This window comes from Engystomops pustulosus, chromosome 2 (assembly GCF_040894005.1).
Source record: "Engystomops pustulosus chromosome 2, aEngPut4.maternal, whole genome shotgun sequence".
Taxonomy (NCBI): domain Eukaryota; kingdom Metazoa; phylum Chordata; class Amphibia; order Anura; family Leptodactylidae; genus Engystomops; species Engystomops pustulosus.
Window position 1 is genome coordinate 65,593,693 of NC_092412.1, and position 53,984 is coordinate 65,647,676.

Genomic DNA, 53,984 nt, shown 5'->3' on the forward strand with positions numbered 1-53,984 from the left:
GACAAAGCGCTACGTGTGGCGCCAGCCTTAATGGTAAATTTGTCTTAAAGGGGTTTTCTCACAATCATAAGTTAGGATAGGGCCTAACTGGCCCTAGTGATGAGACCCCCATAGATCATGAAAACGAGGGGTCTGATAGGGTCCCACATACCTCTGTTGGACCCCTCGTAGCTTCATCAGACTAATGGAGCAGACGGCCGTGCGTGACTGTTCTGCACCGATCTTTATATATTTTACTGAAAATGAACTAAAATTACATGTAGTATAAATAGCTGTACATACACTATATATGGGGAACTACCGGTATATATTAGCTATATATTATATTGGGGGGGGCGGTATATATAAAAATTTTGGGGCGCTGTCATTTAAAATTCGGGTAGCAATAAGGCCCAGCCGTGAAGTTATAATGATTGCAGTGTGACGTTGCAGTTGTGCAGAGAGGATGTTGATTTTAAGAGCACCACATAAGTCACTCCACAGATATACTAAGGTCCCTTTCACACTGGCGCTTTCCACGTGCGAGTTTTGCTGGTGCTTTTTTGATGTTCCAAACTTGCATTGCACTCCATTGTTTTCATTGGGCTTGTTCTTAGTGGCATATTTTTTCGTTTGCATTTTTTAAAGACCCATTCTAGATGCATCAAAAAATATGGGTATATGGTTGTTGGGTGATGTGAAAAACGCAGGAAATCTGTCCCTGAAATATGTCCTGCACACAGGCATCTTTTGGGTGCCACCTTAGATAAATCCGTTGCGCCTTTTTGAAATAGTGCTAACTTTTTTGCACAAAGTACTGCGTAAAGAAGCCAACATACATGTAATGTGTGACCAGGGCCGGTTCTAGACAAAGTGGGGCCCTGGGCAAAACTAAAAGTGGGGCCCCAAAATAAAACTATTTTATGACCAGTCACAGTCAGTAAGACCCCAGTATGGTAAAACAAACTGTAATTTTGGAGAATTTTATAGGAGATAGATGATAAGGAGATTGATGGGCAGCATGGTGGCTCAGTGGTTAGCACTACAGCCTTGCAGCGCTGGTCAACATCTGCAAAGAGTTTTTATGTTCTCTATGTGTCTGCGTGGGTTTCCTCCGGGTCCTCCGGTTTCCTCCTACACTCCAAAAAATTACTGGTAGGTTGATTAGACTGTGAGGCCCATTGGGGAGAGGGACCGATATTTTCTGAAAGCAGACACTTGCCCCATTTTCAAAATTGCATTTGATTCGAACTGAAACATTTTACAAAAAAATACTTAAAATTTGACTTTGATGGCAACAAATGTGCTCCAAACAGAAAATATTTACCTTCACATCTCCTACATGTAATAGATGGACATGTGTAGAGTTCACAAATGTCCCACATTGATCTGTTCACATAAATAAATCCACATAATATCACTAAAAGTGTAATAACTAGATATCTTTTTTCAGCTAGAAATTTTTACAGTCACAACCTGCAAAATATATCAATAAAACAGAATAAAAAGTAAAGGCGTCATAAAACCTACAGAATTTTGAAAGCAGACAACCAGGCCATGCATTTGGCAGTTAACATTCAAAATTTCCTCTAAAAGATGTACAAATCCAGATACTTATATAAAGAAAATATACTTTCCTAAAACAGTAAGTTGTGAGGAGATCATACATACCCCACATGTGGATAGTCACCAAAATATGCAGCAATGGGAACTGCAGAAAATTCACACAGATGTATCATTGTATGTTCCTTACACAATGGTCACCCAAATAAATAACTATATATCAATAAACCTCTCTAATGAGATAATAAAAGTCACTTTTAGATGTGCGCCATTGTATTAGCTGCACAATAACAGAACCCTCCTCGCTTCATAAGAATGAGAGTGAGAATGTCATAACATAGGTGTAAATAATGGAGGATGATGGGAAATAAAAACTTTATTCCAGAACATGTGTGTGGTTTTGGTGTTACATATAACTTTATGGACATGTTCTGGGTAGCGGTGTTAATATATAATAGCGACATCAGGCGAAGAGGATCGAATGTGCATCGTATCAGTCAATTTTCCCAACAAAAAAAACTATCACAAAGTAAAAGGGAATAAGAGAGAAAGTGTGTTCTTAGATAGTTCTGCATAGAGAAGGGTTAAAAACATAAACATTAGTTGATATTATTCCTTCTCAAAATGTAGTAACATATAAAGTGAATATTTCCATTATCTGTGAGGTGCAGCAGCTCCTGTGTGCAGCAAATCCTCCCTGTAGACCGATGGCTAAGAATCTGGAGAGGGGGACACTTCAGAGGGCTGTATCTATGGCTCTGTGACACATAGAACCTCACTTCTTTTTTCTTATGGAAGAAGAGAGTCTCCTGAATCTAAATTTGTGTTACTAAGTTTTAGGAAAATGGAGATAATAACTGTTAAACTGCCGTCGGGAGTGATTTTTATATATAAAAATGGCACCTGATATTCTCACTTTAAACCTGAATATCTCTGGATCAATAGCACCTAGAAACAAAATTCAAGATTCATTTGAAAGAAGAGATTCTCCCCTTTCAAGGATTTATGTCTCATATCATGAATCCCACAGTGAGCCAGACCCATAAAAGCGCCGGTGTAGATTTATGGCGTAATACCGAATGTGAGCAGTAGATGGCGCCAGTAGGTAACGCTAGAACACCCCTCGCCGTGGCTGAGCGGCTGCTGCTGGCGGGGCGTGGTCAGGCCGCGGCCGGTGACGTAGATACAACTAGAAATCGCTTCCCCGGCAGAGACCGCATTCACATTCCGGAAGAGGGACGAGCAGACAACATGGTGAGGAAGGGCTGCGGCCCGGCACCTGCGTCCTGAAGTATCGCCGCTGCCCCTCCTGTAGCGGGCTCCCGGGAGTGGTGATTGCGGGGGTCTCGGTCGGGCAGTGCGGGGACTCCCCTCTGGTCTGGGCACAGTCTAGATATGACGTAACCCCGGCCTTGCTGCACAGATTGTGGGTGTCTGTAGTGATGATCTAATCGTCTCTCTTGTCTTGTATTCCAGAGTGACTTCTCCGAAGAACAGGTCGCCGGTAAGTGAACGATCTAGTCGGTTGTGGTGACATTGCTCCCAGTGACGGCTCTATAGGGATCATTGCTGCTATGTCTTCCCTCCTTCTTCCAGTCCTCCTCCATTTCCAGCACTTGCCTGCTCTTCTCATTGCTGTCTGTGTCTCTCCTTTCTTCTGGTGACCAGATTGATAGGTGGTAAGTGACCGGTGTGTTGTGAAGGACTACTACCCCAGCCATCCTTACTTACCCCCATGTATACTAATATCTAGTAGTCTTGTGTGTCCAGGCTGTGGAGTCACTGATCTGTTAGAGGGGCTCGGGTGGTCTCACACGTTAGAGAGTGGCAGGACTGGACACCTATTTCATATGTAGCAAGTGGGGTAACTTGAAGCTGATGGGCCCTAGGAGAAAGTCTCTGTCAGGACCCCGACTATAATGTAGGGTTTATAGTACTAGTTTTTTCATATGGGAAAGTAACACCCTATCCTTTTGGGCCCAGTTGCGACCGCAGCCTCTACAACCCCTCAAGTTACTCCCCTGTATGTAGGGGTCTTCCTACAAGCATAGATTTCCTATTGGGGGTATAAGGATTGTCATTTGTCTCATTTCCTTGTCCTTAGGAAGGGTAGGTGCCACCAAAGAGGTTCTGCAGTGGATTTTACCTCTTTCAGGGGAAATGCATCCCTTGGCTGAGACCTCTATATAAAGTGTGTGATCAGGTTTAATGATCTTGTGTTGTTTTCTTGCCCTGTGTTGATATCTTTGTTCTTTACTGGTAAATTTGGTTGTGAAATGCTGTCATCCTAATATATCTGTACATAGACACATCTACAGCAAGTCATGGCTGCCTATATTCTTTATATAGCGGTTCTTCTGCCCCACCAATCCCCCAGTACACACACAGGCTGACAGTATTATTCTCTGCCAGACAAAGTTTTTGGTCTGCAGTTCTGCTCTATTTGATATATATATATATATCAAATATATATTTCTGGTTATTCTTTACCATAATATGTATTTGCAGTCACACTGCCCAAAACCGCAGTGGTTGTTCTCCACTGATCCCTATGATAACTACACTAACCCTATGGGAGTAGTATGAAAGTGATTGTGCACCAGTCTTTCTCCCCAGAGAATTCTGTTAATTTTACATTATTGTAGTTAATGTTGACATTTTCACAAAGTTTTAAAAGGTTTTCCAGGACTAAAAAGAAGTTTTGTTCTCTTATAAACCAGAAACAGCACCACCCTTGCCTATAGGCTGTGACTGGTATTGCTGTTCAGCATTAGTCCCTTATATGACAGTGAGCTACAATACCAGGTACAACCTGTGCACACTGGGGGCGCTGTTTCTGGGTGATCTGCTTTTTAACCCTAGATTGCTCCTGCGTTAGACCTCATGATTGTTTTCCTGCTATTTTCTCTCAGTTGCATGCAGTTTGCAGTGTATGTTATGTGATGTTATTAGGTTGTGTGTATAGCGCGCGGCAGGCATGGGACACTTTACATACCAGTGTATGAGCCCCATGACTGCAGACACATCTGCTTGTATCACTTCGTACTAGCAATGTTATTTCTCTGCTACTTGTGTGTTGTCTGATAAACTCGCTGAAGGCTGCATGTACATTGCAGTATAAGCTTCCAGTATTGGCGAGTATACAGCATATACTGTCTGATGTCATGGCTGTTGGGTGCCAGCCTTATAAGGTGTTGGCTGCCAGCGTCTGCTCGGAGGATGTTGTGTTTTGCTTGTAGTTCTCTGCCTTGTAGCCGCTCCCTCCTCCCTTCCTCTTCATAAAGATGGCCGCCTGGCTGCTTTGTGGATGCCTTATATGGTAACAAAGCCTCATTCTGAGCAGCCGGGGGAGGAGGAGGAGTGGACGATGGGAGTCTGATCTCTGTGCATTCTTGTATGCTGTGCCCCAGGCGTCTCCAAGATATTAGGAAATCAGGGCGAGGGACGGTGGAGGACACATTCAGGGTTCATGTAGCATAGGACAGGGGCACAGATGGAAGTAGCGACTGGCAATTCATTATTTTGGGAGGTGTGTGGGATGGATTGGGCTTCACTCCTAGGAATGCAGGCGGAGGGGTGGATTCAGGGAGTGCCACCGGAAGGAAGTGGCGGACTGTCTGATAACTTGTCTGCCCGCAGGAGCTGAGTGACAGAGAATAGCAAACATTACAGGATATCCCTGTTAGCCATTATTAAACATTACAGCTTCCTATGATATGTATGAAAGCTAGAGGAGGGCCCTGTGGGGTATTGGCTTTGGGGATACAGCGGTGGAGCGATTCTTTGTATGCTTGTACGGAAAATCCAAGAATGCTGAACATATACTCTCCATGGAGAAGGGGGAACATTGTGCCACATATATTTTTCCCTTGGTTCCTGATGCTAGTTTATTGTGGGGTTTTCTCTTCTGATACTACAGCTTTATTTCTGCACTTGATGTTCAGCAGGTCAGACTTAACAACTGTGTATAGCTGGGTGTACATCTGTATACCTGTGGATATATACATTGGCCAGGGCAGGTCTGATCTCTGGTTTTCCGGGTTTGGGAAAAATATGCAAATATGTTTTCCTGGGGGGGGGGGGAGATATGAAAACAATGCCTCATTTTGCTACCTTGAAAAAGGCATTGTTTTCCTTTTCCCACCCTGGAAAACATATTTGCATATTTCCCAGAATACCAGTCTGCACATGCTTATAAGGCGGCCTCTCCATAATAGAACTCTTCCTTCTGTTTCCTGTTTGGGCTCAGTTAGGAGGCCCCATTCATGTAATATAATCATTTGACCCAAAATTAAGAAGGTCAATGACTTTAGTAGTCCCCAAGTATAATCCATCATAAACCAGTTCATGCTTTTCTTCAAAATGTACAAACCCAGTTCTTGGTGTCACTAGATTAGGATAGCAATGAGCAATGTCCCCTGAGGTGGCGTTGTGGCTATAATATTAAAAAGGGTAATATTTTTTTTATAAGAATCCTTATCTGTAGTACAATAACTGCTCTGTATCTGGAAGCATTTGATGAATATTTGTTTATAATGGCTTATTGTATCTGCTCTTTACACCAGATTACAGAGAGGCTTTTGCCCTCTTTGATCGCACTGGAGATGGAAAGATCCTGTACAACCAGTGTGGAGATGTCATGCGCGCTCTTGGACAGAACCCTACAAACGCTGAGGTTCTCAAAGTCTTGGGAAACCCCAAGTCTGACGGTGAGTAATTTCCATCTAAAGGCTCCCATACACTTGGCGACCTCTCCTGACATTCCTGATCAGTGTATATGAAGTGAATGACTACTGGGCACCACTGGCAGGGGATTATCTCCTGTGATCTTCATCTTTCCCAATATCTGGAAGGGAGTTAGAAGATTTTCTACACATAAGATTGGCGGCAGTAGATGTTTGTAATGTAACTTGGTAACTGGTACAGCTATTTCACTCTGCTCTTACAGGCGATAAGTGTATGATGTTTCTCTACCTAATGTATCAGTTTGCATGGATTGGCATATCTCCCATGGGTCTTAAACTCTTTTCTCCATAGTTTTCCATTTCCCTATGAAGTAATCAGTTTCTTTGATCTTTCAGAGCTGAACAGCAAGACACTTGGCTTTGATCAGTTCCTACCTATGATGCAAACTATTGCCAAGAACAAGGACCAGGGGACATCAGAAGACTTTGTTGAGGGTCTGAGAGTATTCGATAAGGAAGGCAATGGCACCGTGATGGGGTCAGAGATCCGTCATGTTCTTGTCACACTAGGTAACTAGAAGTGAGACCTTGTAGTCCTGATTCCTCTAAACTTTGGGTATAATCTTTATGGTTATCTATATGGGTTCTGCTGATTCTTCTGCTTCCCATGTAGATGAAGGGAGTGTAGATCTGTTTTATCTGTGTCCTGACTGTTGGTTATAGCAAAGCTCCAGCAACTTCCAAGGCTGTAGAAAAATGCATCATGTAAAGGTGTTTCCATACGACCTATTAATTGCGCAAACTGTCTGTTTTCTACACTTTTTTTTAGGAGAAAAGATGACTGAAGAAGAGGTGGAAATGCTACTGAATGGCCAAGAAGATGGCAATGGATGCATTAATTATGAGGGTGAGCGCATTCTTCATCTTGGTTAATAACGTAATTCAGTCGTTTAGAACTGACAAGTAAATTTGTTCTGGTAGCACATGAGTCCTAAACATGGCTAACGGCCGGATGAACACTTACAAGAATATTTTGCACAATTAATATTCTTGTGATGCCATTTTATGGATTCAGGCTTATATTTAATTGGTTAGTTCATAGATTTATGGCTCTTCTCCTGACATCATCACGTGGACCTCACACTTCGATGACACGGGTCACACTAAACTTTACCTGCTTTGACATTTAGTAACTTACTGAAGTTAGAAAGCTGTCCACTGGTAAATGTGGGTCTGCTTACAATGTATGGGGTTATTTGGTGTGTATCTGATGAATCTTCCTTCCCACAGACTTTGTCAGGCACATCATGATGTGTTGACCTCACCGCCCTGGTACGCTGGTTCCATCATCTGGTTCAGTTTGTGATATCTTTTGACTCTTATTCCCCTTCTCTAAGCCTCTTGAATTTCCTGGATGTCTTGGCATGTCTCTGCATGCTCTCTGCTGTGCCAGAGCTGCATCTTACTAGTTAGCAACTATAGAGAAATTAACTTGTTAAAGCGACATCTTAATCTACTCTGCCAAAGAAGCCTCCCTTTGCAGAAAGCTGCTTCTGCTGCGATGAATGAGTGTGGTGCGATGTGTGTAGTTATCGGGTGCGAGCAGTAGATGGAAAGCCGCCGCAACTGGACAGTTTGCTCTACAAACGGATGTGATTTTAGTATCTGCCTCAAATAATACTCTTTGCTTTTCAACAAATTATGTATAAGATTAATGGCGAGAGTGAATATAGAGCTAGGAATAGATTGTATGCTCCCTCTCTTCCTGAATAGTCGCATTCTCTACTGAATTCAGCCTTGCTGGCAAGATGGACAGAAGATGTATTATATAGTAAGTGAGGGGGAGCATGGAACAAGAATCTACCGAGGGAACAACTGCATTATAGAAATTATACATTTTCTAGCAGTGTTACAGTGTACACACACTGCCCTATGGATTCATCCAAGGTTTGTTTAAAAATGGGGATAACTTTATGTACTTGTTTTCATAGTGATCCTTCTGCTCACTTAACATGTGAATAAAAAGACTATGGATGTGTCACGTGAGAGGATAATCTTGTTTCAAGATTTTTTTTTTTTTTTTTTTTTTTGCTCCTTTTATTCATAAAAGTAAAAGGAAGTTGGAAAAACTAACTCTCAGCCCCTGTGTACCAAAAAGGCTGATTGTTCCCCATCTATGTGATGGGATGTCATATGTAAGGCAGCAGTATGGGATTAGATTTGTGTGTGAATTTTTTTTTTCCCCCTCTCCTGCAGTTCTGGAACTTCTTGCTTCATTCCTGAAGGCAATCTTCTGATTGCTTCATACTTTTCTGTAGATAATAGATGAACCTTTTTGCTTGTGCCATTCAACATCTGCTTAGTTTGCAGTAGATTTACATGCGTTAATGAGTAGTACGGCTTAATAGATTGTTGATCTGGGAGAGGGGCTCCTATGGTTCTTCTGATGGGTGACACATTCCACTATTCCATAGAAGTCGTCTTCAATATATATTTTACTAGGACTTTGCTAATTAATCTGTGAATTATGAGAAGTTATAGTTGCAGTGTAGACCAAGGGACCTGTCTTTCCACTTTAGTTCCATAGTGTCTACCCATAATTATTGACCGCTCAGCCATTGTTCGTTTTTTTTTTTTGTTCGTTTTTTTTAAATAATGAACTTCCCAGTATTTATCTATATCCACGGTATTTGGCTCCCAAGGTAATTAGGATGTATGTTACAAGAGTAAATAGAATACATTTCACATTGATTCAAGTTGTGTGTCTCTGTAGCCCCATCTGCCAATATAGGAGCTCTTCCTCCGACTCCCAGCCCCCCCCCCCCCCTTTATGGGACTGTGTGCTCGCTCGCTGGTTTACAGGCCTCATAGAGCTCATGCTTTATCCTATATGAACCAACTCTTTGAAGCAATTTCTGCCCAAGCTTGGACAATACAAGACTTCAAAAGTTGTTCATATGTCCAATGCTAAGCAGCTGGGTACACAGCCCACGTGCAGATCCTAGGCTTGATAATAATTCCCATATTTGTTTCTTTTGCAGAACTTGTCCGGATGGTTCTGAACGGCTGAATCTTCTTAACTGTATCTACTACACAGACCAGAGGGGCAGCTTCATGTATTAATGTTTATATCTGTTCTATTTTACTTGGAGGGACAGTTAGGCTACATAATAAAGGGTCCTTAAAGCTTTCCCCTTTTATATATCCTGCTCGTCCATCTCTCTGAAGAAGCTGATGCCCATAGTACAAGGTTTGATGTCGCCCCTCCAGTGAATGACGGCAAAAAGAATCTGGAGTCTCTGTATCGCCACTCAAATAGTAAATTATTCTATCTTCCCACCCGCCAAATAAAGAGAACTTCATGGTTTTTTTTCTGTGTTTTTCAAAAACCCTCCTTATGAATTTTCTTTGTACTAACTGGTATAGCCATGGAAATCATTGACAGGAACAATAAGCGGTTACAACTGCATTGTATATGATGAGGTCTGCTCAAAATAAATGCTCTCTATACAAAATAATGTGTTTGAATCATAAGTGCTATTCTCCGGCCTGTGTATCCGGTACATGCAGTGCACCTCGGAGCCGGATGTCTTCAGGCCTTCCTTGTTCTAAGCATACATGACAGCTACTTGTCCCAGCTCTTCCATAAAAGTTCATGCTTGGAGAACTGGCATATTGTCAGTAAAATAATATTCTGTGGCCAAAGGGTTCTGTTCACGATTTCTTTCGACCAGTGTTCTAGAATAACCATTCATTTGGGCTATTGCCATCCTTTGAAGAGGACCCTTGAATTCTGTTCCAACCATAACATTGGTGCATTTTCATACTGGTCATTAGATATCTGTTGACCTTACACCTTCATGAATAGATTGAGAAATAGAAAAGGTAATTTATCACCAAGTTGTCTGGTTTTCTCTACTTTTTGAGACCTTTTGAATATGGGTCTGCTAGAAAAGTAAAATTCTTCTTGGTCCAAATAACCATTCACGTAATCAAAATGATATATCGTTACTACAAATACGGTTATAAAACTATCAGATGGCGCACACAACGTTGATTGTATGGTTCCATATATGAAAGCCGTATGAGGTTTCACACATATGATTTATATTGGTATTTAATGGAGAATGAGGCAACATACCGTAAGCGCTGTACAGACCTACACAGAAATCTAGTATAACATTACAGGAACCTTTAATGTGGGAAGGACAAACTACAGATATAAACTCCACTAATGCACAGACATCTAATGCAGGCAGTCCTGGGTTTACATACAAAGTCTATTACCCATATTGTAAGCCGGTACACAAAGTTTATAACTGTCATGGTTTTTTTTTGTTTGTTTTTTGTCCCAGTGACAATTGGCTATAAAAAAAAAAATTTTGTGCTGTCATGGGAACAAGTATTATCAATAAAGCTTTATCACAGACACATTGCAGCCTGGGACTAAAGTAATGCATCCAGAGGGAGGATGTAAGTGAGTTGTCCTTAAGTTGGGCATCGTTATAGGGATATTGGGAGAACGTCGTCTGAAAAAAAAAAAATACAGCATCTCTGGCCATAGTCTACTCAACATCAGACATTCCCTAAAGACATAAAGCCAGGTGGCCATTGAATTACCACATATCCAGTAGGTAAGGAGTAATGTGAGCATAACAACGGGAAGTCAAGCTCAATTCACACCTACATCACAAGGTGAATAGAAAGGCAGCTGGCTGCTGTGCTACGCATTAGAAAGGGGGGGAACAGAACGATATAACTATGTATGTGTGTATATATATATATATATATATATATATATATATATATATATATACACACACACACACACACAGAGATAATGAGGTCCATAAACCATGGTATACTTATGAATCACATAGGCAGATGGTGTGCAGATTACACAGGCAACTGTACTGCAAGTCTGTACCAGCCTTCGCACATATGGAAAGTTCCCATTCCTGTTTTCTTTAATTAGGAAATTATTATAAATGAAGCATTCGTGTAGATGGCATTTTGCTTCCATTTTCCTTGTCTAATGGTTGCACGCCTACTAATGCTTATACCTGTAGTGGTGGTGTTAATTTTTTTTAAATTGTTTTTTTTAATTTTTTTTTTTACAAGAAATAACAACTGGATGGCTATCAGTAACAGTGTTACGTAAAGGGGTGTTCCGGGTTTGAAAAACATAGCTGCTTCTCCAACTTTTATCTGTAAAAACGAATGGAGATGACAATACAAAGTAAAGTAACTCTGTACAGGCCAGGCAGAGGGTCGGGGTTATCAAATTATTATTATATATTTCTGTTAATAATCCAGGTAATACAATTATGTGTGAGCCTGTTAGGGTCACAGGGAAAATGTGCCATGTCATGGCCTGATTCTAAACAGATGAGCTCCGGGATGCTGGAGCCTTATGTCCCTGCCCTCATTCCTACAGGCTATTAATGTAAAGGCAATCATCTATTTTGGAAAATGCCTCTTTATACCTGAACGTGGATTTCTGTGCATATACAAGTCATTTATATAAGACTGCACTGTAAGTAAAGTTACTTTATAGTTACTACACGAGGAAAACATCTGCCTCCTTCCTCCATCTGGTAAGAGCAGATCTCCGAGATAAACACAAGGCTGAAGACATTCCTCTCCTGCTTCTACAGACTCCTAATATGGTCAAACAGGGATCAGGATCCTCCCGTGTCCTCAACACTGACATCCCCTGTGTTATACAGATTCCCACCACTCTGCTACAATCCCTCTAGCTATATACTATATTTAGCCATCATACATACATTTTGGGCAATGACTGGCGTCCTCGTGGATTGATTTTTTTATATGCACATTTTTACCTTATTTTCATAGTTTATACAGTTGAAAAAAAAGACACTTGTTCATCAAGTTCAACCAATTTTATGTGAGTAGAACCAAGAATTAAAATTTTATATTTGTTGAAACCATCTACGCTATTTCTGTAGATATCTTTTCTATATAACAAGCTGAGCTATGGAGGATATTTGAGGAGAAAAACAACAGCAGCGGTTTCATGTCTGAATGGTGTCTTATTCCCAATTAAATCTTAAGTCAGAATATTTTCACCAGCTAAAAGAAGTTTCATATGTAGGTATATTGGAATAGAAGGAAAATCGAAGAATTAATTGTGAGCTCCGGTCAGATAGAATTTTCTTTTGATCATACATAACAGTAGCGGCTATAATGGAGACACTACTGGCCTCATACACAGAGGAAAAGCATATACAGCATACAGATGATACTTACTTGTAAAGAGTGGTTGGGCCATTGTACAAGCTCAATACCTGCTACGTCACCCCTTTCTCATCGCAGATTGTAAGCTCTTGTGTACCTTCACTCTTTTTGTTTCATATAACCACATGATCTTTAAAGCGCTCCTGACTATTTCTCTATTCATTTCCTTTAGATGGTTGTCCATTAAAGGGGTTTTCCCATCAACTAAAGTTATGCCCTATCCACAGGATAGGGCCTAACTTGCTGATCAGTCGGAGTCTATCCCGTGGGTAGGGCCTAACTATAGTTCGTGGGAAAACCCCTTTAAAGGACACATACCACCAGGATGAAGGATTATATGCAAATGAGCCTGAGGGGCTCCATATGTGTTAATGGAGCCTGAAGCCCCCTCTGGCTCATTTGCATACAGTCCTGGTGGTAGATGTCCTTTAAGTATTGAAAGAATTGGAATACAATCATTGATAAAATCCTGATCATGATAGTTTGTGTGTCCGTTGTAGAATAGATCAGCAATTATTAATTCCACGGTGCTCAATAATCCATAAACTGCTCACATACATTACATTAAGACAAGTACAAAAGCAGCTAGTGAGAGCTGAAACAAGGGGAAAGAGGAGTGATCATATGTTGGGACTATTTGTGCAGCAACAATAAAAACAATACTAATATCGGTTCATATCAAGATTTCATCTCCATTTTGGAAACTCTAAGATACAGATGTAATTAGATTTTTAATCAAATTATGATGTAACTGCCTGTACCTCTAATTCTGTAGATCTCCTGATAAAATTATTTTCTTTAAAACGGCACAAAAAGTAAGTGACACTACCATTTAGCACTATTACTCTACTCATGTCAAGCAAAATATGACTCTACTCTGCTCATTTTCAAATGACTTTAAAGGATTTTGTTATAGGGTAAAAGGGGAGATTTTACATAAAAGAGGGAATACTAGAACATACATTTTACACTCTACCTGAGGGGGCTGATAGTTTAATAGGGTAAAATATGGTGACAGGTTCCCTTTAAGTTTTGACAAAACAAGGCTTTTGATTGCACCACTTACAGATCTTTTATATAAAAGGTTGGTTTCATTTTGGACATTATTCAAGCAAGCACTTGCCTTCTACGGAGCATGGCCCTCACACTTGGACAATAGGAAAATAGAAATTGCTCCTATCCTGACAATGTACAAAACATTCCTAATCCATGTAATGAATTTCTTCCCGATGCCGAAATCCCCCACTACTGGTTTTGTGACCGTAGCCTTCTAACAACTACCATTGTCAGCCTTCAATACAGAATTCCTTCTGTCATGTGATCATTAATAATTCTCTACACAAATGCAAACCACAGAGAAACAAAGAGAAACACTGCATTGTGTAGTGTCCAATGTCAGTGTTGTGGTGCACACCTCACAACTAAACAATACCGGGCGTGCTCCACCCCAGTAATACATGACATCTTTTTGGGTGAGGCATCACATCTTATTTGATTAGGGGAAAGCAGGAAGCCCAGAACTTATACAAGTACATGATACATATACAATATATAATGCACTAAAGATACATTTACAGTGTATATATATATATATATATATATATATATATATATATATATATATATATATATATATATATATATATAACAACTATAATGCAATGCACCTATTTAGCAGCTCTAAAAGCCAGTTGCAAATGATCACACATTAAGGAGATCTATGCTCAGGTAATAGTCTTGTGCTCAAGGCTTTGTTCATGTGTGTTCATATTTAGTAGTAGAATCAAAGGGTTAAATAGAGGAGTTGGTATTACATATAAAGCCAGGAGGGGGGACCTTTCCTCTCAGCAGGGTCCCTCCATGTTGGAAGGAGGGAGGATGTTTCCATGAACACTTTAAATGGCCTGAGGCAGAGACAAATGCAGAGGCCTCCTTTTATGGGCTGGATAATGGGAAACAGTCCGGGATAAGCATAAATGTACAACGTGGACATAGACATCATGTGTATCCTATTCAGTCATTGTAGCAGTGGCTATGCTTTTAAGTTTATAGAGCATGCAGCCATTACATAGCATATGATATACCACCAAGGACATCGATAGACATTTACATTATGGTTGCGCCGCTGGATTATGCATCTCACTTTAGTCTTTTCTCAAGAAGACAAGAATTTTCACACTGATTTTTATAAATTTTAAGATTTTAATGCCCCATGGCTGGGGAACTGATGCAGACACAGGATAATGTACAGGTAACATGAACAGACATAGGGGTGGGGGTCAGAACCAGGTGGTTATCAGAGCTCAAAGGAGGTCGATAAAGTACTCACCCTAAAAACGAGGAGACCTTTCAATGTGCCAGCATGTCCCCCAACGCCTTCTCCTCTTCTCCAGTAAAAAACAAGAACCACCCTCCAGTCAATAAAGTGCACTCTGAACCTCTGACCTCCCAAAAATATTTAAAATACAATGATTCAAAATAAAAAAAAAGCTTATATAGTTAAAAGCTAAAATATTTTACTAATAGGTCAAATAGTGCACTATAGAGCGAGACAGACTCCCTGTTGCCATCCTTCCACAGGGATATAAAATTGCTCACCCTCTTCTTCCACCGACACAAACGGGCCCTCGTCTCCTGAAGAACATCCCCCTTTGTAAAATCTCCCCGTTTTGTACAAAGGCTACAGGGATATAGCATTCAACAAGAAATGACCTTAACCCCAGTGCAAGAAATATCACATGGGTTATCAATGCTGGGGATGAGTGACTTCCTCTCCATCAGTTACAGAAACAAAGAGGCGACAAGAAGCTCTGCCTCCTCTGGAATAACAAGCTTCCGACATTATTGACCTGGAGGAGTTCTGATCCGAGGAGTACTGGTCATCCATTACACCAAAACAGTGATGGAGATCATCCCCATTACAGCAACCACTTACAGTTTTAGAAAAATCCAGAAAAAAACAAAGATCTCCTTCATTGTCTGTAGATAGATGGGGCATGGCGCCCTATAAAGTGTGGTTCTATCAGACATTGAAATGATAGAAAGGATCCGCCTCTTCCCGGTGACTCTGGTAGCTGTGAATTGAGATCTTCGTCAGCTCTCAGCCAGTCCAGAGTTCATCCTGTTACCCCCACAAATTATTGCAGATACTCACATTCTCCGCTACTTCCGGATCCGCTGTGGCTTCACTCCACATTTATGTCCCGCTCAGAAGACGTTGCTGTCCAGGTATAAGCTGCAGCAGGCTTTGTGGTCCAGCTCAGTCATCACATGACATGAATCATGGACATAACACAAAGGGGGCATCACGTCCCAGGAGAGCTCAATGTCTGGTCTGAGCCTTGGGGGGAACATAGTGGCAGAAAAAAATACAAATTTCACAAGCTTCTTCCACTTTACCCTCTTGTCCATTTCCTCTCAATAATAGAACTGTCCCAATATTACTGCTGGGCAGGAGCAACTGTGTTTCCCAAGGGTTCTGGAGGCAGGGATGTCGAAGGTTCTGGAAGGAAAAAAAAGGAGTTCAGAATATAAAGACTGGAGAGAAAATTTTATACTAGATGCAAAAAGGACATTATAACCACTGCTGCATCTTTCCTTCCTTATTAGTCTATATTAAATGAAACCTAGCATGAGGAATCTACCATCAGAAGTAGATACCTCCTGCCTGCCTCTGTCCTAATCTGTAATTTAATAATCCTGGAACCTTATATGTTAAAAATTTTATTTTAGTAACATGTAAATTAACAGCAGAGGCTACTGGGGTGTGGAGTAACCTTAGCTCCCAGTGCCCGGCCAGACTAGTACACGCCCCAATAGCCTTTGCAGTTAATTTACATATTACTAAAATAAAGTCTTAACATGATAGGTTCCAGGATTATAAAATTACAGATTAGGGCAGAGGCAGGGAGGAGGCATCCGCCATCACATCTACTTCTGATAGTAGATTCCTCATGCTAGGTTTCCTTTAACTATGTATATTATGAGACTGTGTGAGCCCTGGACATCCAGCTCTGCCTTTCCATCTCTGTATGCCAAAAACTCTGTATCCCCTAATATGGCTGGTGGTCACAGTGCTGGTCATCTGCTGTACAACTGGCATCATGAAGGCCACAACAGAATTACATAGCGCATGCATGTACACAGAGACCCGGAGGACTGATGGAGAGTCAGAACTGGATCCCCAGGAGTATAATGTAATAAGTTATTTCACTTAATGAAATGAGTAAATCTATGAGTAATATCTATTAGTGCAGAAAGGATCTGTGGTTATAGAATAGCAGCTACAGAGATGAGAAGGAATGACATGTCCACAGCGCCCCCGAGTGTAAGTATGAGAAAGAACATGCATTTATGTGAGTCATGCGGCAACGTGAACGTTGGTGCAGATACATAAAAAGTCTAAATTACAAAAATGTGTTGCCCTTAGATTGTTTTTTATGATCTAGATGTAAGGATAAGAGAACTAGGATGATACTGTGATAAGTAGTCAATGATGTTTCTACGGTATACCAAACGTGTTCCAAAGTGTGATACTCTGCTCCACAAGGAAGCCTTAGGGTCTAGGTGTGTGGTGGTTTTTTTGACATGTGCCGTACCCATACACCCAGACCTAGTCCCACCATCACAACAGCAATTCCTCACGGCAGTGCCCTCTTTCAGCAGGATATAGCTCCCTGAAACACTGCAGAAATAGCTTTTGTCCAAGCATTCAAGGTGTTGCCAAATCTCAAAAATGAGATGAACTGAAAAAACATATGGAGACTCCCTGGTCTGTAAAACTTAGAGGAAGTCCTATTCCTGCCAGTGTTTTCGGCTTGGGCGGTCATTGGGGTGTGAGCAGACATCTCACACCGATGACCACAATTAGTCCATGGACGCTAGATTTGTGGCCTGTGTAGGTTCATAGTAATGATTGCACAGTGTTTGAACCTGTCCTGGTACAAGGCAAAGACGACTCCTAATAAATAATGTTCCCATCTATGTAAGAGCTCATTCAATCTACCATACGGTCAGTCTGTGAATCCTAAGTCATGCGTGGCCAGATTTTACAGACCACAGCAATATATGATGCACAGATTCCCTTCCTGCCCACTTATCAGCAATCGGACCTCAACACTATGGTCATTATGTGAAATCAGGCCCCACATGGTCCAGGATTCACAGACTCAAGCCTGGTCGTCTGTTTTTACCAGACTTCACTCCATTTTACACTGCAAAAAAAAAATTCCCTGTCCTTAAAGCAATTGTCCATGAATGACTACCATCATTCTGCTCACCTGGCACATGACTGGAAGTGATGGCAGAACCTCCCTGCATTGCGGCTACGATGGCAGGGCTATTAAATGCAGCTGAACCCAGGGAGGACGGCAAGTTAGGAGGGGCAGGAGACATGGTTATGGCAGGGTTATATGTAGGTGGAGGTGGCACTCCAACATGGCATGCTGTTGGAGGGAAGGAGCCATGCATGGAATGGTGAACCGAGTAAGGATTAGTTGAAGGGTTGTGATGAAAAGAGTCTACCAAGTCACTACCCATATTAAATGGAGTAGGCAGAGGCATGCTGGGGTGCTGATTACCGGGCACCGGTGGCTGGGAAGGAACTGGTACTGCTGTTGGGATCATTGGGGTAGGTGTTTGTTGACCTGTAAATGCGGCAGAACCTGTATAAAAAGAATTCAGATAAATCATCATTTATCAATGCTCAAATATTTAAAAGAAAAAAAACATTTAACAAACTGGAAATTGATACAGGACTGACTGATGGATTCAGATCGAGGCAATAAGAGCTGTTTCTGCAGTGTGGCAGATAGGCTACAAACACAGCGGTGTTTCTTGTGGCTCCAACCAGTGTAAAAACGCAGATCAGCATTAATGACTAATCCTGAATAGTAGTTTAGAGCTGATCTAATTTCCAATAATGCTACTTGATTAAATGGTCGGGATGAAAATAGGAAAAGCACACATTAAAAACAAAAACAAGTAAAAAAAGACGATATAAATCGGGTCACTCACTGTGTGCTGGACTGGGTTGTGTCGCTCCTTGCGGTTGACTATTCACTGGTGGCGGCAATGAAGATGCATTTGGCGGGACAATCACCTCTGTAGCGCTTGCTGAATTTCCAGGTCCAGGTGTGACCGGCGCTTGTGGCACTGGGATGGAGTGAGCAGTGGGTGGTACCGGTTGCCCACCAGGTGGAGCCTGGTGTTGCTGCTGGTGTTGGTTCTGGATCTGCTGGAAATGTTGCTGGCGAGCTCTCAGCTCTGCATATTTCAACTGCTCCATATGAAACGATTGTCTGTCTGCTAGAAGCTGCTGTCGCTGATATTCCAGCTAAGAAATAATAAGGAGCATTAATATATAAACATACACTGTATTTCCCATATTTCAGGTTACAGATACTTGGACCAAGGGTCACAACCAGATTACTGAAGAACATTGGTAAACACCAAGTTTTTAACCAAATTATCAACTGAGACAATGAGCGACACTGTGACAATCTAGGATTTCTTATATGCACAGTAAGACAAGATGCACATCTGTATTGAAGGCTGGTAGGAGTCTTCCATGTATGCCGCCATGAAATATTTTATAAAATGATCTATTTAGGACTATATTGCAGGAGTTGGCTATTTTTAGTGGTCAAAACGAAGGAAGTCGCCCCCTTTCTTTTGATTATTTAATTAAATGGTGTAAAGGGTTAAGGCCAAGATGAGAGGGACCTTCAATGTAAAGTATTGCTGCAAGATGTCATTTATAAAATCCGCCACTTTGTCCTCAGGCGAGTAAAATAAAATAAGAAAGATTGAGCCATTTAAACGTACAGCTTCTCTCTCTCTGTCCATGATGGTTTCCAGCTCCTCAAAGTGCCTCAGTTTAATTTCCAGCTTCTTCATCTGGGTTTCCACTAGCAAAGCCACCAGGGACTTGATCTTGCGCTCCTCCACTGCTGCCAGGTGCTAATAAAAGAAAATTCATTACTGTGATGAGAAGGCAATGCGATACTTCTCATATCATGTAACAGCTCAATGATAAAACACAACGTCTATCTGAGCTTCTCAAACCTTCAGTATCTTGCCAAATGCAAGGGCAGATGGCCTCCTCACCTTAGCTTTCACAGCAGCAGCAGCTAAGGCAGCAGCGGCCGCAGTGGACAAGTTGCCTTCTCCAATGTCTCTTTCTACCTTATTCTTTACTTCGGTCTCTTCCTTATCTGTCTCTTCTGATGCTTCCTTGCTGTCAGAAACTTTCTCTCCATCTGCTGAAATAGAAGCAAAGTCATTATCATAGCAGATAAAACGTGTTACTATACACCTCTGACCATTGCTCACACTGTCACTATCATTTGGATTGATTTAGTAATTTTGGTAAAATGCTCTCCCTATAAAGACTGGAAAGAAAAAACTCATAAAGCACCATAGTATTCCGTATCAAGGTCGGGAAAGCATAAAAGGTTAAAGGCCAAAAATTAAATAGTCTAATCCAAGGGAATCTGTATTGTAGATATTTGTAGGATATAAACAGACACAATAAAACATAAACAGACACAATTGATGTAATCAAGAAGAAACCAACAAATTAAGTCCAATCGGGCTAGGTCCCATCCACAATATACCAGGTATATCAGGCTCAAAATACAGTGATATAACTCTTATATGAATTCTAACATTGTGGGGAAGCGTGGGCGAAACGCGTGGTCAACAACAATATTATGGGTAACAAACTTGTCGATTGATTTGATCCACAGGTTCATACATATAAGAGTTATATCACTGTATTTTGAGCCATGGTATATTGTGGATGGGAGCTAGCCTATTTGGACTTAATTTGTTGGTTTCTTCTTGATTACATCAATTGTGTCTGTTTATGATTTTTAATATATGAAATAAAGTTTGTTGTATATTACACTATTATTTTATTTAAAAAATATGTAACTCCTCCTTTTTGGTAGTAAAAACCAATAGAACTAAACGGACTCCATTGCATTATAATGAGGTTTATCTGGTCCGAATAAACAGCAAAAAATAAATAAATTTCAAAATTTTGCCAAAATCCCTGCAGATTCTAGACTTGTCTAGTGGCCAGTTTTAGTCTGTGACTGACAGCTAACTCTGCATGCCACCATTCAAGGTCGTCATACATTTAGTGACTCAACCAACTAAACTATGACAAAGAGAAAGAGTAGAATATAAAGAATTAAAAAAAGAATATGCCAGTGATACGGAATCTATTAAAAAAAAACTACATATCAATCTTCTCAGCTATTGCTCTATAACATGCTGTTCCCATTATAAGAGGTACTGGACCAGGATTCCTTACTTATGTTACAGCCTGAGGTAAAATGGATCTAGAATCATTTAGTTTAAGATGATAAATGCCTGGTCCTTAAAATGATGACAGATTACAAAGTGCACTACACTAAACCGTGATGAAGATGCATTAAACAAATAAAATTGCATTTGTTTTTTTTTTTTAATTACATGCTGGAGATACCGACCCATATCAACATCACTCTTTTCAGAGTCCTTGTCTGTGTCCACATCTTTGTTCTTGTCTTCTTCTTTCTTAGTAGCATCAGTGACATGTTCCTTTGTGTCATCTTCAGAGACTGGCTCACTGGGAGAATCCTGGAATTAATTAGGAATGGGGGTTACATTATGCTCAATTTTATGCAGTTCAATATATTTATGGAAGTAAAGTCTTCATGGAAGTAAACACTTTGGAGCGTTATAAAAATGAGTATTATTTATACGGACTAATGTAGAATTTTACCTTTGGCTCTTTTTTCTCTTCTGCAGGCTGTGGTTCAGGAGGGGGTTCTTCTGTACTGGTCTCCTCTGCTGGAAATAAAAGAATACTGGTTTAATCGTGTGTATCAGTCAATGCACTGCAGACATAAGTTGTCATCATGCAGTAACAATGAGAATGGACAGTTTCTAGAAGACTTGTTGTTGTACTGCCAGGTGTATTCATAGGGTTTCACACTGATGTAAGAATGAAGCTTGATACTAATTCTTGGGCTTTAGCTTTTTTTTCCACACAAAACTGTGCACAACTAGCTGCAAACAACCATGGTCCATTGTCTGTGGTAAACGTATAATTCATGTGTCGGGTCTACGGACACACTGAAAAGGGCTGCCCCACTTATAAGGGGCCATGTGAAATACTGTATATACTCGAGTATAAGCCGAGACTCCTAATTTTACCACCAAAAACTGGGAAAAACTATTGACTCGAGCCGTGGGTGGGAAATGCATTGGTCACAGCCCCCCCCACCAGTATATAGCCAACCATCCCCCTATAGTATACAGCCAGCCCAGCCTGCCCCCAGTGGTATACAGCACTGCCCCCAGTGGTATACAGCCTGCCTCCAGTGGTATACAGCCTGCCCCCAGTGGTATACAGCCTGCCCCCAGTGGTATACAGCCTGCCCCCAGTGGTATACAGCCTGCCCCCAGTGGTATACAGCCTGCCCCCAGTGGTATACAGCCTGCCCCCAGCATTAAAAAAAAATAAACTTATATACTCACCCTCCGGTGGCCCCGATGTGCAGCGCTGCTCCCCGATGTCCGCGCCGCTTGTCTTCAGGCTTCCGCGCCCGTCTTCTTTCTTCTGCTGGGCGCCGCCAGGGCCGGCGCTATGGGTAGGCAAAGGTGGCAATTGCCCAGGGCCCCTTGAAAGGGGAGAATCTCTTCTTTCAAATGAATCTTGAATTTTGTTTCTAGGTGCTATGGATCCAGAGATATTCAGGTTTAAAGTGAGAATATCAGGTGTCATTTTTATATATAAAAATCACTCCCGACGGCAGTTTAACAGTTATTATCTCCATTTTCCTAAAACTTAGTAACACAAATTTAGATTCAGGAGACTCTCTTCTTCCATAAGAAAAAAGAAGTGAGGTTCTATGTGTCACAGAGCCAGAGGTACAGCCCTCTGAAGTGTAGCCCCCTCCAGATTCTTAGCCATCAGGCTGCAGGGAGCATTTGGTGGACACAGGAGCTGCTGCACCTCACAGATAATGGAAATATTCACTTTATATGTTACTACATTTTGAGAAGGAATAATATCAACTAATGTTTATGTTTTTAACCCTTCTCCATCCAGAACTATCTGAGAACACACTTTCTCTCTTATTCCCTTTTACTTTGTGATAGTTTTTTTTGTTGGGAAAATTGACTGATACGATGCACATTCGATCCTCTTCGCCTGATGTCGCTACTATATATTAACACCGCTACCCAGAACATGTCCATAAAGTTATATGTAACACCAAAACCACACACATGTTCTGGAATAAAGTTTTTATTTCTCACCATCCTCCATTACTTACACCCATGTTATGACGTTCTCACTCTCATTCTTATGAAGCGCGGAGGGTTCTGTTATTGTGCGGCTAATACAATGGCGCAAATCTAAACGTGACTTTATTATCTCATTAGCTTGGTTTATTGATATATAGTTATTTATTTGGGTGACCATTGTGTAAGGAACATACAATGATACATCTGTGTGAATTTTCTGCAGTTCCCTTTGCTGCATATTTTGGTGAATACTGTATATTGGTGTGGGGTATGTATGATCTCCTCACAACTTACTGGTTTAGGAAAGTAGATTTTCTTTATAAGTATCTGGATTTGTACATCTTTTAGAGGAAATTTTGAATGTTAACTGCCAAATGCATCGCCTGATTGTCTGCTTTCAAAATTCTGTAGGTTTTATGGCGCCTTTACTTTTTATTCTGTTTTATTGATATATTTTGCAGGTTGTGACTGTAAAAATTTCTAGCTGAAAAAAGATATCTAGTTATTACACTTTTAGTGATATTATGTGGATTTATTTATGTGAACAGATCAATGTGGGACATTTGTGAACTCTACACATGTCCATCTATTACATGTAGGAGATGTGAAGGTAAATATTTTCTGTTTGGAGCACATTTGTTGCCATCAAAGTCAAATTTTAAGTATTTTTTTGTAAAATATTTCAGTTCGAATCAAATGCAATTTTGAAAATGGGGCAAGTGTCTGCTTTCAGAAAATATCGGTCCCTCTCCCCAATGGGCCTCACAGTCTAATCAACCTACCAGTAATTTTTTGGAGTGTAGGAGGAAACCGGAGGACCCGGAGGAAACCCACGCAGACACATAGAGAACATAAAAACTCTTTGCAGATGTTGACCAGCGCTGCAAGGCTGTAGTGCTAACCACTGAGCCACCATGCTGCCCATCAATCTCCTTATCATCTATCTCCTATAAAATTCTCCAAAATTACAGTTTGTTTTACCATACTGGGGTCTTACTGACTGTGACTGGTCATAAAATAGTTTTATTTTGGGGCCCCACTTTTAGTTTTGCCCAGGGCCCCACTTTGTCTAGAACCGGCCCTGGGCGCCGCCATTGCTCTCTCCTGGCTCCTAGTATGACGCGCCGCTGTTGACGTCATACTAGGCGCCGCCCGAGGAAAAGACATGGCGGTGCCCAGCAGAAGAAAGAAGACGGGCGCGGAAGCCTGAAGACAAGGGGCGCGGACATCGGGGGAGCAGCGCTGCACATCGGGGCCACCGGAGGGTGAGTATATAAGTATTATTTTTTAAGTATTTTTTACTCTTTATAGCTGGAATATTGACTCGTGTATAAGCCGTGGGGACGTTTTTCAGCACATTTTTTTTGTGCTAAAAAACTCGGCTTATACACAAGTATATACAGTAAATGGGGACATGTGCCAGCCATTGAACCAATGGCTAGAATAAGTCCAAATAACAAAGGTTTCATGCACATGAACTTTGATTTTGGAAGTGTGCTGGATGTTTTAAAAGCTGGCACAAATTCCCATTTATTTCTATATACAAATAGCTGTGATTTCCACAGTCCTGTGTATAAGCAGTACTTTTCTACTGACCTCTTATGCACAAATGAAGTTTGGCCTGTTTGCAGCCTGATATTGCATATCTGGGTGCAGGAAAGCCTTACTATTTGGTATTTTGCTCTACTTTTGCACAGGTGTAGATTACAACATGTGACCATACAGAGTGAATGAAAGAGTGGTCATAACATTTCTGCAGCTCCATACTGTTTATTTGGAGGCAAGGGACAGGTAAATGGATCCATTGCGGTCAAGTACTTGTCTGGAAGTACTTGGCTGGAATGTGATGGGTGTCCTGGAAAGCCAGCTACCTGTAGTTGTGAAAAAGTATATGGATCACGGTTACAACAAAACTTACCTATCCTTTCATGGTCTTCACAGGCTGTACCAGCAATACCACTGCTCTCCAGTCCATAACTGGGATCCGCTTTACCCGTCATTTTGGCAGCATCTTCCACTTTGCGAACATGAGCTTCCACCAGTGCTGTAGGAACTTCTTCCTTCATCTTGGAGAACTCATCTGAAGGTAGCAGAAACTTTAGCAACTAAGAATATTCCAAACCATTAAATTATCTTTCCCTGAATGAACTTACCAAGAGCAGATTTGGCAGCAGCAGAAGCCACACGAGGGTCCACCACAGACGCTAGGAAAGCGACTGTGCTCATTACTGGGTTTCCAGATTGACTAAATGGTATAGGCTGGTAGGCCAGAGGTCCAAGTGAAGCTTCAGAGTCCTCCAAATAAGGATCCTCAATAGGCAGTCGCAGGAAGTGTAAAATACATTCATCTTGAGTACGGCTGCCCACATGTTCAGACACCTTGTTCCAATCATCCTTGTACATTTCTAGTGCCTAAAAGAAATGCAATGGGCAGCTTATATAACACAATAAAAACATACTGCTGTGTAGTTATTGACATTTCTTCCCCAAATTACCTCAAGAAGGAGCAAAGTCTCTTGTTCGGTCCACTCTCTTGTGGCACTTGCAGCCGATTTACTCTAAAAAAAACAAAGAAAACCATGTGGAATGAATGCATAGCATATATCCTAAATATAAAAGAGAAGGGAAAAACTGGGAAAATGTGAGTTGGACTTTGCTGCAGTTAATCACTGACTTCACTTGAAAACCCATTCAGAAACCATTTACCTTGGAAGTTGTGTTCTTTTTGCTGTACATATCAGTTCTAAGCCCAAAGTTTTGTAGGTCAGTTGGTTTTTCTTTATTTTTGTCAGGGAAATTCAGCATCTGTTGCGAAGCAGGAGCCTGTAGGGGAAAATATAAGCATAAGATGAGCAAAGTTATATGAAGGGCTGAAAATGAACTGAAGTAGTAATACTGAAGCGAGACCCTTAAAATATTAGAATAGGAAGATAAAATATTCAAATAGCATGAGTCTATTCATAGGTTCTATGCACATCTGTGTTGTGGAAGCCATTTATAAAACTCTGGTGGATTCTTCACATATCCAAACCCATTGAAATAGTGGTGCAATAAAATTAAATCTGCTACAAAGCTTCACATATAGACCTGCACAATACTTAATATAGATCAACAATTTATACCCAAAACCAAACACAAATATTAAAACTCCCACAAAATATTTTTATATAAATAAATGCAACAGGCTATGATATCACAAAGGCAACTCACCTGTGGGGTTTTGGGTTGAAGTGGAACTAATCCTGATGGGGTATCAGCTAAAACATGGAAATGAGAAGTAGGTGGTGGTCCCATGGGAGTAGGGCGGCTCTCTGCATCAACCTGATAGTTGATTAGACCCCATTGTTCCAAGAAGGCATGAACCCTGCAACAATAAAATAAATTAAAATATACAGGTGATAGGGTGGGCGATTAATTGAGTATTTTACCGATTGAGAAAGCACAATTTTAGCCCTTTTATAGTTGCTTTGGCCCCGGGTTTCTCACCTCATGATAGCACAGACGTCCCCTGCTAAGTTGCGACGGCATGCTGTTGACGTGAGGTATTCCTGAGGGTTGAGCCGGTAGGTGTCAATCATGAAGTTTCGATATGCTAAATATCTAGTGCACGGAAAATACAATGTAATCCATAGTATGTAAGCAGTAGCCAACAGCCCAAAAACAAAAGGCATGGACATGGGCAGCACTCACATCTCTGGAGTTTTAGACTTGTTCTTGCCATTGAAAAACTCAGGCAATGCCCGGCGCTCAATTGCATGTACACTGCAAAAGAAATTTCAGAAGATGACAAATAATCTACAGATGTTAAAGAAACAGTGAGACATTTTGAAAAATGGAAAAGAGTAAAATGTGAGAAAATACGATGTTTGTTACCTATTATAATCAAACCACGCGGCATAGCTGGGGATGATAATGTGGTGCGTTTGTTCAGTTACATTATCCTCATGAAGGTCAGAGGTCTTTACTTGTTCACTTTTGATCCCTGTAGAGTTCTCCTCCTCTTCCTAAGAGGAAAGAAATAATCATGGTTGATAAATGTTCTACCGCCAATACATCCTTGACTACAAAAGGTGTGTTTACTTCTTGTTCTTTTTTGGTGCTGAGTCAGATTGTCAAAGTCAAAGTAATGTCTGGGTAGAGAGACGATGTAGAGTGAAAATTTATTGATGCAACACTTGCCTTAGTTATTGCATCCATGCTCTCATCTTCTTGTTCATCTGTTTTGTAACAGGGGTGGAGAAAGAGAAAAAAAAGTTCTCAGCTTTTATTTTACGAAGTTCAACAAAACACTTAAAAAAATATCACATTGAAATTCTATAATGTGATCAGGCGGTGATGCCAAATGAAGCTGGGAGAAGGCAACAGGCATGCTATAATGTACAGTAGAGCAGGATGCATGCAAAGCAACAGCCGTTTCATTCCAGATTAAATGAAAGGATTTTCTGAAGAAATTACTAAAATCACAAATGTGGTGCAAATTCTCACCAAGGTCGGTCACCGTGCCACCTTTTACCGGTGCGGATTCTGAATCTTTCTTGGTGTTAACTAGAAAAAGAGTAAAATATACAAGTTTGTAAAATCCTTTATTATTAGCACTCCAAAAAGTGAGGATTTATTTACCTCTGGTGTACAATGCAATGTTTCAGCTCATCAATAGAGCCATTTTAAAGCCTTATTGATGAACTGAAACATTGCATTGTGCACCATGGGTGAATAAATCCTTACTTTTTGGAGTGCTGCTTCAGTGCATCTTTTTACCAAGTGGATTTCTCATAACCATTGAGTCTGGTTTAGAAGCTTGCACCCAGCTTTGGACAAGATACACATGGTCTCATTGTGCAGCTCCAATTACTGCTTTGTCGTTTATTATTAGATATATATGTGTGCGTGTATATTACACATAAACATACCTGCTTTTGGGAGTGTAACCTCTTCTACATTAGGCACTGGGGAAGGTTCATCCATATCTTTTGTCAGATCCTCTTGCTCTTCCTCCCGATGACCCCTTTTTGACTTGTTGTAGGGGGTAGATGGTCTACAAAGTAGGAGGATTAAACACTTAGTGTGATTAAACATGTTGGCTCTCCTAACAGGTCTGTTTTATTATATAGTTGTGGTATACTTTCATGTGTACATTTGTACAACATTTCTAGAGCATTGTCTCATAACAGTGGAGGCGCAGTGGATCCACGCAAGCTCAGGGATGCCATTTGTGGCATCTATGACCCACAAGCCACTTTTATGAAAAGGTTGTCTGAGCTTATGAGGGAAAAGAGTGGTGTCCAACAAATTTGATGTGATGCATCTCATTTATTAAAGGATGTACACATCAAGAAGCTCTCCAGGGCTTGAGAGATCAAGAACGAAAGTGCCAGTTCCTCTAAGTCTCCTCCATTGTCTTTTGTGTTGTGCCGTTACTCAATTACTTCTAAAATGAATTTCATTAGATAATGTGGGGGTCGCTTTACTTTATTGGTAACAGAAAGCTGACAACTAGTTCATAACTTTCTACTAAGAAGAAAAAGAAGAACATCAAAGTCAGTGACAGATTACTGCAATGATGATCCCCTGTGTTAGGATGTCATAGATGGATAGAGAGTTCCCATACCTGACCTGAACCGCACAGCAGTTAGCCACTCATTGCTGCCTACAAGCTAATAGTTATATAGGGGAAAGTCTCAAAAGCAGACGTCTGTCCCCTGTATAGCAGCAGTGCCAGTAGGGTGCTGCAGTACTTATGTCACCACTGTTTAATATGTATATTATAGTATGATCCATGTTTGCAGCACAGCTGATTAAACGGCTAAATCACACCCTTGGTTTGATTTAAACGAATCACAATTCCCCTAGCACCCCTCATTCAATGAATACTCAGCATTATCAGGGTAAGGAGGGACATACACTACAGTATAGGGCAGACATTAAGATATGTATAATGTCAGGTGAAATATAGACAATACTATCAAGAAGTAAAATAAGAGGTGAACCATGACTAATTCTAATGAACTGTATGATCTAATGACTGATACACAAATAACTCCCAGCTATGGCCAATGAGAATGATTATAATCCAATCACTTAGCTACAAAAAAATTCCCCTGAGCTGTAATACACGTTACTGGGAAGCAACCAACCCTTTCTTCACATTCTTCTTTTTTGCTTCTGCACTTGGAGGAGGGGAAGGAGAACGTTTCCTCTTTTTGTAATTTGGTCCTTTCTTGTCCCTGCGATCAGAGTCAGGGCTGCTTACCTATAAAAAGGAGGCAAGACCAGGACTAAATATAGAAGTAAATAATTCCCTCTCAATATGAAAAACATTTGATTCTGTCAAATATTATCAACAGAGATATATAGATAAAAGGAGCTTGAAGAAGTGTGCCACGGTTTATTTATCAGAAGCCTGACCCCAAGAGTAGAAAATGGAATTGAATTAAAAAAAGGTCTATAAAGTTCGAGCTATAATATTACAGGGATTGACAAACAGGAGCCAAAAACTGTTATAATGAGGCTTAGAATAAGCTTAGTATAAAAAACTATTTTTGCTCATTGTGAAGTCCTTATCAATTACAATTCAGAGCGACAAGGAACCATGGGTATCTAAAGGCACTTATTAGTTTGTACTGAAGTAGAAGCTTATTAATAACTTAGACCAACATGATCTGAGCCCATGAGAAATAAAAGTGCTAAAAGACAAATGGACTAGAGTGAAAGACCATGAACATCTGTGAGTCCATGTTGGGGTCATGTGTACCAGGCTCTACAAGGCCAAGCTGGAGCGCTCAGCACTGATGCCTTCATCTTGACCCACTGAAAACTAAGGACAGATTTAAAAATATAAAGAAGTGGGACCCTATACAAGGGAAGCCACCATAGGGTCAGAATCTCAAGCTCTGATAACATAGGCTGGAAGTTGTGGAGCACACAAAGAAAATGTGAAAAATTCTACACTCCAAATACAATCAATGACTTTTCTCCATAAATCTGGAGAAATATTATTTATTGTATTACGTTTTTCAAAAACTACATGCCACCCAGTTTTGAGATGGGGCAGCCCCAGAAATCAGGCCTATTGAAAATTATTGGTTTAAAAGAGAAAGAATACAAGTCTGAATATATACATTATACAGAAAATGAAAGATAAAAAGTGTAGCTTAAGAGACCTCTACAAGATCAGTTTGCGGTATTGATCTCACTTCATCAGTCAAAGTCTTGGCTGAGATTTTCTTGCGGCGTGTTACTGGACTTCTCTCATCGTTCACCTCATAATCTTCTTCATTCATCCACTCATTGAAGAGATCAGTGTCAAGAATCCATTTAGCATGGACCTATTGGTGTAAATACAGAAGGTTTTTGTTAGGAAACATCTGTAAAGTCAGCCACAACACAATGCTTAGGAGATCAGCTGTGCTCCAGAAAGAAACACAGCTCCATACATCACGTAGTGGCCATGAACTGTTCTACTGCTCAGAATTGTTTAAATGGCTTGTCCGAGCTTTTAAAAAAAGTTTATCAGGACTGATTTTTATAAAACAATAAAAATCTTATTCTTACCTCCTCTGGTGCTCCCACTGTCCTGCTTGCTTACAGAGGACAGTGCTCCCGCTGTAACTTCTGCTTGCCTGATACAGCATTGAAAGCTATACTCTATGAGGGCATTGTGAGCACTCACCAATATGAGTAGTGTCAGAGGGATTAGCTCTATCACCCCTGTGTATTTTAGGTCTGTGCCAATCAGGGAACCATTCAAAATCGCATAGCAGCTCCAATATTGGGTAGCGCCATCGTGTTTAGTATGTAAGGGTCGGCAGCAGCATACCCAGATGATTGGAGCCAATTTTTTTTTTTAAATCAGATATTTTTATTGAACTTTTTTTTAATAACAACACACCCAACAAGTACAACTTGGAGGAAAGTATGTACATATTATTACAATAGGCTCTGATTTTATACAATCTTGAATTGTACTCGTGAAAGTATTTCAAAAGAATTACAATTGTATCTTTCGTCTTATACAAGGTTCACATTTTGAAGTAACATATACGCTTATTATCAGTAACATACTCCCTCCTTCCCTTCCCATCTCCCCCCACCCACCCTTGCAAGCCAGCTCTTCTAAGACCAATTAGGTCCTATTCAGTCTTTCTCACACTAAAGCAGACCCAAGCCTATCCTTACTCATTTTGCCAATGATAGTTGGTATTCTAGACTTGCCCTTAGTCTTATAAGGGTGCTTGATGGCAAACCAGGCGTATCTAGCCTCTTGCCCCAGATCTTTTCAAATTTAGAGACACCGTTCCTTTTCACATACGTACTATACTCCAGTTGTATTATCACATTTAAACGATCTATAAACTCTTTCTTGTCCGGTGGCCTAGGCCTTATCCAATGAGCAGCTATAACCTTCCTAGCTTGATATAAGGATCTTTGTATTCCAAAAACGTTAGGTTCTGTCAGGTTGTCTATCTTCAATACTCCCAATAGACATGCTAGGGGACTTTCCTCAATTGTTACAGAGAAGACTTTTTGCGTCAATTCTAATACAGATTTCCAAAAGGATTCCAGTTCTCTACATCCCCACATCATGTGGAGTATATCTGCCTCTTCAGTTCCACAGATGCAATTTTAAATTAATGACAATTGCAAATCAAGACTTATGGGGTCTACTCGAAATACGAATAAAAATGGACTTGGGTGAAAGGAAGGATAACCTGCATTACCCTACATACAACCTCCTCTCAGTGACATCACAAGCCAGCGACAACCCCATGCATTTAAAATAGGGGGCTCTAGAATGCCCATTTGTCAGTCTTTAGAAGACTTCATTATCTTATGGCTAACTGATCTACATGTATTTTTGAAAATGAAATTGTGTTAGGAATGTGTATGAGATAGGCCCCTATTGCCTTAGAAAAATATAGGTTGTGGCAACCCATAACGTGACTTGTGAGTGGTGGTACGTCACTGCTTATTTAATACACTAAACTAAAGGGTGCGGTGTATCAAACCCATCAGTCTCTGTTAGACCCATGACTGCACTGCAGTAAAGAACTCACCATGTGATTGGGATTGTGGGGCTACCTTCAGAGGTAGGTAACATACTTATAAAACACTCTTAGTGTACATACACATGTAGTGTATTATGTGCAAATTGGCAGCGCAATGCGCGATACAATAGCAGTGAAGTGGATGGGATTTACGACAATCCCATAATAAATATGCAGCAGATATGCCTTTCATGACCATCATGCAATGCAATGGTTGAGCTTCATCCACCAGCTGCAGCAGAACGGTAGAATTATATGCATCAGGTACTATATGATTGTGGCTGGTTCGGATGCTTGCAGAATGGCTGCGGGATTGCCACAGTGTTATTTCTATAGCCATTCTACAATAAGTGCCAATACCCACAGGTTTAAAAGATGCCAACAAAGCTCCTGCCCGACTCCCTACATTCTGATAGGTCAATGCTGTCAGCAGGTGGTGGCGGGAATAGAGGAATTCTCCTAAATTTTAGAGCGGATTTCATTTACAAAAATCCTTCTGGAAATTCTGCTGCACTTCCTCAAAATAGAGATCACTGCCTTTACCGTGTCAGAATACATAACCTAAAAAGGTTTACCTTGCGGGGCTTTTCTGGTGTAGGCGCATCCTCAACTGGAGCTTCTACCTCACTAGCTGGAATCCAGGTATCATAACTTTAAAAGAAAGGAGTAGATAGAAGATGAAGATAGTATATGAATAACACCGTGATTGCTATTGTTCTACCCCTTATGCACATGTGACACTATTGCGTACATATCTATAGCCGTGTTCTACAATATACACTACATTTAATAGAGATATGAACATGAATAACCTTAACTTGTGCAGCGACATGGGAGCTGTGGATCATTGAGGGGCTGCCGACCCAACATAAACTTTTTACACCACATTTGTTACCTGTTTTAGATACTTTCTGCTACTTGTCCAAAAATTGGTCAAGGCTTAGCAGAAAAGAGAATGGTATTGATGTTGCAATGTGCACAACTTTGTATGTTTTCATTTATTATTCATTATTTATTATATGCTTTATTATTCACATGCCATAGTGGTTTCTCGGGCTTTGTGCAATCTTCATTCACGGAAACAATGGGGGGGGGTTGTCATTTAACTTTTATATGCCACATTAAAAACAGGACAGCTACATTTTCTGGCATCCAAGTCACAATTCCATTCGCACAGCCAGGAATTTACACTTTTCTGTATTTTTGCCACCTTAGAAACACTTTTTTGAAAGGTCAAAAGCCTGCGCTAATCCTAGTTGATTCAGGCTGGACCTGTAAGTGGTTTCATTTGGGCACACAAACCACTTAGTACTACAGGCGTATTGTGTGCTGGCGGGTGGAGTATTAAGACTAGCACATGATTCACCCCCCCCAATTACTTCAATGGTTAAATCAACTCAATAAACCCAGGCCTGTAGAAATACATGTACTAATTTAGAGCATAAATTTAAAAGAATAAAGTCTAATATCCATATGTTGGTTACTGAGCTGGTCTACAGGGGTACTAAAGTGTTTCTGAACTCCTCAGAGCATTTGCCCATTTACACAGGACACAGCTGTACAAAAGAAGGCTTGGGTCTTAAGCATGTAGTTATTATACACTCTTACCTATCTGGAAAGTAACCCCAGTGAAGAAGAACCTGCTTGTCTCTCTTCATAATGGGACGCACCCACTCCTCTAAACACAGAATACAAGAACAGAAGTATAAATCAATTACAAAAATCTACACAGCAAAATGCATGAAAACAAACTAAGCACAGAAGATCCATTCACATGTTGCTACACATCACTGTGCTCCTGTAGAGGCCATGATATATGATGCAAGGAATTCTTCTTACCCCGATAAACAGCAGCACCAAACTGAGATAGAGTTGTGATAAAATGGACCGACTCCAATTCCACAAACATAAAGTAAACACTAAAAAAATGTTTAAATTTTGTCCATACTATTCCTCTAAGGATATAGGCAAGGATTGTGCAACAATTATTGCATTAATATTTTATTAAACTCAACTTTAAAGGGGTATTCCCATCTGGGCATTTACATTTAATTTAATTCATTTGCCATATGTAAACATTTCTTCATTTGGATGTTATTAAAAAAAATGTTCCTGTGTGAAGATAATTTCTCATAAATGTAGCCATGTTGTCCCTTAGAAATGAGATTCCTTGGATACGACCACCTCACATTTTGGCAGTGGTGGCCAGACATGCGCTATTTAGCTATGCCTGAACAACTGACTTCAGCAATCGTTATCACAGGACGGCTGTAAGATCTGCAGTAACATTTCATTTACTAAAACCTTTGTTTCTTTGGGCAATCCCTCCAGCGGAGGTGGCCGTATCCGAGGACACAGTCTTGTTTCCAAGGGACACATGGATAATTTGTTTTTTGATAACATATAATTGAAGAAATGTTTAAATATGGAAGATTAATGAAACAGAATGTGAATGCCCAAATGAGAATACACCTTTAAGCGGCTGCACCAGCACCCAACAACCATAGTACAGCACAAAATGCCACCCCAGAAATTATAGTAAAGGACTGCACGTCACTGCACTGGGTTTTCAAGAGGGTGCTTTACTGGGATACCAGTCAATTAAGTATAATAATAATAAAAAAAAAACACTTGGCACTCCATTTGATGATGCAAAAACACAGAATTTTACTGGTGCACGAAGTATGACAATACAAATTCATGTAACGTTTTGGTCTTTACTTTAGACCTGCTTCAGACATGGATTGCAAGGTGTGGAAGAGGGTGATGATGAGCCACTGTGCGGCGAGAGGCAGTAGAAAAAGCAGCAAGTACTACTGAGGAGAAAAGCCCCAGAAATTATAAATGTCACAGTACAGTAATAAATACCACCCCAGAAATCAAATAATGCATGCAGGGAAGTGCAGACCCTAGTGCAGACCCTAAAGCAGATAATAATATTAGAGACCCCCAGAGCAGGCAAATACTGGAGACCCCAGAGCAAACTAACAATACTGGAGACCCCCAAAATAGACTAACAATAACGGAAATCCCCAGAGCAAATAATAATACTGGAGACCACCAGAACATAAAACTAATAATACTGGAGACCCCAGAGAAGACAAGAAAATAAACAAATCTCTCCTTTCCTTGCTCTTTTTCTCCTCCCTGCACATAACTGCAGCTTCTTCTCCCCTCCATTTCCCACACTGGTTGTATGCAACAACATCAGGACCCAAAGCAGAACTGCACCAGGAGCTGGTGTAGCTATTGTACCCAGTGTCCTTAACCTGATGCATAGAACTGATTATCATGGGGATCCCTAAAACAAGAGGCAGGCTGAAGCTGTCCAGTACCCATTTCCAGACTGCATCACTTTACCAAGATGTGAAGCCTCAAGAGCATTGGGATCAAAGTAACCTTGAGCTATTCTTAATAGAAGGTTGTTTCGGAGGTACACTCATAAGTTAGTAAAGTCTTCATAAATATTCATAACTACTCTGAGAAAATAATGAGATATTCTTACCTTCTTCCAATGAGCCGGGAACTGGAACAACCACATGGGAAGCATGACTCTTATCCTCCGTCACTGTGCCCTGAAATAGTACAGAAAAAAATGATAAAAGCAGGTTAATGTAATGTATAGAGATTTTTCTTTCAGTCAATCATAAAAATAAGAAAGCATCTTGCTGCGCATATTCATGACAGAAAAGTGTCATGACAGAAAAGACCTATTTAAATTAATATAGATTAAAGGGGTTTTCCCACAAAGCAAGTTAGGGCCTAACTTGCTAAACAGTGTGGGTCTCAGTGATGAGACCCCCACAGAGTCCAATGGGGTCCAAGGTACCTTAGTCAGACCTCTTGTCACTCCCCCAGATGAATAGAGCAGACAGCCACGCATGTCTTTTCTGCTCCATTCATCTTAACGGAGCTGACGGAGATTGCCGAGCCCTCCACCAATCAGCAAGTTAGGCCCTATCCTGTGGTGGAGAAACCCCTTTAAATCTTTTTAGAAAAAAAAAAAGGCATAAACATGAACACGTGGACGATACAGATTTCACATCTGTGACTCAGGAGCTCCAGCCCGAGGCCACTGTTTAGAGGTTTAATGTAAATCTACCATAAAATTCAATGGTAAACCAGGGACACTGCTAAAGTGTACAAGTAGCAACCCCCCCCCCCCTTCTTCCCAAAAAAACCCCTCTCTCAACTCTGTGCTGAAATTTCCACTGCTACACTGAGATTACAGCAGGCAGAGGGAGTGGAAGTGCTGAGGGAGCTGAGGGTAGAGACAGCATTAAAGTCTGTGAAGCTACAACATATGGTTACCCTGGCAACACCCCCAGAAGCTCTTCAGGCTTATTAGCATAATTTTAAAAGTTGATTTTAGAACGAAGGAGGCCACGGTTATATGAGTAAGTGTCCCTAGTTTATTTTGGTGGTAGGTTTCCTTTACACTTTAGACATTTTCAATTCACATTCAAATATATTTAAAAAAATATATATATTTCGAGGAAGAAATATGACAGTAACAGCTGGTATATTCATTCCTGATGTCAGTCTCAATCTCAACTCTACCCTCCTTTATGCATCCATAACCAGGGAGGAAAACTGCTCCTCCTATTCCAACAAGTGCTAAACCCCTTACTGTGAAAGCAATAAGCAGCTTCAATTACCTGATGTCTTTTCACAATGTCCTTCAGCTTGCTCTGCAGTTTTGAGTCTATATCTGGATGAAGGTATATATTTGGTCGGGATAGACAGTTGTTCTGATGGGTTAAATAGAAAAACTTAAAAATAATGATTATTTTTATTCATTTGAAGTACAAACTATAAAGGAATTCATTGTCTTATTCCACAAATAATGGTGTAAACAAATGAACCCACCATACAAGGAGAGAAGCCATCCATACCTGGACAAGGGACTTTTCTATGTTCATAAACATTTCTACGTTGCGATCCATGCGTGAAGGGTTCTGAAAGTCAAACCGTCGCCTAAAGGGAACATGATGAAATTAGAGATTTAAGGGACGGTTATATGTTCTATAAATTAATTCTGTTACTTCTGCCCATCACAGATGGTAGCCCAGTTACCACGTTCTAAGATGAGAGAAATCCCTTACCATCCTTGGTCACTCTTAAACTTGTAAGCAGCAGCGAGTATATGGCACAGAGCTCCTCCCACTTTAAAGTCCAGGAAGCATTTCATCTACACAGAAAAAAAAACTCAGCATCATATATGTTATACATGTTATAAAGGTAGACAACAGAAAGTAACTGCTAAATGGAAAACTTCCATGCAGGGAAGGTCGCTGCCCTTCCTTCCTTATAAATAAATGAATGAAAAGTGTGTAATACCGTATATACTTGTGTATAAGCCGAGTTTTTCAGCACAAAAAATGTGCTGAAAAACCTTGCCTCGGCTTATACACGAGTCAAGTAAAAAATAAAAAAACTTAATACTCACCCTCCGGTGTCCGGATCATTGGCGCAGGTCCCCATCTACAGCGCGAGGCTCCCGATCCTCGGCGCGGTACCAGGCGGCAGCGGCTCCTCTTTTCTCTTCTTTCTTCTGTAGCCGGCAGATCGCGTCCATGCGATCTGCCGGCGCACAATAAGATGCAGCGGTGTTGCGGCTGATGACGTTATCAGCCGTGACACCGCGGCATCCTAGTGTGCGCATGCCAGCAGATCGCATGGACGCGATCTGCTGCCTACAGAAGAGAGAAGAGGAGCCGCCGCCCGGTACCGCGCCGAGGATCGGGAGCCTCACGCTGAAGATCGGCACCCGGACATTGGAGGGTGAGTATTAAGTTTTTTTATTTTTTATACGCTTGGCAGGGGGCAGGCTGTATACCTCATGGGGGATGGCTGTATACCTCATGGGGGAGGGCTGTATACCTCATGGGGGAGGGCCGTATACCTCATGGGGAAGGGCCGTATAACTCATGGGGGCTGGCTAGCTGTATACTACACCCTCGGCTTATACTCAAGTCAATAGGGTTTTCCCAGTTTTTGGTGGTAAAATTAGGGGTCTCGGCGTATACTCGGGTCGGCTTATACTCGAGTATATACGGTAATTTGAAAGGAAATTTACCATAAAACCAAGCATGTTTAACCAGGAACACATACTCATAGATCCAGGCACTGTAACTGTGGTAATCTTCTAATATTTTTATATAATATCTGTTAACCATGGCCTCGTTCCTTCTAAATTCAACGTATAAAATTATGCTAGTGAGCATGAAGGGCTTTGAAATCAGGCCCCTCCGTGCTGCAGATTCACAGGCTGTTACACCATGCAGGAGCACTTCCCCCTGTCACTGTGTGCTGAAGTTTCCTCTGCTGCAGGTGAGCTTACATCAGCAGAGGGAGGGGGGAAGTGCTGATGGAACAGAGGGTTGGGGGGACTGTGTAACAGCCTGTCAAACTTCAGCACATAGGAGCCCCTCATGATTAAAAGTTACCACACTCACGGTGTCCCTGGATTATCATGCTTGGTTTAGATGCCAGATTTCCTTTAAGGCTCCTTGATCACAAACATTATTTTTGTCCATGTGCTACCTGTTCCTTTATAGGCTAGCACACAGACAAATCCATTTCTACGGGCTCATGTACATGGCCATGGTCTCCACAATTCCATGTGTGAGCCAAACTGCAGAGAATATGCTATTCCTGTCCGTATTTGTGGTTCGGGCAGTCTTCATTGCCATTGTTTGAGCAGAACTCACACACTGGTGACACACGGCCCCTAAAAATGGACCACAGACATGTTGTCAGTGGCCTGAGACTGAAGGAGTTTATATGCTGAGTAGAATCACCAAAGTGATTTATAGTTTCAGTGTAGTGGAAGGGAAGTGACAAATCGCATCTATATTTTGCTTTAAAAAAAGCTTATACTTCTCAACAGGATTTTGGTTTTCTATGTGTTACTTAATAAAACAGAAGTCTAAACAGCCAACATTACAGAAAAACTAGAATTACCGGTAATTTAGTAAGTGGAGCATTGCTGACGTGTTTCCCAAACACTTCTTCTTGGAACTGCAGGAGCTGGACCACAAGGCTGGACAGAGACTTATTGGTGGGAGGTTCTGCCTGAATGTACTGCAAGGAGAAGACACAACTGGTTAATAGAAAAACCTCTATATGCAGATCTATTTAAGCAGTCGATAGCTTTAAAGTGAACCTGTCAGCAGGAATGTGATTTTTAGATGGTGACAGGCTCCACTAGTTTATGCTATGCAGAGTTCAAAAATGCCTTTGTCAGTAGTTTATAGAAGTTTACCATATAGTTGAGTATAAGCCTAGTTTATCAGCACAAGAAAAATGTGCTGAAAACCCAAACTCTGCTTATACTCGAGTAAAAAAAAATATAGGTTTTACCAGGTTTTTGTGGTAAAATTAGGGGCCTCGGCTTATACTCAAGTATATATGGTAATTCTCACAGGCTGCAGCTGCCCCTCCTCCAGGACTCACCAAGTGCTGCTGGCAGGGAGCCAGGTAATGTAAAATAACCTACTAAAATTATTCAGAATGCTGAAAAAGGCAACTTTAGGACATCTTTAAAGGCACTTCAAAGGACATCTACCAAACAGAATCAAGGATTGTAAACCAAGCACACTGACATACTGCTGTGTTCCCCCTCTGGGGGGATCTGTTTCTTTTAGCTTCTTATGCACTGGTTTTTAGAAAAATGATTTTTAAAATTATGCAAATGAGTCCGAGAGGCTAATTTGCATAATTCTAAAGCCTTTCTTTTCTTAAAAACCAAGACATTCCTTTAGAGGCGGGGGCTCGGCTGTGGACATTCCTTTAAAGGCGGGGGCTCGGCTGTGGACATTCCTTTAGAGGCGGGGGCTCGGCTGTGGACATTCCTTTAGAGGCGGGGGCTCGGCTGTGGACATTCCTTTAGAGGCGGGGGCTCGGCTGTGGACATTCCTTTAGAGGCGGGGGCTCGGCTGTGGACATTCCTTTAGAGGCGGGGCCTCGGCTGTGGACATTCCTTTAGAGGCGGGGCCTCGGCTGTGGACATTCCTTTAGAGGCGGGGGCTCGGCTGTGGACATTCCTTTAAAGGCGGGGGCTTGGCTGTGGACAGCTGGGCATCTTATGACAGAAATGGTCCTCACATTCATCATTACTTCGAGCAAGCCTTAGTCACCGCTGACCACAATTTCCATCTCTTTAGAACATAACAGCTGAAGGGTTTTATATTTACAAGCACATAGCTCAGTGTTATAGTGGAGCTCAGCTGTGTCATATCCAGCAGCCCTGATATTTCGGGTATATAACCCCTAGCACAGTGTTATAGTGGAGCTCAGCAGTGTCATACCCAGCAGCCCTAATATCTCGGGTATATAACCCCTAGCACAGTGTTATAGTAGAGCTCGGCTGTGTCATACCCAGCAGCCCTGATATTTCGGGTATATAATCCCCTAGCGCAGTGTTATAGTGGAGCTCAGCTGTGTCATACCCAGCAGCCCTGATATTTCGGGTATATAATCCCCTAGCGCAGTATTATAGTGGAGCTCAGCTGTGTCATATCCAGCAGCCCTGATATTTTGGGTATATAATGCCCTAGCGCAGTATTATAGTGGAGCTCAGCTGTGTCATATCCAGCAGCCCTGATATTTTGGGTATATAACCCTCTAGCGCAGTGTTATAGTGGAGCTCAGCTGTGTCATATCCAGCAGCCCTGATATTTCGGGTATATAATCCTCTAGCAGAGTGTTATAGTAGAGCTCAGCTGTGTCATATCCAGCAGCCCTGATATTTCGGGTATATAATCCTCTAGCACAGTGTTATAGTGGAGCTCAGCTGTGTCATATCCAGCAGCCCTGATATTTCGGGTATATAACCCCTAGCGCAGTGTTATAGTGGAGCTCAGCTGTGTCATATCCAGCAGCCCTGATATTTCGGGTATATAATCCTCTAGCACAGTGTTATAGTGGAGCTCAGCTGTGTCATATCCAGCAGCCCTGATATTTCGGGTATATAATCCTCTAGCACAGTGTTATAGTGGAGCTCAGCTGTGTCATACCCAGCAGCCCTGATATTTCGGGTATATAACCCCTAGCGCAGTGTTATAGTGGAGCTCAGCTGTGTCATACCCAGCAGCCCTGATATTTCGGGTATATAATCCCCTAGCGCAGTGTTATAGTGGAGCTCAGCTGTGTCATATCCAGCAGCCCTGATATTTCGGGTATATAATCCTCTAGCACAGTGTTATAGTGGAGCTCAGCTGTGTCATACCCAGCAGCCCTGATATTTCAGGTATATAATCCTCTAGCACAGTGTTATAGTGGAGCTCAGCAGTGTCATACCCAGCAGCCCTAATATCTCGGGTATATAACCCCTAGCACAGTGTTATAGTAGAGCTCGGCTGTGTCATATCCAGCAGCCCTGATATTTCGGGTATATGATCCTCTAGCTCAGTGTTATAGTGGAGCTCAGCTGTGTCATACCCAGCAGCCCTGATATTTCGGGTATATAATCCCCTAGCGCAGTGTTATAGTGGAGCTCAGCTGTGTCATACCCAGCAGCCCTGATATTTCGGGTATATAATCCTCTAGCACAGTGTTATAGTGGAGCTCAGCAGTGTCATACCCAGCAGCCCTAATATCTCGGGTATATAACCCCTAGCACAGTGTTATAGTAGAGCTCGGCTGTGTCATATCCAGCAGCCCTGATATTTCTGGTATATGATCCTCTAGCTCAGTGTTATAGTGGAGCTCAGCTGTGTCATACCCAGCAGCCCTGATATTTCGGGTATATAATCCCCTAGCGCAGTGTTATAGTGGAGCTCAGCTGTGTCATACCCAGCAGCCCTGATATTTCGGGTATATAATCCCCTAGCGCAGTATTATAGTGGAGCTCAGCTGTGTCATATCCAGCAGCCCTGATATTTTGGGTATATAATGCCCTAGCGCAGTATTATAGTGGAGCTCAGCTGTGTCATATCCAGCAGCCCTGATATTTTGGGTATATAACCCTCTAGCGCAGTGTTATAGTGGAGCTCAGCTGTGTCATATCCAGCAGCCCTGATATTTCGGGTATATAATCCTCTAGCAGAGTGTTATAGTAGAGCTCAGCTGTGTCATATCCAGCAGCCCTGATATTTCGGGTATATAATCCTCTAGCACAGTGTTATAGTGGAGCTCAGCTGTGTCATATCCAGCAGCCCTGATATTTCGGGTATATAATCCTCTAGCACAGTGTTATAGTGGAGCTCAGCTGTGTCATATCCAGCAGCCCTGATATTTCGGGTATATAACCCCTAGCGCAGTGTTATAGTGGAGCTCAGCTGTGTCATATCCAGCAGCCCTGATATTTCGGGTATATAATCCTCTAGCACAGTGTTATAGTGGAGCTCAGCTGTGTCATATCCAGCAGCCCTGATATTTCGGGTATATAATCCTCTAGCACAGTGTTATAGTGGAGCTCAGCTGTGTCATACCCAGCAGCCCTGATATTTCGGGTATATAACCCCTAGCGCAGTGTTATAGTGGAGCTCAGCTGTGTCATACCCAGCAGCCCTGATATTTCGGGTATATAATCCCCTAGCGCAGTGTTATAGTGGAGCTCAGCTGTGTCATATCCAGCAGCCCTGATATTTCGGGTATATAATCCTCTAGCACAGTGTTATAGTGGAGCTCAGCTGTGTCATACCCAGCAGCCCTGATATTTCAGGTATATAATCCTCTAGCACAGTGTTATAGTGGAGCTCAGCAGTGTCATACCCAGCAGCCCTAATATCTCGGGTATATAACCCCTAGCACAGTGTTATAGTGGAGCTCAGCTGTGTCATATCCAGCAGCCCTGATATTTCGGGTATATAACCCCTAGCACAGTGTTATAGTAGAGCTCGGCTGTGTCATATCCAGCAGCCCTGATATTTCGGGTATATGATCCTCTAGCTCAGTGTTATAGTGGAGCTCAGCTGTGTCATACCCAGCAGCCCTGATATTTCGGGTATATAATCCCCTAGCGCAGTGTTATAGTGGAGCTCAGCTGTGTCATACCCAGCAGCCCTGATATTTCGGGTATATAATCCCCTAGCGCAGTGTTATAGTGGAGCTCAGCTGTGTCATATCCAGCAGCCCTGATATTTTGGGTATATAATGCCCTAGCGCAGTATTATAGTGGAGCTCAGCTGTGTCATATCCAGCAGCCCTGATATTTTGGGTATATAACCCTCTAGCGCAGTGTTATAGTGGAGCTCAGCTGTGTCATACCCAGCAGCCCTGATATTTCGGGTATATAATCCCCTAGCGCAGTGTTATAGTGGAGCTCAGCTGTGTCATATCCAGCAGCCCTGATATTTCGGGTATATAATCCTCTAGCAGAGTGTTATAGTAGAGCTCAGCTGTGTCATATCCAGCAGCCCTGATATTTCGGGTATATAATCCTCTAGCAGAGTGTTATAGTGGAGCTCAGCTGTGTCATATCCAGCAGCCCTGATATTTCGGGTATATAATCCTCTAGCACAGTGTTATAGTGGAGCTCAGCTGTGTCATATCCAGCAGCCCTGATATTTCGGGTATATAATCCTCTAGCACAGTGTTATAGTGGAGCTCAGCTGTGTCATACCCAGCAGCCCTGATATTTCGGGTATATAACCCCTAGCGCAGTGTTATAGTGGAGCTCAGCTGTGTCATACCCAGCAGCCCTGATATTTCGGGTATATAATCCTCTAGCACAGTGTTATAGTGGAGCTCAGCTGTGTCATATCCAGCAGCCCTGATATTTCGGGTATATAATCCCCTCGCACAGTGTTATAGTGGAGCTCAGCTGTGTCATACCCAGCAGCCCTGATGCTGTCACTTGTCTGACTCTAGTCTAGGTCAAAGGTAACTGCAGATCACAGGCTCCACGTGCTGCCTGCATGTAAACACTGCGATCCTGCTGCTCCTCAGCCTCACATGTTCCCTGGTCCCATCTGGTAACACAGCCCATGTGGCCGGGCGTCAGGGTCACACATGGGGTCATTGTGGGGAAGTAAGGACACTGGTCACATGATGCGCCTATGGCTGGACATGACAGCTGGGTATGAATGAGCATCTGGCAGGTTGTATGAGGTGACAGGTCAGGCTGGAGGTGACACATTCCAGAACAATCTATAGGGGGGCGCAGAGGTGGGCGCCTCCCGGGTGTAGGGACCCGACATCTGGCCCCATGTAGGCCTTACACACCCTGCCAGTCCCCGGCCCCGTCATCCCTCTATGCCTGACACCCATAGCAGCCGCCCCTATAAGCTATAGGAGGTGACAGGTCGGTGGCAGCCCCCCAATGTCTCCTAGCGCCCCCCACCCCTGTGCCGGGCCCGACTCTTTGTTCTCCGTGAAGGGCTCCGGGTTATACATTGCACTTCTTCTGGACACTTATCATTTCCTTCCGGTACCTTCTTGTAGTTTTTCCCCAGCCATAACCGCACGTTGTCGAACTGAAAAATGGTGTCAGAGGACTCGTAATATTTCACGTTCGGGCCGCCGTCCTTCTTCCGCACCGCCATCTTCTGCCAGCCTGCCCGGCACTTCCAGCTACAGCGTAAAGGCGACCTCTAGCGGCTGCACATTGCATTGCAAGACAGAACTAGAAGCGCAGCAGTGCCACCTGCCGGCCACTATGTGAAACAATATAGCGATAAGGAGTGGGAGAGGAGAGAGGCCGCTTGTGATTGTCCCTCAGGATAAAGCTAAGAGGACACCTAGCGGCCGCGGCTGGGGGCCTATACTGGCATTACTATTGCGTGTGCTGTAAATGAGGGTATACTTTGCGAACGACTATTTGTAGCATAACATTCATGAAAGCGGCGGTAGCCCAATAATAAAGGACCGCACGTAAGGTTCGAACTTTCATTCGGGGCTGGAGTCAGCTGGAGACCAAAACGGAACGAGTTAATCAGCGCACAGGTTTCCACCAATGAGCGGAAGGCAGGGAAGGAGGCGCTTCGTACAGTGTCAGGGAGCTGCGCGGGGCCGTTGGCTGACAGTCACGGTGGCCGAGTGGTTAAGGCGTTGGACTCGAAATCCAATGGGGTTTCCCCGCACAGGTTCGAATCCTGTTCGTGACGAGTTACATTTTTTTTCTCTTTTGTTCGGCATTTTATACAATGAGCTTCTACAAAGAGAAGTGAGTTCTGTTCTAGCTGTAAGGCTCTGTACATGCAGAGGATTAATGTGCTGTATGGAGAGCCACAGTGAGCTTATCATATAACCCATTCATTGCCACACATTTCTCTTCCAGGTCGGACAGAGCAATTTTCACATATTTAGAATGAAACCAAAATGACCTCCTAATCATTCACACTTCAGGAGGCATCATTTAACCTTTTCCACATTTTGGTGCGGTTGTGGAATCCCTGCTAAATACATTAAATGAAGCTCGCCTCCCGAGGAACGTGGCTCACATAACAAACAAAATCCCTAAATTTGGGATTGTCCACTGCACGTCTGTTAACCCCTTATATCCGCACCTACTTTCCATGTTGATAACCAGGTTTGTTTGTTTTTTAAATTTCATCTGTACTTTCTACAACATAACTTTTTTATTATTTTTATGAATACTATTTTAGTTTTTCATCCTGAGTTGAAACAGGTTTGGAGGTACAAAATGTGTGTGATATTAAGGTTTTTGTTTTGTTTTAAAGGGGGGGGGGGTTGTGTTGTTGGGGTTTTTTTCTTTATTTTTACTTTGTTTATAACTTAAAGTTTTATGTTAAAAAAAATAAAATTATTTCTTATCACTTTGTCCCACAAGAAGTTCTTAAAGAACTTAGTTCTGTTATTGCTGTACCGCTGTCTAAAATCTTCAGGGATTCCGTAATGTCTGGTGTGGTGCCAAGTGACTGGCGCAAGGCAAATGTGGTGCCAATATATAAAAAGGGCTCTAGAACTTCGCCAGGCAATTACAGGCCTGTAAGCTTAACTTCCATTGTGGGGAAATATTGGAAGGGTTAGTAAAAGACTATATACTGGAGCATGTGACATCAAATAGTATAATAAGTGACAGCCAGCATGGGTTTACTAAGAATAGAAGTTGTCAGACTAACCTGATCTGCTTCTATGAAGAGGTGAGCAGGTGCCTGGATGGAGGAGCAGCTGTGGATATTGTGTTCTTGGACTTTGCAAAGGCATTTGACACTGTCCCTCATAGACGCCTGATGGGTAAAATTAGGGCTACTGGTTTGGCAGAAATAATTTGCAATTGGATTGAAAACTGGCTGAAGGATCGTATCCAGAGAGTTGTGGTCAATGATTCCTACTCGGAATGGTCACCAGTTATGAGTGGTATACCCAGGGTTCTGTGCTTGGCCCACTATATATATATATATATATATATATATATATATATATATATATATATATATATATATATATATATTATATAATATAGAGGTAGGAATTAATTGCACTGTGTCTATTTTTGCAGGTGACACCAAGCTGTGTAGTGTCATACAGTGGTTCAATGTGGATAATGAGGTTCAATGTGAATAAATGTAAGGTTATGCATCTGGGGAATAATAATCCACAGGCAACATGTGTCCTTGGAAGAGTAAATCTGGAAGAGTCCCTTGTTGAGAAGGACCTGGGGGTACTAGTAGATCATAAATTGAATAACAGCATGCAATGTCAATCAGCTGCCTCTAAAGCCAGTAGGATCTTGCCATGTATCAAAAGTGGTATGGACGCTCGTGATAGGGATGTAATATTACCACTATACAAGGCATTGGTTCGGCCTCACCAGGAATATGCTGTCCAGTTCTGGGCACCGGTCCAAAAAAAGGATGCCCTGGAACTGGAGAGGGTTCAACGTAGAGCCACAAAAATAATAAGGGGATGGAGGGTCTTAGTTATGAGGAAAGATTAAAACAACTAGTTTTTATTGGGTCTGGAAAAGAGACGACTACGAGGGGACATGAGTAATTTATATAAATATATGAAGGGTCCATACAAAAAATATGGTGTTAAGTTGTTTCATATTAAATCAAATCAAAAGACGAGGGGGCACTGTCTCTGCCTGGAGAAAACAAGTTTTAATCAGGACAGGGTTTTTTTACTATGAGAACTGTGAATCTGTGGAACAGCCTGCCTCAGGCGCTGGTCACAGCAGGGACAGCAGAGCGCTTCAAGAAGGGTCTAGATGCCTTTTTTACACCTAAATAACATTGATGGTTATCTTACACTCACCGGCCACTTTATTAGGTACACCTATCCAACTGCTTGTTAACACTTAAGTTCTAATCAGCCATTCACATGGCGGCAACTCAGTGCATTTAGGCATGTAGACATGGTCAAGACAATCTCCTGCAGTTCAAACCGAGCATCAGTATGGGGAAGAAAGGTGATTTGAGTGCCTTTGAACGTGGCATGGTTGTTGGTGCCAGAAGGGCTGGTCTGAGTATTTCAGAAACTGCTGATCTACTGGGATTTTCACGCACAACCATCTCTAGGGTTTACAGAGAATGGTCCGAAAAAGAAAAACCATCCAGTGAGCGGTAGTTCTGTGGGCGGAAATGCCTTGTTGATGCCAGAGGTCAGAGGAGAATGGGCAGACTGGTTTGAGCTGATAGAAAGGCAACAGTGACTCAAATCACCACCCGTTACAACCAAGGTAGGTAGAAGAGCATCTCTGAACGCACAGTACGTCGAACTACAGCAGTAGAAGACCACCCCGGGTGCCACTCCTTTCAGCTAAGAACAGGAAACTGAGGCTACAATTTGCACAAGCTCATCGAAATTGGACAGTAGAAGATTGGAAAAACATTGCCTGGTCTGATGAGTCTCGATTTCTGCTGCAACATTTGGATGGTAGGGTCAGAATTTGGCGTCAACAACATGAAAGCATGGATCCATCCTGCCTTGTATCAACGGTTCAGGCTGGTGGTGGAGGTGTCATGGTGTGGGGAATATTTTCTTGGCACTCTTTGGGCCCCTTGGTACCAATTGAGCATCGTTGCAACGCCACAGCCTACCTGAGTATTGTTGCTGACCGTGTCCATCCCTTTATGACCACAATGTACCCAACATCTGATGGTTACTTTCAGCAGGATAATGCGCCATGTCATAAAGCTGGAATCATTGCAGACTGGTTTCTTGAACAGGACAATGAGTTCACTGTACTCAAATGGCCTCCACAGTCACCAGATCTCAATCCAATAGAGCATCTTTGGGATGTGGTGGAACGGGAGATTCGCATCATGGATATGCAGCCGACAAATCTGCGGCAACTGTGTGATGCCATCATGTCAATATGGACCAAAATCTCTGAGGAATGCTTCCAGCACCTTGTTGAATCTATGCCACGAAGAATTGAGGCTGTTCTGAAGGCAAAAGGGGGTCCAACCCGTTACTAGCATGGTGTACCTAATAAAGTGGCCGGTGAGTGTATATAGAATTGTTTCCCCTAAATCCCTTCCTCATCCAATCCACTCCTTGGTTGAACTTGATGGACATGTGTCTTTTTTCAACCGTATAAACTATGGTACTATGATACTATTTATTTTACTATTTTTTAGACCCTCTAGGTTGCATTAACCTTATATGGTCTGATCTTTACTGCTGTATTGCAATATATGGCTTTTTTTCCCAGAATTCATTACAATGAACCACTGGCTCTTTGTAATGAAACTGCAGAAACCAGGCAGCCTCGGGGCTGTCATGGCAACCGGTCACCCCTCCACAATGACGTGCCCATGCACCACCATCTTTTAAATGGCGCCGGCGGCATCGGTGGGGTTAATAGCAACGATCGGTGCTAGCATCAACCATAGGTATTAGCAGTGGGTGTTTGCAGCAATATGCAGCAAACCCCATCTCTGTATGAGCCCTCTTCATACAGCCCCCGCACTTCTGCACCGTACATATACAGTGCAGAGCATAAAGGAGTTTAATGTAGAACCATTTGGTTTATGTTTTGTATCTGCATTCATATTGTATTCCGCATAGATGTGTTAATAATATGACAATTATAAAAAAAGATATAATAAAATGGAAGCAAAAATAATCAAACCATGATTTATTCATTATGAGTGGAACTCACCTTTGCATTATGGCTGTCTTAAGAATAATTTTTGGCATAAAGCATTCTAGTGCACATGCAATGATAAAAAATCCTTGAGAATTCTACAGCAGACAGGATAGAAGGGTCTGATAGATTGGTGCTTCATGCACTGGCGGAGGGAGTATTACAACTGGTGCTCTATGCGCCCTTTTATGTCAGTCCCTCTTATTGGCTCATACACATGGTCATGGTTTCCACAGCCCCTTGTATGACCCCCACTGCTGAGCTGAGTAGGTCCTATTCCTGTCTGTGTTTCCATTGTCACCAGTGCAGGAGAGGACCCCACATGGTGCTGATCCACAGTCTACAGACAATAGACCACAGGTTTGTGTGCAGGAAGCCTCAGAGACCTTTTACATTTGATTTGTATAACCTTATGGTTTGTCCTTTTTTAAATGTATTCTACTTGAAATGTTATAGCAGTGCTTCCCCATCTCTACTGAAGTAAAGCAGGTCCACATCATGATGCTGCCGCTTCCATGCGTCATGGGTAAGGATGGTATCTTCAGGTTCCTGTGCAGTGTTGGCTTTCATCTACACATACCATTTGGAAATCAGGCTAAAAAATGTGGTTTTGGGGTAACAAGAACAACTTTTTCCATATGCTTGGTGCATCTCCTGCATAACTTTTGCAAACAGAAATTGTTATGTCTTGCTTACCACACTTCCATAAAGGCCAGATTTTTGGAGTATACAATTTAGACAGCTTGCACACGGCCAGTGCAGTGACATCATCACAGGTACTTTAGCCTTCCGAGAATAGCAAACTACACCATGTATAAGATTACATGAAGTCACAGATCCACCATGGAGGATGGAGAGGAGTAGAAGTCCATGCAGGCAGCTGTGACTTCATGTGGTCAGATACATGCATGGGGTACAGTTTGTTATTATTAAGAGGCTAAAGTACCTAGGATGTAGTCACTTTGGTCACCTGACATGAACGGTCACCAGTAAGGAGGCATAAGGCATGGGGAGTATTAGATGGGAGGGACCGGATGACGAGGACACGCTTTAACCCGGTTGTAGCACATGACCACATGGAGGAGGGGAAGTGAGCTCTCCTACCCCCTTCCCTCTACATAGGAAGCTGAGAGACAGTACCACAAATTTGTCAAAAGATAGGGTGTGCTCCATCTTTTGTCCAGCTTGTACACACTGCGGTTGAATATGCAGCCAACAGGCACTTTCTCTCCCCTATTCACTCAGTTACCTCCCATGTTCTCACCCCTCCTCCCTTCGTGAGCCCCCCTCATTTTCTCCCCCCTTCCGCCTATGTTGGCCCCTTCATGCAGGGGGTAAGTGAGAAAAGTTTTTTTTTTGTTTGTTTTTTTTTAATACCACCAACACCAGGAAGAGAAGATGGGTCACAGTACGAAGAGGATGGGGGTCAGCAGGCCTCCTCCTCACTCAGTGAGCCCCTCATATTCTTCTCCTCCTCTTCACTCAGTGAGCCCCTCATGTTCTCCTCCTCCTAACCAAATGTATCAAAACATATAAAAGAATGCAGTGAAGCTACTGCGCATGCCCGGCAGCAGTCCTGTTTCACAGGGCGTATGTGAACTGCACATGCCTAACTTTGCACGTTCACACTTTCCTAGTCTGTACGTAGGACGGGGAGCCTTTTTCCATGTGCTTGCACAGCCACTGCGGCTGACGCATCTAACGTCAACGCAGAGCCATTCCTAGGGGGCAGGTAAGCCCTGTTTACAGTGCAAAAAACAATGCATTGAAGATTTGTTTTGTGTTTTTTGTGTTAGGGATTGAATAAACTGTACTAAGTGAGGTGGGAATGCCCTTATGTTTTAAAAATGTAATATAGAAAATTACAGTGCACTTAAAAATATAAAATCAGATAAAAAAAAGATTATAAAACAATATACATACCATAGATGAAAAAACAATTATAAAAATAACAAGGATGAAAACAAATAGCCTTAACGATTAAAAGTAGCAGATATTCGTGCTGTGAAACCCAGCTAAGAATTCTTTTGGGTCTCCTAAGGAGAAGATATTCCCAAAACAAGGACTGGAGTTTCTTCAATCAATAAATCATATGTCAGAACTCACAAATTGTTCTGATGGGATAAAGTTTCAGGCTTCTTGCCGGAAAACCACACCCAGAGCTTCCTGTGATTGACAGCTCCAATTCTGATCTTGGGAAAGCTAAGTGTGTCTTAAACCGCAGCTGCAGACAAAACGAGTTTAGAGTGATGGCCGGCTGAGCCAGTCAGTGCTGGAGGTAGTTTCCATTACTGCCTTATATTCTGCCCAGCCCTTCATCTGGTGCTGGTTATTCAGTCTGTGTATCTAGTGCTCTTGCCATTGCGTTTCTTGCTATTCTGTGTATTGACTTCTGCTTTGCCTATTGACCAGTCTATTGCTATACGATTCTGTACCTTTGACGCCATCTGGGATTTGACCCGGTTTGTTTTACTCCGCTTATCTGTCTGTATCTGTAGTTTGTCCCTCAGTATCATTTATCTCCTAGTGTAACCCCACCTTGCTGTCTGTCTTGTGATGGGTTAAGTGTTTGAATGTGAACACTGGCCTATATCTGTATTCCAGTTACCTGTCCGCTCCACCATGCAGCGGCTACCAGACGAAGTAAGTTTTCCGGTCATCGTGTAGGGTAACTCAGAGACCCTTAATTAGGCTCCAGATGGCGGGTACTTACATCATGGCCACATTTCATACTTTTACATGTTCTTTCACCTTCTCACTCAGAGAGGCCCCCAGTCATGTTTTGTAGTGGGGCTACAGGACCTGATGTAATTTCAGGGAAAAGCAGTGTGCTAATGATCACTTTTCATTGCGTTTGGGCAGCACTGCCCCAAGTTGCTCCCATAGTCATGCAGCACGGGCGTTGCCATGAGTGGTGCGCTAAGCACTCATTCTGGCTAACGGCCACAAATAAAAAGGAGCATGGTCCAAGGCACAAACCTTGCCCCAAAGCCCATCTGTCGCATAACCGCCCATAAATAGTCCCAGCCCATGCTGTCAAAAGCCTTGGCAGTGTCGAATGAGACAAATCGAAAAATAGAGTGAGCCCACAAAAACATTCAGATACAGGTCCCTGATGTTAACTGCAGTGGATCTGTCTGGCATAAAAAGTTGGACTGATCCTTGTGAATCAGAGTGGATATTACAGGTAGAAGTTTTGCTAGTATTTTTGCCAGAAGGTTAACATCTACAGGCAGTAACGAAATAAAACGATGTGCACTCGGGTCCATGGGGTCCTTACCCAACTACAAAATCACAACGATTATGGCCTTCCTCATAGATCTAGGTAAAAAAAAACAAAAAAAAAAACTGTATCCAATTCTTCCTGAAACACCTTCAATAATGGAGGAAGTAACAAATCCTTATGCAGTTTATATAAATTAGTGGGAAGGTCATTACATTGTTGGTAAGCTACGTCAACGCGTCCTCTAGTTCATCCATAGTGATCTGTCTCTCAAGTTTCTCATCCAAAGTAAACCTGGTCGATATGTATTCTGCTAACGTATCCCCATGAATAGTCGTCTGGGACTGGGGGGAAGCCTTTTAATAATTATAGAAAAATCTCTTCGTCTTTGGTAAGCACAGTCCCATCAGCGGCTGCAACAGAAATATAGGAGGATTCAGCCGCAGTATAATCCTGAGCCAACAATCTGGTTCCTCCTTCTATTTTAAAGCACTTATGCGCCATTCGTATCTTCATGTAGGTAGCACAATGACATCATGTGCTGCTTACGTCTGTTCATAGTACTGTATGTGCTGCTGTGATAATCAATTGTACAGCTGCAATTATTTGTTGCAACTTCTTTAGTTCCCATGTGTCCATATCGAATACTATACAAAATGGTCACAGCGAAAAAATAAAAGGGGGCTGGTGTGAATAATACTAGTACTGCCCTGATACAACAAAGGACCAAGATGTTAAGAGTCTTGTTCCTGGTGCAAAATATGGTGTCAGGGGTGCTCCTGCGACCCATATCATGGGTAGCTGCCTCACCCGTGCCTTTATCCCCCCGCTGGCGTGGCACCCGCACTCCTTATCTGTCCTGGCTCCGCTTCCTCGCTTGTGCATGCAAGCTTCAGAAGATTTAGCACGCCGTTAATTGGCGCTGGCCATTTCCCAGAAGACCATTTAAACATGCCTCTCCCTGCCCCCTGCTGGATCTTTGTGCTATATGCCTTGGAGAAAACTTGCATTGTTGCCCTGTGCTTGTGTATTGTATCACTGCAGATTTTTCTCTAAGACTTTCTCTGCGGAGGAACCGGCTCCTATGCATGTCATCCCTCCTGAGCGACTGCTTGTGGCCGCTCCAGTGGACCTTCGGCAGCTACCTCCTGGCAAGACCTATGTCCGGCCAGCTTTACGGAAGAGGATTCTGTCTTGGGGAGCTGGGGTGCAGCGCTCAGTCACCCTCATTTCCGGTGTCTATTGGTGGCCAGATCTCGTCAAGGATGTACAGGATTTTGTGGGTTCCTGTGCCCGAAATAAGCCATCTCAGCTGAAGTCCACAGTGTAATGGCCAAGTGGAAAGAGTAAACCAGACTCTGGGCTGCTATCTCCGCCATTTTGTTTCAGCCTGTCAAAACGACTGGTCCACTCTTTTGCCATGGACAGAGGTTTCCTTTAACTCCTTGGGTTCTGCATCTGCCGGCTCAGACCCATTCTTCATCAATTATGGACTGCACCCACGGCCTCCTCTTCCTCTACCCGTGTCCTCGGATGTTCCTGCAGTTGAAGAGTTGGTACCGGATCTGAAGTCCATTTAGGAGCAGACTCACATTTCCTTGCTACAGTCTTCTGCTCGAACCAAGCTCCAGGCTGATAAGAAACACAGGCCTCCTCCTACCTTCTCTCCAGGTGACAAAGTCTGGTTGTCCTCAGGGTATGTCTGGCTAAAGAACCCTGGCTATAAACTTGGTCCTCATTTCCTTTGACCTTTCGAGGTGCTGAGGCGCATCAATCCAGAGGCCTACAAGCTGTTCCTTCCTCCCACCATGCAGATTCCATACTCTTTCCAGGTCTTGCTACTCAAGCCTGTTATTCTGAACCGCTTCTCCCGGTAAGTACCTCTTCCTGCTCCCGAAGCAGACGTCTTCAAGGTAAAGGAG

At 42.2% G+C, this 53,984-nt stretch overlaps 2 protein-coding genes and 1 non-coding gene across 10 annotated transcripts; 2 read left to right on the top strand and 1 right to left on the bottom strand.

The window, feature by feature from the left end:
• The first annotated feature begins 2,619 nt into the window (after positions 1-2,619).
• On the top strand, positions 2,620-9,594 carry MYL6 (myosin light chain 6). Of its 2 annotated transcripts, XM_072135069.1 has the most exons (7): positions 2,620-2,796; positions 3,019-3,046; positions 6,108-6,251; positions 6,624-6,797; positions 7,057-7,134; positions 7,518-7,559; positions 9,269-9,594. In XM_072135069.1, the coding sequence occupies exons 1-6, from the start codon at positions 2,635-2,637 to the stop codon at positions 7,544-7,546; spliced, it is 615 nt and encodes a 204-aa protein (XP_071991170.1). In that variant the 5' UTR covers positions 2,620-2,634; the 3' UTR covers positions 7,547-7,559; positions 9,269-9,594. The 2 variants fall into 2 exon arrangements, with proteins under 2 accessions (XP_071991170.1, XP_071991169.1); XM_072135068.1 differs by lacking the exon at positions 7,518-7,559.
• A 5,083-nt stretch (positions 9,595-14,677) lies between these two features.
• Positions 14,678-44,407, bottom strand: SMARCC2 (SWI/SNF related BAF chromatin remodeling complex subunit C2). Of its 7 annotated transcripts, none has more exons than XM_072135072.1 (28): positions 44,215-44,407; positions 38,801-38,920; positions 36,940-37,025; positions 36,730-36,811; positions 36,493-36,585; positions 35,340-35,409; positions 33,443-33,512; positions 32,410-32,485; positions 29,951-30,115; positions 28,925-29,040; positions 27,701-27,825; positions 27,276-27,335; positions 26,970-27,007; positions 26,664-26,794; positions 26,481-26,552; positions 26,277-26,390; positions 26,001-26,154; positions 25,497-25,613; positions 25,286-25,348; positions 24,944-25,202; positions 24,709-24,870; positions 21,262-21,329; positions 20,987-21,116; positions 19,596-19,747; positions 19,314-19,448; positions 18,504-18,822; positions 17,768-18,151; positions 14,678-15,990 (listed from the first exon to the last, which is right to left on the bottom strand). In XM_072135072.1, the coding sequence occupies exons 1-28, from the start codon at positions 44,323-44,325 to the stop codon at positions 15,929-15,931; spliced, it is 3,534 nt and encodes a 1,177-aa protein (XP_071991173.1). In that variant the 5' UTR covers positions 44,326-44,407; the 3' UTR covers positions 14,678-15,928. The 7 variants fall into 7 exon arrangements, with proteins under 7 accessions (XP_071991173.1, XP_071991172.1, XP_071991171.1 ...); XM_072135071.1 differs by having other exon boundaries at positions 19,596-19,750; positions 21,262-21,326; positions 44,215-44,406; XM_072135070.1 differs by having other exon boundaries at positions 19,596-19,750; positions 44,215-44,405.
• Positions 44,408-44,804: 397 nt separating this feature from the next.
• Positions 44,805-44,886, top strand: TRNAS-CGA (transfer RNA serine (anticodon CGA)). Its single transcript has one exon. It is a non-coding gene; the product is annotated as a tRNA-Ser (tRNA).
• Positions 44,887-53,984: the final 9,098 nt, after the last annotated feature.

Excerpts from the sequence above, each read along its gene's own strand:
- MYL6 (XM_072135069.1), top strand. The coding sequence starts at position 2,635 with ATGGCGCCAGTAGGTAACGCTAGAACACCCCTCGCCGTGGCTGAGCGG. Across the intron at positions 2,797-3,018 it reads AGGGACGAGCAGACAACATG|AGTGACTTCTCCGAAGAACA; the intron begins GTGAGGAAGGGC and ends CTTGTATTCCAG. Across the intron at positions 6,252-6,623 it reads GGGAAACCCCAAGTCTGACG|AGCTGAACAGCAAGACACTT; the intron begins GTGAGTAATTTC and ends TTGATCTTTCAG.
- SMARCC2 (XM_072135070.1), bottom strand. The coding sequence starts at position 44,325 with ATGGCGGTGCGGAAGAAGGACGGCGGCCCGAACGTGAAATATTACGAG. Across the intron at positions 26,391-26,480 it reads AAGTCTAAAACTCCAGAGAT|ATATTTAGCATATCGAAACT; the intron begins GTGAGTGCTGCC and ends TCCGTGCACTAG. Across the intron at positions 25,203-25,285 it reads AGACTTTGCTCCTTCTTGAG|GCACTAGAAATGTACAAGGA; the intron begins GTAATTTGGGGA and ends CATTTCTTTTAG.